At 34.3% G+C, this 65,155-nt stretch overlaps 3 protein-coding genes and 1 long non-coding RNA gene across 6 annotated transcripts; 2 read left to right on the top strand and 2 right to left on the bottom strand.

Annotated features, from left to right (window-relative positions):
- Nucleotides 1-18,335: 18,335 nt before the first annotated feature.
- LOC107926054 (uncharacterized) lies at nt 18,336-34,304 on the top strand. The gene is made up of 3 exons (XR_001692111.2): nt 18,336-18,517; nt 18,644-18,670; nt 34,289-34,304. It is a non-coding gene; the product is annotated as an uncharacterized lncRNA (long non-coding RNA).
- On the top strand, nt 24,630-28,272 carry LOC107926053 (THO complex subunit 4A). Of its 2 annotated transcripts, none has more exons than XM_016856824.2 (5): nt 24,630-25,030; nt 25,391-25,507; nt 26,820-26,888; nt 27,002-27,186; nt 27,841-28,272. In XM_016856824.2, exons 1-5 carry the CDS (start codon nt 24,863-24,865, stop codon nt 28,007-28,009), a joined length of 708 nt encoding a protein of 235 aa, XP_016712313.1. In that variant the 5' UTR covers nt 24,630-24,862; the 3' UTR covers nt 28,010-28,272. The 2 variants fall into 2 exon arrangements, with proteins under 2 accessions (XP_016712313.1, XP_016712314.1); XM_016856825.2 differs by having other exon boundaries at nt 24,889-25,030; nt 25,335-25,507.
- Nucleotides 29,326-41,638, bottom strand: LOC107926052 (uncharacterized). 2 transcript variants are annotated; one of them, XM_016856823.2, is made up of 19 exons: nt 41,154-41,638; nt 39,969-40,048; nt 39,030-39,080; nt 38,207-38,734; nt 37,784-38,041; nt 37,319-37,384; nt 36,765-36,944; nt 35,840-35,891; nt 35,463-35,747; nt 35,171-35,281; nt 33,797-33,988; nt 33,229-33,504; nt 32,314-32,934; nt 31,485-31,987; nt 31,330-31,390; nt 31,141-31,209; nt 30,229-30,624; nt 30,046-30,110; nt 29,326-29,738 (listed from the first exon to the last, which is right to left on the bottom strand). In XM_016856823.2, exons 1-17 carry the CDS (start codon nt 41,385-41,387, stop codon nt 30,550-30,552), a joined length of 3,642 nt encoding a protein of 1,213 aa, XP_016712312.1. In that variant the 5' UTR covers nt 41,388-41,638; the 3' UTR covers nt 29,326-29,738; nt 30,046-30,110; nt 30,229-30,549. The 2 variants fall into 2 exon arrangements, with proteins under 2 accessions (XP_016712312.1, XP_040947901.1); XM_041091967.1 differs by having other exon boundaries at nt 36,765-36,836.
- Nucleotides 41,639-48,492: 6,854 nt separating this feature from the next.
- On the bottom strand, nt 48,493-49,863 carry LOC107926009 (uncharacterized). Its single transcript, XM_016856774.1, has 2 exons — nt 49,299-49,863; nt 48,493-48,674 (listed from the first exon to the last, which is right to left on the bottom strand). The coding sequence occupies exons 1-2, from the start codon at nt 49,861-49,863 to the stop codon at nt 48,493-48,495; spliced, it is 747 nt and encodes a 248-aa protein (XP_016712263.1).
- Between the last annotated feature and the right edge of the window lie 15,292 nt (nt 49,864-65,155).

Genomic DNA, 65,155 nt, shown 5'->3' with positions numbered 1-65,155 from the left:
AAGAGATGAAAAGTTGCAACTCAAGTCGACATCGCATGACCCAGATGTTACAAGAGCAAAGGGAGTATCTTGATACCAAACTTACAACTCAAGAGGGATACATTGCCGATAATTACAAGAAGTTGAACGAAGCCTTTATAAGCCGATCAAATTCGTGAGATTGAACTTTTAAACGAATGGAGGGCCATGTTTTTGATGATGACTTTGAGTCCGAGTATGTACCTAGAGAAAGGTTGGAATGAAACAATGACACCCTCAAACCAAAATTTCCTTCTCTCTCAAGGAAGAATGATCCTGATGCTTACCTTGATTGGGAGGAAAAGATGGAAGCAGTCTTTGCTTGTTACAATTACTCTGATGAGAAAAAGGTAACATACGCTGTCGCTGAGTTCATTGATTATGCACTAACATGGTGGAATCAATTATGTAAAAGCAGGATTCTTTATAGAGAGCAACATGTTACTACTTGGGTTGAAATGAAGCGCATCTTGCGAAAACGGTTCGTTCCACCATACTATTATCGATAACTCCATCAAATACTCCAACTTCTTGTTCAAGGAGATAGATCTGTGGATGACTACTACAAAGAGATGGAGACTATTCAGATTAGAGCCAATCTTGTTGAAGAGGCTGAGGTGACTATAGCTAGATTCCTTGCCGGCCTAAGCCTGAGATTGCAAATCGAGTTGAGTTACAACACTACATGGATGTTGAAGAGATGCTTCAAACCGCACTCACCATTGAAAGCAATTACGAAGAAAGGGACACCGAGGGGTGCTAGTTCAATTTCTAATCCTGCTTGGAGAGGAAATTGGCAAAAACAAGATGATAGATTGTGGAATGGGAGAGATGCACGGTTCAAGCCAAATGAGCCTAGAACTTACTCCAAAGATAGAGGTATGCCTAATTCATTTAAAGGTTCTACTTCTACTAATCAAGCTCCATCTTCTTCTTCTACTTCTCCTAGTGCCATTAAGCAGCCAAAAGATATTACCTGCTTCAAATGCCAAGAAAGGGGTCACTATGCTCGAGAATGTCCTAATAAAAGTCATTGGTGATTCGAGAAGATGGCGAGGTTGATTTTGAGTCTGATAACGAAGATGAGATGCCTCCTTTGAAAGATGCTGATGATGTGCATACTCATGATGAGTACGAAGAATACTCGGAGTATGGTGAGAAAGCACTTGTTGCTCGAAGGGCTTTAAATGTCCAGTTTAAAGAGGAACGGCGCGAACAAAGAGATAACATTTTTCACACGAGATATTTGATTGGTGGACAGCCTAGTTCATTGATCATCGATAGTGGAAGTTGCACCAATGTGGTGAGTTCTTCCCTTGTTGAGAAACTTGGCCTACCTTGTGTGAAGCATCCAAGGTCATACCGCTTGCAATGGCTGAATGATAATGGGAAGGTAAAAGTATCTAAACAATGCTTAGTTTCATTTTCCATTGGTAGATACTCTGATAAAGTTTTGTGTGATGTTGTTCTAATGCAAGCTGGGCACATATTACTTGGACGGCCATGGCAGTTTGATCGACGAGTAAATCATGATGGGTTCCTTAACCAATATACCTTTGTGTTCCTTGGAAAGAAGTTTACTTTGGCTCCACTTCCTCCTCAAGAAGTCTACAATGATCAACTCAAACTTGCTAGTGAGATAGGTAGGGGAAGTGAGGTAAAATCATTGAAAAAGGCTGAGAGTAAAGAGGCCCTTAGTGTTAAAAGCCAACTTAAAGACCCAACATTGGTGAGTGATTGCACACACAAGTCACGAGATGAGAAAGTGAGTTTATTCGCTAGGTTTCGAGATATCAAATTTGCTCTTTGTACAAAACAAACATTTGTAATAATTAGGTTTAGGGAAAACTTTGTTTTGACTAACCCTACTACACATTTGCCTAGTTGTTTTGTTGATCTTTTGTAGGATTTTGAGGATGTATTTCCTTCTGAAATGCCTAAGGGATTACCTCCTTTACGAGGGATTGAACATCAAATTGATTTTGTGCCTGGTTCGAGTATTCCGAATAGACCAATCTATCGAAGCAATCCTAAAGAAACTAAGGAGTTACAAAGACAAGTTGAAGATCTCTTAGAGAAAGGGTTGATTCGTGAGAGTCTAAGCCCTTATGCGGTTCCTGTACTTCTCGTCCCAAAAAAAGATGGTTCTTGGAGAATGTGTGTTGATTGTCGTGCTGTCAACAAGATTATGGTAAAGTATCGATATCCAATTCCTCGATTAGATGATATGTTGGATGAGCTTAATGGTGCATGCATTTTCTCTAAAATTGACTTAAAAAGTGGTTACCATCAAATAAGAATGAAACAAGATGATGAATGGAAAACTACTTTTAAGACTAAGTATGGCCTGTATGAGTGGTTAGTCATGCCATTTGGCTTAACTAATGCTCCTAGCACATTCATGAGATTAATGAACCACATACTTAGACCTTTTTTAGGAAAATTTGTCGTTGTGTATTTTGATGACATACTGATTTATAGCAAAACTTTGAATGATCATGTTGGGCATGTTAAATTAGTATTGGATGTGTTAAGGCATGAACGACTCTTTGCTAATCTTGAAAATGCACATTTTGTATGGATAAGCTTGTTTTTTGGGGTTTTGTGATAAGTTCTACAGGAATCCATGTGGATGAGGAGAAGTAAAGGCAATTAAAGAATGGCCTATCCCTAAAACTGTTTCTGAGGTAAGGTCTTTCCTTGGGTTAGCCGGTTTCTACCGCAGTTTGTTCGTAACTTTTCCACAATTGCTTCGCCTTTAACTACACTTATTAAAAAGAATGTATCTTTTCATTGGACAGATAAGCAAGAATTAGCATTTAATGAACTTAAAGATAAATTGTGTATAGGTGTCGTCCTCATGCAAGATAGTAAACCACTAGCCTACATTAGTGAGAAACTTGGTGGAGCACATTTGAACTATTCGACCTATGATAAAGAGTTGTATGCCTTGGTAAGGGCATTAGAAGTTTGGCAACATTACCTTTTACCAAAGGAGTTTGTGATTCACACTGACCATGAATCACTTAAGCACTTAAAGGGACAAGGTTTACCAAGGACAAAGCGTGGACGAGATAGCATCTTTGTGGTTGTGGATCGATTTTCTAAAATGGCTCATTTCATTCCATGCCATAAGACTGATGATGCAACCCATGTTGCCGGTCTATTTTTCCGTGAAGTTGTGAGATTACATGGAATCCCAAGGACTATCGTTTCCGATAGAGATGCAAAATTTCTTAGTCACTTTTGGAAGGTGTTATGGGGTAAGTTAGGTACTAAATTACTTTACTCTACTACATGCCACCCTCAAACTGATTGTCAAACCGAGGTGGTAAATCGAGTTTTGGGATCTTTGCTTAGAGCCATAATAGGTAAGAATGTTAAATCTTGGGAAGAATGGATACCCTATGTTGAGTTTGCTTATAATCGTTCTGTTCATTCTTCCACACGTTTTACTCCTTTTGAGATTGTATATGGCTTTAATCCACTTACTGTTTTAGATTTGCTTCCTTTACCTTTGAATGAGATTGCTAATTTAGATGGTGAAAGGAAAGCTGATTTAGTGAAAGAGATCCATGAGAAGGCTCGTAAAGCCATTGAGAAAAAGAATAAGTCCAATGCACATCGAGTTAATAAAGGGCGAAAGCAAGTCTTGTTTGAACCTGGAGATTGGGTATGGGTGCATATGAGGAAGGAACGATTTCCTTCTAAGAGAAAGAATAAACTTGATGCACGAGGAGATGGACCATTGCAAGTACTCGAGAAAATAAATGACAAGGCTTATCGCATTGATCTTCTTGGTGAGTATAGTGTTAGTGCTACTTTCAATGTTTCTGATCTTTCTCCTTTTGAATTTGATGTAGGTTCAGATTCGAGGACGAATCTTCTTGAAGAGGGGGAGAATGATACGAGCCAAGGAGGTGACACTCAAAGGGTTGTCTTTCCTAGTGGTCCAATCACTCGAAGCAATGCACGACAATTAAAATCAAAGATGAATGCTTTTGTCCAAGACTTTGTTGCGACAAATTTAATTCATCATGTTCGTGACATTGACAAATACGGGAATGCAATTCACTGGACCAATCTTGGAATAGTAAAAGCCCATAAATTGGTGGATTAATTTTTTATGTATCTTATTATTATTATTTACTTAATTCTCATTGGTTGGGACACATCATTTATGAGTTAAGTAATTTTATTGGTTAGGTTATTATTTATTTATTTTCTTAGATAATTTTAAATAGTTTTATTAGGATTCAATTACTCTTTAAAGAGTTTTTATTAGGATTCAATTACTCTTGTAATTTGCCTATAAATAGGCTTGTTTTCTACACATTGGGAGGAAAAAGAAAAGAAAAGTATTTGTTTTCTTTCAAATTTGTGTGAGGCAAATTTTTTAGAGTAGAGTGATTCTTCTCTTGCTATTTAGTTTGGAGTTTGTTACTTTTCGAGGGTATTTCAGAGTTGCAAATATTCAAATTTCTTTCCCGTTCATCGGTGTTTCTAGAGGTTCTTCTTCTAGGGGTTTCGTAGGAAGCCACTCAATCATTGGCGTTTTTGGTTACAAGTTAACCAAGGGTTCCATAGGGCAAATCTATCCTTTTTATTTATTTATTTATTTATTTATTTATTATTTAACTAATTTTATTTATTCTCGTTTTATTTCTAATTTGTGTTTCTCTTGTGTCTAGATCCGGGATTCCGTATAAAAAACTTACAGCTCAAGAGAGATACATTGCCGGTAATTACAAGAAGTTGAACGAAGCCTTTATAAGCTGATCAAATTCGTGAGATCGAACTTTTAAACTAATGGAGGACTATGTTTTTGATGATGAATTTGAGTCCGAGTATGTACCTAGAGAAAGGTTGGAATGAAACAATGACACCCTCAAACCAAAATTTCCTTCTTTCTGAAGGAAGAATGATCCTGATGCTTACCTTGATTGGGAGGAAAAGATGGAAGCAGCCTTTGCTTGTTACAATTACTCTGATGAGAAAAAGGTAACATACGCTGTCGCTAAGTTCTTTGATTATGCACTAACATGGTGGAATCAATTATGTAAAAGCAGGATTCTTTATAGAGAGCAACATGTTACTACTTGGGTTGAAATGAAGCGCATCTTGCGAAAATGGTTTGTTCCACCATACTATTATCGATAACTCCATCAAAGACTCCAACTTCTTGTTCAAGGAGATAGATCTGTGGATGACTATTACAAAGAGATGGAGACTATTCAGATTAGAGCCAATCTTGTTGAAGAGGCAGAGGTGACTATAGCTAGATTCCTTGCCGGCCTAAAGCCTGAGATTGCAAATCGAGTTGAGTTACAACACTACATGGATGTTGAAGAGATGCTTCAAACCGCACTCACCATTGAAAAGCAATTACGAAAGAAAGAGACACTGAGGGGTGCTAGTTCAGTTTCTAATCCTGCTTGGAGAAGAAATTGGCAAAAACAAGATGATAGATTGTGGAATGGGAGAGATGCACGGTTCAAGCCAAATGAGCCTAGAACTTACTCCAAAGAAAGAGGTATGCCTAATTCATTTAAAGGTTCTACTTCTACTAATCGAGCTCCATCTTCTTCTTCTACTTCTTCTAGTGCCATTAAGCAGCCAAAAGATATTACCTTCTTCAAATGCCAAGGAAGGGGTCACTATGCTCGAGAATGCCCTAATAAAAAGTCATTGGTGATTCGAGAAGATGGCGAGGTTGATTTTGAGTCTGATAACGAAGATGAGATGCCTCCTTTGAAAGATGCTGATGATGTGCATACTCATGATGAGTATGAAGGATATTTGGAGTATGGTGAGAAAGCACTTGTTGCTCGAAGGGCTTTAAATGTCCAGTTTAAAGAGGAAGGGCGCGAACAAAGAGATAACATTTTCCACACGAGATGTTTGATTGGTGGATAACCTAGTTCATTGATCATCAATAATAGAAGTTGCACCAATGTTGTGAGTTCTTCCCATATTGAGAAACTTGGCCTACCTTGTGTGAAGCATCTAGGGCCATACCGCTTGCAATGGCTAAATGATAGTGGGGAGGATTTTAAGGATGTATTTCCTTCTGAAATGCCTAAGGGATTACCTCCTTTACGAGGGATTGAACATCAAATTGACTTTGGGCCTGGTTCGAATATTCTGAATAGACCAGTCTATCGAAGCAATCCTGAAGAAACTAAGGAGTTGCAAAGGCAAGTTGAAGATCTCTTAGAAAAAGGGTTGATTCGTGAGAGTCTAAGCCCTTGTGCGGTCTCTGTACTTCTCATCCTAAAAAAAGATGGTTCTTGGAGAATGTGTGTTGATTTTCATGCTGTTAACAAGATTACGGTAAAGTATCGACATCCAATTCCTCGATTAGATGATATGTTGGATGAGCTTAATGGTGCATGCATTTTCTCTAAAATTGACTTAAAAAGTGGTTACCATCAAATAAGAATGAAACAAGGTGATGAATGGAAAACTGCTTTTAAGACTAAGTATGGCTTGTATGAGTGGTTAGTCATGCCATTTGGCTTAACTAATGCTCCTAGCACATTCATGAGATTAATGAACCACATACTTAGACCTTTTTTAGGAAAATTTGTCGTTGTGTATTTTGATGACATACTGATTTATAGCAAAACTTTGAATGATCATGTTGGGCATGTTAAATTAGTATTGGATGTGTTAAGGCATGAACGACTCTTTGCTAATCTTGAAAATGCACCTTTTGTATGGATAAGCTTGTTTTTTGGGTTTTGTGATAAGTTCTACAGGAATCCATGTGGATGAGGAGAAGGTAAAGGCAATTAAAGAATGGCCTATCCCTACAACTGTTTCTGAGGTAAGGTCTTTTCTAGGGTTAGCCGGTTTCTACCGCAGGTTTGTTCGTAACTTTTCCACAATTGCTTCGCCTTTGACTGCACTTATTAAAAAGGATGGATCTTTTCATTGGATAGATAAGCAAGAATTAGCATTTAATGAACTTAAAGATAAATTGTGTATAGGTGCCGTCCTCATGCAAGATAGTAAACCACTAGCCTACTTTAGTGAGAAACTTAGTGGAGCACATTTGAACTATTCGACCTATAATAAAGAGTTGTATGCATTGGTAAGGGCATTAAAAGTTTGGCAACATTACCTTTTACCAAAGGAGTTTGTGATTCACACTGACCATGAATCACTTAAGCACTTAAAGGGACAAGGTAAGTTGAACAAGCGACATATGAGGTGGGTTGAATTCATTGAATCTTTTCCTTATGTTATAAGGTATAAGAAAGGTAAAGATAATATTGTGGCTGATGCTCTATCAAGGAGGTACACTTTACTTAGTACTTTGCATACTAAGTTATTAGGTTTTGAGTATCTCAAAGATTTATATGCCACTGATTCTGATTTTGCAAGCATTTATGACGCATATGAACATGGTGCATTTCACAAATTTTATAAGCATGATGGCTATCTTTTTTGAAATAATAGACTATGCTTACCAAAGTGTTCAATGCGAGAATTGTTGGTTCGAGAGGCTCATAGTGGTGGTCTTATGGGTCATTTTGGAGTCACTAAGACTTATGATGTTTTACATGAGCATTTTTATTAGCCTAACATGCGAAAACTTGTTGAGAAAATTTGTTCTACTTGCATTACTTGTAAACAAGCTAAATCCACTGTGATGCCTCATGGTCTATATACTCCTCTTTCTGTTCCTAGTTCACCTTGAACTGACATTTCAATGGATTTTGTAATAGGTTTACCAAGGACAAAGCGTGGACGAGATAGCATCTTTTTGGTTTTGGATCAATTTTCTAAAATGGCTCATTTCATTCCATGCCATAAGACTGATGATGTAACCCATGTTGCTGATCTATTTTTCCGTGAAGTTGTGAGATTACATGGAATCCCAAGGACTACCGTTTTCGATAGAGATGCAAAATTTCTTAGTCACTTTTGGAAGGTGTTATGGGGTAAGTTAGGTACTAAACTACTTTACTCTACTACATGCCACCCTCAAACTGATGGTCAAACCGAGATGGTAAATCAAGTTTTGGGATCTTTGCTCAGAGCCATAATAGGTAAGAATGTTAAATCTTGGGAAGAATGGATACCCTATGTTGAGTTTGCTTATAATCGTTCTGTTCATTCTTCCACACGTTTTACTCCTTTTGAGATTGTATATGGCTTTAATCCACTTACTGTTTTAGATTTGCTTCCTTTACCTTTGAATGAGATTGCTAATTTAGATGGTGAAAGGAAAGCTGATTTAGTGAAAGAGATCCATGACAAGGCTCGTAAAGCCATTGAGAAAAAGAATGAGTCCAATGCACATCGAACTAATAAAGAGCGAAAGCAAGTCTTGTTTGGACCTGGAGATTGGGTATGGGTGCATATGAGGAAGGAACGATTTCCTTCTAAGAGAAAGAATAAACTTGATGCACAAGGAGATGGACCATTCCTAGTACTCGAGAAAATAAATGACAATGCTTATCGCATTGATCTTCCTGGTGAGTATGGTGTTAGTGCTACTTTCAATGTTTCTGATCTTTCTCCTTTTGAATTTTATGTAGGTTCAGATTCAAGGACGAATCTTCTTGAAGAGGGGGAGAATGATACGAGCCAAGGAGGTGACACTCAAGGGGTTGTTTTTCCTAGTGGTCCAATCACTTGAAGCAAGACACGACAATTAAAATCAAAGATGAATGCTTTTGTCCAAGACTTTGTTGCTACAAATTTAATTCATCATGTTCGTGATGTTGACAAATACGGGAATACAATTCACTGGACCAATCTTGGAATAGTGAAAGCCCATAAATTGGTGGATTAATCTTTTATGTATCTTATTATTATTATTTACTTAATTCTCATTGGTTGGGACACATCACTTATGAGTTTTAAGTAATTTTATTGGTTAGGTTATTATTTATTTATTTTCTTAGATAATTTTAAAGAGTTTTATTAGGATTCAATTACTCTTGTATTTTGCCTATAAATAGGCTTGCTTTCTACACATTGAGGGGGTGGAATAAAAAGAGAGTATTTGTTTTCTTCCAAATTTGTGTGAGGCAAATTTTTGAGAGTAGAGTGATTCTTCTCTTGCTATTTAGTTTGGAGTTTGTTACTTTCGAGGCTATTTAAGAGTTACAAATATTCAAATTTCTTTCCCGTTCATCGGTGTTTCTAGAGGTTCTTCTTCTAGGGGTTTCGTAAGGAGCCTCTCAATCATTGGTGTTTTTGGTTACAAGTTAACCAAAGGTTCCATAGGGCAAATCTATCCTTTTTTTATTATTTAACTAATTTTATTTAGTCTCATTTTATTTCTAATTTGTGATTCTCTTGTGTCTAGATCCGAGATTCCGCATCACTAGGTTTGTTTAGCGAGTTTGATTTTCACATATTCTAATTGGTTGATATAAACACTTTTAAAAGACTCTCAAGATTAATTACTACCTCATTGAGAGTTTGATTTTATTTCTGAGTGCATAGCGCGGTTTGCTTAATTTTTCATTTTGAGTGTAGTGTTATTTTTAGTCTTTCACAATGACTCGTGATACTCGTAATAGCAAAGCGAATGATGATCCGAGTGAAAAGCCATCAGTTACCATGAAGAACCCTGCTAGTTTCACGACAAAGTTGCAACAAGACTTTTTTAGGTCAATGATAAGTTCGAGAACATGATTGGTAAATTGCAACAAGACCTAGATGCTGGTCCAAGTTAAGCGAGAGAAAGTTGGCAGGAATTGATCTAATTCATAAGACTGAGGATAAAGTGGGAGTTATTTGGGACTATTTAAAAGTCACCTTAGACCATAAACAATCATATGTTGATATGAAAAGGAAATATATTGAGTTTCAGATAGATGATAAAGTGTTTTTGAAAGTCTCGCCCTGGAAGAAAATTGGTCCGAGATTGATAAGGTCGTACAAGATTCTAGAGAGAATTGGTCCAGTAGCTTACAGACTAGCTTTGCCTCCACAGCTCGAGAAGATTCATAATGTTTTCCATGTATCAATGCCACGTTGTTATTGTTTTTATCCTTCCCATGTAATAAGTTTAGATGAGATAGAATTCTAGCCTGATTTGACCTATAATGAAGAATCGGTAAATATTTTGACTCGGGAAATAAAAGAATTCTGAAATAAATGAGTACATCTGGTAAAAGTATTGTGGCACCGACACAAAGTTGAGGAAACTACGTGGGAAACAAAAGAAGCTATGAGATCACAGTACCCGAATCTTTTCTTAGGCTATGTTTAGTAGTGCTTTTTAGAAGCACTTTTGACATGGAAAACACTTTTGAAGCAAAAAGGAATGCTAAACATGCAAATTTTGAAGGAAAATTTTGGCTTTTCAAAATAACTTTTCCCCAAATAGAGAAGTTAAAATTTTTAGCTTTTCTCTTCCAAAAGCACTTTTGAAAACTTAATTACGTTTTTACCCCTCCAACACATGTATTTTCCCTTCTCTAGTTAATTGCTTAAAAAATATTTAAAATTCATTTATCATATATTAAAATATTAACAACAAATTATAATAAATTATTTTATATATTATTATTAAAATGTCAAAATATTAACTAATTTGAACATTATTTAAATGTTTATTTGTTACTTTATAACATCATGTTTAAAATGCACATTTTATTTCTCAAAAGCACTTTTTGACAACAATACTAAACACTGAAATCTTAAACCAAACTTTTCAAAAGTACTTCTCAAAATCACTTTTCCAATGAAATTTTTAAAAGAAATTCTCAAAAGCAAAGCTAAACTAGCTTGAATATTCTTAAGGGGGAGAGTTGTAACAGCCTATTTTTCAGTGCTGTTTAAAATGGTGGTTTCAAAATCCTATTTTCTAATGAGTGAGTTCGTAAATATTTTTGTATAATATTTATGAACCTAGTATAAATTTATATTGAATTTTGGTCTAGCAATTTTACTGAATGGATAGTTAATTAGGATAGAAGGACTAAATCGTAAAAGTTGTAAAAGTTAATCCCTATTAATTTTTATTGGTTAAAAGGCTTGAAAAGTATTAAATCGAGGATTGGTTTAGAAATTAGGACACTAATGAGTATAGTGGATGGTTGGTGGCCTTTAATTCTATAAAACTTGTTTAATTTATATTATTTGCTAATTTAAAATAATTAAAACATAATGTATAACATAAAATTAAATAGAAAAAGGAATCCATTCTTTCCTATCATCTTCTTCACACCGTTTCTAAGAAGAAAAGAAGAGGGTTTGAACGTCCTAGCTTAGATCTTCGATTGGTAAGTCGTTTTTAGTCTGTTTCTTATAATTTTTATGTTTTTGAGATATTGGGAGCTTGATTTAGTTAGCCTAGGGATTAATTGTGAAACTGTTAAAATTTAAAAAAGTTATCATTGCCGAATATTAATTTTTTTGGTACTAAATTGATTTATTTTAAGCTTAGATATGAAAAAGGACTAGTTTATAAAGTGAAAATTTATTAGCTTTGATTTTAGGAACTAAGTGTAAATATTTCGAAATTTATATGAAATTTATGCAAATATAGACTTTAGAGGGTCTTAAAAGGATGATCTTGAGATCGGTTTCGAAATCAAGGCTCAAATTTGAAAGTTATGGCAATTTTAGTTTTAGGGACTAAATTGAATAAAATGTGAAACTATAAGGAACTTTTGTAAAATGAAATTAAAATGCCATATGCATGAAATAAGATGTTATAAGGTAATTTGAACTAATAAATTAAAATGAATTATTGTATAGATTGAGATTTGATTCAACTGAAAGATACTTGAGGAATAGAGAAAATTACGGATTAGTTCTCGACACTTCGGACATTGTTGTTTTTGTCTGATAAGTCCATATGGTATATTTATATATGTCAATGAAATGTATGTGTTTGAATTATAAATTTATATTGTGTGAATGTACTTTGAATTGTATACAAATTGGTACAAAAATGTGAGAAATGGACTAAATTATAAAGAATTGATCTGATGTGTTAAATGTGCTCGGATGAACATAAGAAAGGATAGGATACAATTGTCATGCCAAAAGGGTTATTTGTGTGTTGTACGGGATATGTAAAAGAGATGATGCATGGTATACTGATGTACGGAGAATTCACTGGTAATGCTAGAATCCTGCATTTGTTGCAAATTACCAAGTAATAACCTAAAATTATAGTACGAAAACCAAATTGAAATTAAATAACTGAAACAACATAAATTAAATAAAACTAAAGAAGGCAATTTAACAATCGAAATTAACCCAATTAAACAAGAAGAAGATTAGCTCACATTAGTGTTCTTATTTAAATTCAGATTTCGGGTTTTGTCAAATTAGCTTTTAACTAACCAATTATTAAATTTCAACCTCTAACTAATTAAGTAATCGACCAATAATCACTTATCTTTTGACCTCACTTTCTTGACCGGGATAATTTATGATTTACTTGGTAAACTTATCTTTCGACCTCGTTTATCCTAAATTGCTTCCTAGGGTCGTCAATCCTAGGGTTTAATCACACATGATTTAAATAAACTAACTCGAAATCAAACCCTAATTCTTTTGTTAATTATTCCCACATGTGATCGTTAATCTCCTTAAGGAAATTAATCACTCATGGATCTAGATGCAAATTTCCCTAAATTCATACAAACATGCAAAGCAAATAATTAAATAAAAAAAGAATAAAAAAATTGGTCTATTTCGATATCGATTTGTGCGCGAAAGCCGAAATTCTTTTGACAATTGTGAAGATAATGTCAATTGCAATTGAGAACAAAAAAGAATTTAATAAAAGCTCAATAAAAAAAAGCTTGGATCCAAATTGAATCCAAGTTAGAATAAAGGAAAATTTCTGTTTTTGAAAATAAAAGACTAAATTGAAAGAAAAATAAAACTGAAAACAAGATCCTAAAAATCTAATCTAAAACGGCCAATCGGTCAAGCCTCCTAAACTTAGGTTAAACATTAATATTTATAGCCAAATGTTCTACCCTAACTAGGTCAATTACAAACCCTAAAGTTGAATAAAAAAGGTTGTGCAAACAAAACACCCTTGACTTATTTTTGCATCATGTCGCCCCGGTGTTGCGACACCATTGGACCGGTGTCACGATACTGTACTTCATGGGTGACTTCCTTGGCTTCAAAGTGTGGTGTTGCGACACCACATGCTGGTCGCGATGTTGCCTTTGTCCTTCGCATTCTTAGCTTGAAAATAATGTCCTACACACTAAATCAATATGTTAGTCCTTCCCTAGGCCCATATTGGCCCATTAGGTCATTCAATAGCTAAAATATGGTAAAAACAATCATAAGGTACTAAAAATGGAAAACGTAACAAACTAATCTAAAATGACTAGAAAACAAGCTCGTTCAGTGTTGAAAAGACTCTAAATTGTCACAACGAACTGTGGCAAATCAATAGTCACATCACAACAAGGAAACCCCCCGAAGTCGCAACGTCAATTCAAAATTTTGTATTCTTTACAATTTGATCCATTTCGACCCCGAGTTAATAAAAGAGTCTTCGTATGCTTGTATAAGGCTTGGAAATCATGATATATTGTTTAATTAGCATGAATTACTTAAATTTAAATATATATATTGACATTGAAATGAATATTATCGATTGTAGTTGCTTCGGAAATGAATGTGACACCTTATAACTCGGATCCGACGATCGGGTTGGATAATAGGGTGTTACACTTAAAGAACCCTAATTCTTAATTTTTTTTTCTCCTTGTTCTATTGTTACTTGATTTTTGTTGTTACCTTTTCAATTTTGACTAGGACTGTATGTGATTCAGGTTGAGTTGAACTCCAAGTTTCCTTTCGTTCGTCTAGAGTCCTAAATCAAATCCGCGACTTAGACAAACTTACGATTCATTTCACAAGCGTCCTTATCTAGAATTTTGGAATTGAAATGTTAATTATTTTTCAATGTAACTAATAAATTTGAGTAGAAATTTACTTTAGGGTCAATTTGTCATTGAAGTTGAAAAATGCTTTTGACTATTGTTATTAAAAAATAAATTTGAAAATTATTATTGAAAAGTTTTGATTGTGTTTAGTATTGCCTTATAAAAGTGGTTTTGAGTAGATAAAATATTAATTTTGGACATGATGTTGTAAAAAAAATTTGAATGAATAAAATGTAACTTCATTAAAAAAGCCTTTTCCAAAAATAAAAAAAAAATTGAGTAAAATTGTAATTTGATTTGAAAAGAATTTTATATTTATCAATATTTTAGTTTTTTTTGAAGAATTACTGCGAAAGGGATAGAGAAGAAGATGTGTTTTGATTGTGAGACTAAGCGAGAAAAAAGAAATTTTTTTGGTTAATATTCGTCAGACAACAAACCCCACAAAATTGATTTCAAAGACGAGATGGGTATGTGGATGTGGTTCATGAATGAAGTTTTTCCTTTTTTTCTATGGGGGTAGTTGAAAAGTTTTAGATTTTTTGTTTTAAAAGAAGGAAATTGTGGAGTAGACTTTTTTTTTTTATTTTTAATATTTATTTATATTTTTATACATTTTTTGAGAAATTTTAGATATATGTTTTTTAAATTTATTTTTTATAACTTTTGGAAAAAGAATATACTTATCATTTTTTAAAATTTATTTCTGTTTTAAAATATTTTTTAAAACAAAGAAATCATTAAGATCAGCTATCGATTCGTGCAGATTTAGTTTCTTCATTTACTTTTTGATCTGCTCAGTGAAAAATTAGGTACAATCACAAATTTAGTCCCTTAACTTTTACAATTTTTGTCAATTTAACTCATGTTTTTTAATTTTGCTTTAATTATTAATATCTATATATATAGAAAAAATTGAAAAATTATAATTTTTTTCCCATATGTGGCAACAAATTGAAGATAGAAAAATTCCCAAAATTTACTATCCGGAGATTTTAACTTGTAATTATCATTTAGCAACAATAAGTAATTTAGATTATAAACCGTCGAATTTAACTTCAACTTTCAAATCAATCATAAACTTTTGATTCAATCAAATTACATCATTTAATTTTAATTATTATCAACTGTTAAATTATTTTAATGAAATAATGGAATTAACATTTCTACTCTACATGTTTTTAACATGTCAACAAATTCATACGTAATTAGAATTTTAAAATAATTTTTTTAGGTTTATCTTTTTAAAGTTTGATTAGGTTCAATTATTTATCTTTTTCTTTTTAGTGCGGATAACAATATTAGGATAAATATTAGATTAACACTAAATGTAAATGTTAGATTAATATTAGATTAGAGATAATTTAAAATTAACAAGACATCATTTAGGTGATTATTATACATACTTTAAAATAATATAGAAAAAAAACAAGTTCAGAAGCGAGGATTTGATCTATAAAAGAGAGCAAACAGTTGGACATTTGAATAGATACAAAATATTTTATTGAAAATCACTTTTCACTTATTTTCCTTTTCCGATTTGCATGGTGTTATTTCATTAAATACAATACAATATTTGAATTTTTTTCGAAAATAAAAAAAAACTATATTTTTCACAAAATCAGATAATAACCTTTAATGAAAATGGTGTCTCGCAGCACCACAATAAGGTGGTGGGACTCTAGAAAATTGAAGGAAACCATTCAAAAAAAAAAAGAGGCATGAAGACTTTCTTTCTTTTATAAAAAAGAGAGAGTGGATTACCAAGGGAAGCCAAGAGAGTGGAGGGAATATGAAAGAAGAAAGTGGGAAGAGTTGAAAGAGATGGATTTTTATAAAAAAAAGATTGCGTAAGAATAAATTCGTAATTAGTTGAATAATAATCTCCAATCTGGTTATTGATGCCAAGATTTGGTGTTTTGTATCATTAAGTTGTTAGCACATTTAGAAAATTTTATAAAAAAAATTAACTAATATATATTTTTGATATTTAAATAGTTTTATAAATTTTATAAGGAAAAAAGAGTAGGGGTCAAATTGATAGCATATGTAAAGATTGAAGAGCTAAATTTTTATTGTACCTAAATTTTTAACAAAGCTAACTGTAGAAATCAACGGAGAGATTGAAAATGAGCAAATCAAAAAGTAGACGACCAATTTTAAACAAATAAAAGTAAATGAACTAAATGCACAAATTGATAAATATAAGGACTACCATCAAAATTCAACCCTTCTTTTACATGCCACGAAATGAATGAAAAAGAAGATTTGTCTTGACTTTGTAAGGAGTGGTGATTAAAATTTTTGTTGAACACTTGTTTAGCACATGTTCGAATTATATTACCCTTAAGGCTAAGCAAAGAAATCGAGAAAATCGAAAACTTGATTCGAATCAATGTATTTGGTTCGACTCGAGTTTTGCATTGTTTAGTTCGATTCCGGGTTGGTCTTATCACCCAAATCGCACAATTCAGTTCAAGTTCAATTTTTCCACATGAAACTCATTTTATCCAAATCAAACTGAATGAAAAAAATGGTAAACTTAAAAAATAGTCACTTTTGTTTGCCTTAAATTACATTTTAGTCAATTATGTTTGAAATGTTATGTTTTAGTCACTTACGTTATCGTTTTGTTACGAAGTGATCACTCTACCGTTAAACTCCGTTACCTCCCTAACGGCAGTCCTACATGGTAGCCCAAATGGGTTTTAAATGCCAACTTGGATCTCCGGTTGTTGGAATGAAAACAGGCTTTTAATTAAATAAATTTAATTTAGATTACCACGTAGGACATCCAAGTTGGCATTTAAAATCCATTTGGATTGCCATGTAGGACTACCATTAGGGAGGTAACGGAGCTTAATGGTAGAGTGACCACTTCATAACAAAACGATAACGTAAGCGACTAAAACGTAAATTTTCAAACATAAGTGACTAAAATGTAATTTGAGACAAACAAAAATAACTATTTTCATAGTTTACCCAAAAAAATCGGAATAGTCCTAATAAAATAATAAATTGACCATTTCAATATCTATATAGACTAATTCATTTAACCCTATTATTATTATTATTATTCCATAAGATTTCGATTTAGATTTCAAAAATAAAAAACTTGTCCACAAACCAAATCGAATACACCCTTAATTACTCCATCCCCGCCCCTATAAAAAAAGACCAAGGATTTCTTCAAAACCTTAAATTAAAACTGATTACATATGCCGGCTCAAATACATGTTTGGTTAATTCTCGCAGTAGTCCCTTTATATTTCTAATTCTTTGCAATTCAATCCATAAATTCTATCATATAATGGGTTTTGAACTTTTGTGTGTGTTTAGATTTCTGGTTAATTTACTCATTAGTCATTGTATTTAATTCTAATTATTATTCAAGACCCAAAACATGGCTTTCTCCCTTATTTTATCCTCTAATTCAACCATTACTCTAACGGGTAATGCTCTCAAAGTGATTTATATGGAAAGATTTACCAAGGCTATATGAGAGTTTAGGGGATTGGTGCATGGATTGAAGGGGAGGACAAGTTCTTCTTTCTCTTTTTTATATTATTTTATTTATTTATGGAAACTACTTTAATTTGCCAAAATTCTGTATCGTAATTTATAAAAACTGAAAAGTTAGTTGAATTAGATAATAATTCTTGCCCTTGACAATTCAACAATTTATAATCTATTGGAGCTGGGTGACAGAAATTGGATTGCTGGTTTTAGCAGAACTATTGGCTCCTGTATACCTTTACAGGATGAATTATGGGGTATTGCAGGTGGGATGAAGTTGGCTTGGGACTTGGGATGTACTGGGGGATGTGAATGCCATCAACACTCCTCTCACTATGATTAGGAGCATCCATGATTTAAGGAATAGACCATAAGAGGTCACCAATTGCAAATGGTCTTTATAGATTTGATCAGCCTCCTTCGGGAATGATGCAGATGGGCAAACTGCGATTAGATTTGTCAGGCTGTAACTTTTCAATTTTTTTTTGTAATATACATCGATTAAATTATGACAAATTAAACTAGATTTTTTATTATTTACCAATGCTTTTAGGATCAGATCATTAATCCACCATTTCGCATTAAAAATTCAAAAATTCAAAATAAAAAATCCATTGGATTAATAATTAATTGAATCAAATTTACAACTTGTTTGGTTGGGTGTATTGGCAGCCAATACACCTCTAATCAGTGGGCCCCACTTAATATCCCTTTTAATACTTTGTTTGGTTGAGGGTATTCCTATTACAGGTCTAATACATTACTGATCTAATCCTCAAAATTCACGGATTTGTAATCCCACCCTTTTGCTCAGTTTAGCTGCTATTTCAGATTACCCTCCCTATTTTACCCTCCCGATTGGCTTCCCCTTTCCTTCTGTTTCTTCCTTCTGTTTCAGTTTAGCTACTTCACAACTTAGCCATTCCTTCTGTTTTTTCCTTCTGTTTCAGTTTAGCTGCTTCACAACCTTTTCTTTTCTTTTTCTTTACAACACAATTTACAACGGTGGTAAAGAGTGCGTTGCAGGCGATCCGTGAGAGGGGTCTCCGCACTTTCTTAAGGGAGCTCAAGGATGATGGCTTTACGTTCGTAGTTTCATTCTCTTCCTTTCTTTTGTTATTTCGATTTCTTATAATTTCTATTGTTTCTTCGATTCAAAAAATGGATAACCCACCTTAGTTACTGATTTTTTTCCCTTTCCTTTCCTTCAGGAAATGCTTCTTCGATGGAAACCTTCTGTAAGTCTAATTCTGTCTCTTAATAATTTCCAGCTCCTTTTTTCTTAATTGGAAATTTATCATTTCTTTACAAAATGGAATTAGGAGGTTACTGAAATTGAAATTTTAATAAATTTTAATTAGAATCAATAGAATCCTACTGGAATATCTATTGGATTTAGCAATATGATTATTTTTATTTTACTTTATTTTCACGAGATTTGGATAAATAGAAAAAGAGAAACTTTAACTATCCTTTAAATTTAAGCTTACCAAGAAGAATTAGAGACTTGAATGTAAATCCGCTTGATTTGGGGAGAAATAATGGAAGCTAGGAAGATTATCCAGCTTCAGTGAGATGTTTCTGATTTAAAGATTCTAAATTACAGCTTGCATAGATATTCAGTGGCTGCTGGGAAAGGAAAAGGGGGAAGTAATTTTATAATTAGAAATTGATTCATCGATAAACCATGTGAATACTTTAGCTCCTAAAGTATTTAGAAACATTAGGATTTAAACCCCAACTTTCATGGGTCTAATCCATGTTACTTCCATTGATGAAGCTTAAGCCCCATATTTTGCTATTACAAATGAGAAAATTGTTTCATATCAATCTGGTATGGCTCAATGAACTGTGTTTGAAAATGGGAAAAAGTTGATAATTTTTCGAGTTCTAGTTCTTCTTATTCCTTCATTTTTCGAGTTCACTTCATTGTACTTGAAGACTTTAGACATCTTTACTTCCTTAGAAAACCCTCCAAACTTTATCAAATTCACATTATCTTCATAACTCTCTAAATTTGAATCACATTTGCGTCTATTACATAGTAACAAAGTTGTAATTAGAAAACAAAACACAAATAACATTCTGAAGAGAATGAAAAGACTAGCAAAACAAATAGAATAAGTACTTACAACTTAGCTGATTCTTTTGTTCTTTCTTCTGTTTGAATTCGTGAAACTTGTGGATTATATCTCAGCGCCTTCACATCATCATCTTCACTTTTTACAAGCAATGCCTTTTTGCTTCTAGCTCTAACAGCTCCTTCACTCTTCATTTTCACATCATTATGTTCAATTTTGGACATATTTTCATTCTCCCCAAAGTTTATCATTAACTAGTTGTATCCTTTGTGTACCAACCATGTATTGAGTGTAAAAAAATGTAATATAGTTCTATCCTTCTAAGAGGCATTTAAGACTCTGAAGCCCCTCAGCAGAAATGCTTCTCCTGACTCTTCCGCTTTGTCTGACAGAAGGTTGAGGTGGCTCCAAGTGAAAACACACCACAACAACGGTCAAATTGTCTGTTGCTTCTCTTTTTATTGCTTCTTCAACTATTTCTTTGCAACATAATTTGACATCATTGTGCTCCTGGAGCCGCCGCCTTGTGAAATCTATGGCATTTTGGCTGGAAAAAACGTATCATATTCCATCACTACCGATGATCAAAAACTCATCTTCCTTAGTCAGTGTTATCATTTTTAGTTCTGGTTCAGCACTTAGGGGGCCAATTCTCTCACCGGATTCTTTCATACCTTCAATGTGCCAATCGCCAAATTCCTGAGAGCCTATTTCTCTCTTATGGTATATTTAATGTGATTCCCGTGCATTAGTTTTGGCTGCAAGAATGAGTTCTAATCTAACAGATAGCTATTCAGTTAGAGGTCATTTTTAAATAGAAAATAAGTAAAGGACTCCAACAAGAGTGTTCAATACTGCCTTGTATCTTCTTCTTTTTTCCCTTTTAACAATTCTGCATCAAATTCATCATGCATCACTTCTGTACATCCATGCTTTGTGTAGACTATACAGCTAAACTAAGAACATAACCCATAAAGAAGACAATACCAGCAGTGTTTGATGGCTCCAAAGCTGAAAAGATTAAACTAATCAAGTTTGAGTCATTTGTTAGAGATGACAAAAGCACGTTTCTCTTTCCAATTACATCAGTTGCGTGAAAGTAACTCATGTTTATTCCTAGATCAAAGAGTTGAACAAGAATGTTTAATTTATCTCCGTAATCTAAAATAACCACAAATACATAAGAAGAAAATAGTATTAGAGGCAGGGATATTGGAAAGTTCAACATGCCAATATATAGAAGAAAAAAGGATAGTTTATGAACTTACACCGTAGAAAGAAATAGCTTCTTCACTCACTAAATCACAACCAAAATTCTTAGATAAGTCTGCAATGCATATATGAGTATCCTCCATATAGGGACGACCCCCAATGTCAGACCACTTACCTGACCAAAGAGTGGGGATAAAATTTGTTAACAGATCAGTTTGTCTTTCTGTGGTAACTGAATCCTCAGAAATACTTTCCAACTGAAGGAGCTTTTGGTGTTATTGTGCTTGGATTTGTTTAAACAAATATTTTTGTCTCACAATTTATGCCAAGAAGTATATACACAAGCCTAATAACAAAAGCTTTTGGTGTGATTTTCTATTTGGTGAGTTAAAATGAATTTTATGAAGGAATGTAACATGTTTAAATAATTAAAATTAAAAATAAGTTGTAACAATGAATAAATTGTAAGGTGATTAAAATTGAAGGAATAAATTAGTTTTATTTTATTAAAAATAAAATTAATTAAATGTGTATATTCATATACAACGCATTAATTAAAAATATTTTTAAATAATTAAAATTAAAAATTTTATTTTAATAATATTACATATAATCAAGTAAACAACTTGATTAAACAACAAATATTCAATATATTAAAATTGGATTATTAGATATAATCAAGTAAACAACTTGATTACAAAACAAATATTGAATTGTTATTATGATTGATTAAAAAACAACTTGAGTAACAAACAAGTATTTGGTAACATTGTTGATTAGAAAACAAATATTCATTGTTAATGTTAATGTTATAGTTCTATTTTTTACTTCGTTAAGATTCTAAATTTGTATTGTTCATTTTTCTTTGATAGTGTGATATTGCTTCCTATTGAAGTGGCTTATTTGATTGCTTCCTCCACCCACAGTTGATCGTCTTCTTTTCACACAATCACTGTAAGTTCTTCGGTAATTAAATTATTTAATTTTATTTTACTGTTATTGAAATTATGATTGGAGAAATGTGACCCTTTTACTGAGATTTGACAATATGGAACACATTAATATATTGCAGTAATGGCCCGTCTGCCTTTAATTGCACAAAGTGCGAGGCGTAAAAGAATTGGTATTGCAGTGACAATATGGTTGGAAATCTGTAGAATTGCGATTTGGTTCTTATTTAGAATGGGTGCCAACCTTAGCCTACATACTTATAGACCAATGATTTGGTCCTATACCTTAGATTTTTATGCAAAACGGGATTATGTGAAAAGACTTGTATATGCTAGGGACAAATTGAGTTTGAATTGATTTGTTGATGTTATTTTATGTATCTAGTTTATGAAACTTTGGTGGTGTTTGATTAAAATTCTGTATTATACTAAACTTTGTTGAATTATAATTTAATTATCTTTTCATTCAGCATGTGTTATAAATTTAAATTTAGTATTGAACTAACGATATAATATTATAAACTGTTCACCTTTTGATTCATGATATTCAAAATAGTAAATAATGTTAATTTGTTTTTTTTCTTAAGATAAATATGTCAGGTGTTCCACAATCACATGCTTCTTCTCAAGCTTCTCGAGGAAGCAAAAGAAAATGGGTTCCAGAAGAAGATGCAGCCTTGGTTTCTTGCATGGTGGATTTGCACAATGTAGGAACATTTAATGCTGATACCGGGTTCAAAGCCGGTTATTTGAACGAGCTAGAGAAAATGCTAGAAAAGGCTTTACCAAAAGCAATGTTGAAGGCGAAACCAAATATTGAATCTCGGATTAGGTGCCTAAAAAGGGAATGGTCAGTCGTCTATGACATGCTTAACGGCCAAAACAACAGCGGTTTTGGTTGGGACGAGCATAGGCAACTCGTTGTTGCTGAAGATGCAGTTTGGGAATCCTATGTAAAGGTAAAATGAATTTCAAGTATTTATTTGTTTTTTTACAAAACTTATAACTAATATGATTTCCTCATTTTTTTTAGAGTCACAAAGAAGCCACTCAGTTCAGACATCGTTCTTTCCCTTACTACAACTAGCTTACTGCCATATACGCAAGAGATCGAGCGACTGGGAAAGACGCTCAAACAGCTGCTGATGTTCTTGAAGAAATACATGCTGAGGATGTACGTACTACAGATATGAATGAAGAGAGAAACACATTCTATGACTGCGAAGCTGACGTCTCTTTAGACGACATGGATGTTTCTGGTACGGATCCGCGAGGAGATAGAGACCAAGGGGGTTCCTCATCTTTAAACAAGAGAAAGAAGAAATCTGATGCTCGTGATAATGTGTTTTCCTCATTTGATGAGGCTGCCACTTTGTTGGGGGAAAAAATCCAGGCCGTTGGCAATCAAATCAGTAGGAGTATTGCCTCGGAGGTGGTAGTTCAGCAGAAGTCAAAAGAACATCAAAAGATGGAAGAGAAAGCTTCAAATTTATATTCAGCCTTATGGTCAATTGAAGGTTTAACCGACGATCAGCGGTATGATGCTTTGAGTAAAATTCCCGATCATCCAACTCAAATGATCGTTTTCTTTAGTTTACCTTTTGTTGCCCGATTGGAATGGATCAGAAGATTTCTTTCTCACCATTAAATATCAATGTTCAAACTTTTTGATGTTGTAAAACTATATAACATATAGATTATGATGTACAATTTCATTTTCATCTAACATTTTCTTAATATAAGTTAATTATGTTTATGCAGAATATAATTCTCAAGTTATATATTGATTTTAGTAAATTCATATAAGAACATTTTATTATTAAGAATTTTATGAAATTATATATCACTATTAAATTATATTTAATATTAATTATTTTAAATTGTATAAATTCATATAAGAAAATTTATTATCAAGAATTTTATGAAATTATATATTATTATTAAATTATATGTAATAATTATTTTTTTAAATTATACAAATTCATAAAATATAATTTATTAGTTATAATTATTTTAAATTTTTATTAAATCATATATTTTAATTAAAATATATTTAATATTAATTATTTCAAAATTTCATTTATAGTATCATATATTATGATTTGAGTAAATTCATATAAGAATATTAATTATTATGAATTTTGCTTCATAATTATATATTTTAATTATAATATATTTAATAATAATTATGTTAATTTATATTTTACAGTATCATATATTATGATTTGAGTAAATTCATATAAGAATATTAATTATTAAGAATTTTATTAAATTATATATTTTAATTATAATATATTTAATAATAATTATGTTAATTTATATTTTAGAGTATCATATATTATGATTTGAGTAAATTCATATAAGAATATTAATTATTAAGAATTTTATTAAATTATATATTTTAATTATAATATATTTAATAATAATTATGTTTAAATATGATTAAATTATTTATTATTGATATTAATAATCTTATTAAAATAACAATAACACTAACAATAATAATTTACCAAAACAAATTTCTGCTAATTATTAAGAATTTTATTAAATTATATATTTTAATTAAAATATATTTAATAATAATTATGTTTAAATATGATTAAATTATTTATTATTGTAATAATAATCTTATTAAAATTTAAATAACAATAACAATAATCATTTACCAAAACAAATTTATGCTAAGGGTATTCTAGTTATTTTAGTTTTTTTCCATTATGCTATTACACCTCTATTCCATTCAACCAAACATAATATTACTATTACGCCTATATTTCATTACATTAAACTAAACAATTAATTTACTATTACACCTTTAATCTAATACACTTCTAATCTAATACAGCGAACCAAACGTGCTCTTAATACTCAACGTATTCTTAATCCAACTGAATCGGTAATGTAGCCCAAAAAGAGGCTGCTTTAATTCAGTCCAATAGGCTGCACTAAGGAAAACAGCGGGACCCAAACCGAAGGCCTACTGAATTCCATGTGTCACCAAAATAACAGAGGGTGGACGAGATTTTGGTGCCTCCCTAAAACCCTATTCAGGCTGCCTTCACTCTCTACACCCCCTCCATAAATCTTCACTCTTCACTCTTCACTCTTCTGGCTTCCACTCTTAAAAAACCTCGACAAACCCTAAACAGCATTTCCCAGAAGCCAAAACCAGCGTGTAATTCTGAAAATGTCCGGTTCACTGGACATGTCTCTCGACGACATCATCCGAAATAAAAGCAGATCCGAAGGGCATTCTCGTGATTCCCGACGCAAGCCACGTGCCCCCGCCCCGGGACCTGATCGTCGTGGCCCCATCCGCGACCAGCCAAGAATCAACCCGTACCCAGTCAGACCAGTAAGTTCCTACGCTCCAATGACAAAAACAAATAAAATATGTAGTTTTAATTATTATTTTTCAATAAATAAACAACATCTACTACATCTATTCCGTTGATGGAAATTGAAAATGTAAGCTTTTTAGTGAATTTTGCGATAACATCTTTGATAAATAACTAGTTATTTGGATATTGGGATGCTTGCTCTCTCTCTCTCTCTCTCTCTCTCTCTCTCTCTCTCTCTCACGCACGCACGCACGCACACGCAGACACACGCATTCTTGTTTTAACTTCTAATTTATGAAAGTTTATTTAACTGTTAAGTCTATACGCGCTTGCTAACGCGTGCTCTTCACGCGCGAGCAATGCTGCAACTGCAGATGCAATTGGAGGTGCCCGCATGGCAGGGACAGTTGGTTTCGAGTGGAGCACTGGATGTGGAGGCGAAGCTATATATATCGAACTTGGATTACGGTGTTTCTAATGAGGATATTAAGGTTGTTTTTTCTTTCCTTTTTTCAATTGTTTGTTTGCTTATTATTAGTATGTTCTTATACTTATTCCAATTGCGATGCGTTGTTGGCTAAAGAAAAATGTGGATTGATGTGTTTAGTTGCTAAAAGAATATGATTTAGGCTATCATCGGAACAGAGTAGTTGTTTTGGTTGTTGAGAAATTATATAGAGGTTCATATTGCATGTGATGGAGAATCTGTAATATGGGTGTTTGTCTATGGAGTCTGACTACTAGGTGATGGAGGCCTGATGAGTTATCTTGAAAACATGTTTTTGTTAAACGTGATTGTGGATTTGTGAGTTTAGTTGTTAGAACAATATGATTCAGGATCATTGGATGTGGATTAGTAGTTTTTATTGTGAAAAATAGTAGAGGTCAATGTTGCATGGTGATGTGGAATTTGTAATAAAGGTGATCATGAAGCGATCGAAGTATTTTTTTAGCACTTCCCTAGTATGGTTCGGGCAGAAGGAAAGTGGGGTGTGAAAGTTGCTAGTTATGATACTAATATTTCAGTTTAGTTGTTTGTTGCAATCTGAGATGGTTTGGTTAAGTAATGCAGGGGGACTGGCTTGTATGGTGCTTGAGATTGTGAAGATAGTTATGATAAATATAAATTTAAATTCATGGAAACTCAGTTAAAGACTATCGATGCATATTTTAGTGGAAATATGGCTAGAAGCTTCAATGCTTTTTCTGATATATATTTGTATCCAACGCTTGCTTTTAAGTCTGAGTAATGTAGGTGGTGTTAGTGATTTCTGACAGTTCAGTGTAGTAATGCATTGGGACTCAGTTATATGGCAGGTTTGTGGAGATGGTTGCAAAAATATGAATTTGAATTCCTTGAAACTGTCCATTCTTAATTTACTGGAAACATTGCTAGAAACTTCAATTGTCTTTTGAATGTATTATGCTTTCTTTTATTATCTTTCCTCTAATGTTATTCTGGTACAAGGAACAGTTGGCAGTCTTCTTTCAGAAGTTTGTTTGCTAGTTAAGATAAAAATGGTGCTGCAGAACGAGGAATATGGGAGTTGAGATTAGGAGATGACTTATGATAATATGAATTTGAATTGATTGAAACCATTTTTTATGGTCTATCTATGCATATTTGAGTGGAAATACTGCTAGAAACTTCTCTCCGCAAAGTACTCTATCCTGCGGCTTATTTTTCTTCCCAACCAGCTTTTTGAGAACAAGGTTTACCTTTGTTGTTGTTCTGTTTGTTGCAAATTAGAGGATTTATAGTTATTTGTCTGGTTTTGTCATAGTGGCTTCTTTGATTTGTAGGTGCTTTTCTCTGAGGTTGGTGACTTGAAGAGGTACTCAATTAATTACGATAAGAGTGGAAGATCAAAGGTATCTACTGTTGTTCAAGTTTGAAGCCATTTTGAAATGTTTCATAGTTGCTGATCTCTAGCCTGCCCGATCTTTTTTTCTCTACTGCTGAAAATGCTTAGTATCTATTTTAGGGAACTGCAGAAGTTGTCTTTTTCAAACAGGCAGATGCTTTGGCAGCTATCAAGCGATACAACAATGTTCAACTTGATGGAAAACCAATGACAATTGAACTTGTGGGAGCTAATGTGGTTATGTCTGCGTCCGTCCCTCCGACCAAAAGTGGCATTCTGAGAGCACCAAATATGGCCTCTAGAAGGTCTGGTTTGCAAGGGTTTTTTGTAGCTATTTGCATGATAATCATCATCATACGTCTTGCTTTTCATCAATTAACTTGGTATCTTGAATCTACTTAATTGTACCTTGAATGTTCTGTTTGGTCCATGTGCTAACTTAGGCAACCTATCTTATTCAGACTCGAGAGTGAGTGTTGGATACAAGAATGTGTATGATAGAAATATGGTCAGTTGTTTTCCATGTATTTGTAGGATTGTTCCCCCATACCCATGTTTGAGTATGTTTTGGATATTGGTATTAGATGCAAGTATTTTAAGAAAAATGAAAAGTTTGGAATGCCAGATAACATGGTAGGTAATAAACCAGAGAGACGAGATGGGCACTAAAAGATGGTTTTGGCAAAAAAATGGAAATTTTCATGGAAAACTCGCTTTCATGATATGTTGTTCGGATTTGGATTTGGATTTGGGTGAATGTTGAATATGGGTAAGTATATATTTAATTTGTTACTAAGTTGTTCTTTATATTTGAAGAGTCCTTGAAGACTCATATTTTGATACTCATATTTGGTTATTCGTAGTCAAATATGATAGTTGGACATGGGCAACTGGGCAAGGGTATGCCAATACTGTTTAAGTTAAGACTAAAACATGATGTTGTTTGTTCCTTGGGACAGGGATCTAGAAAAGATTGGTGTTGGAAGGGGATGGGTTCGCAGATTTGGTCGAGGACGTGGACATGAACATGAACATGAACGAGATGGACCAATTGGTAAGAAATTAACTGCAGAAGATCTTGATGCTGATTTGGACAAGTACCATTTAGAAGCTACAAGAATTAAATGATGATATTTTGCTTGTTCCATTACTCTTGGTTTTTGAGGGGAAAAACACAGAAGAGGTTATTTCAATTGTTGGGTTACTCTAGTTTTTGAGGGGAAAAAAGAAGAGGTATATGGTTGGAAAATGGTCACTGACATTAAGAAGGTTCAAAGTGCAGATTCTCTCGTGGTTTTTATTTTCCTCGATTTCACTAGGATAAGTTCTTGCTTGTAAAAAAAAAAAAAGTAATTAAATATACTTTTTATAAATTTAGAATTTTGTCTTTATATTTTTATTTCAGGAATTTAATTTTTCTACTTCTTAGATTTCAAAATTCAAGTCTACTGTTACATTTTTTAAATTTATTAATGCAAAATTTTGAGCTAAGAAAATTTTTGTAGTATTGTAACTAAAACAAATGATGTAATAAATTTGAATTTAACAAAATAATTTTAACAGGTTTAAATTTTTAAAAATAAAAATATTGAGAGAAATTCAAATTTATGAAAAAGTTTATGGTATACTTTAACCAAAAATAAAAGTTTTCATGTTAGTTTTAGGATTGTTTTAGATTTATCATTTGTTATTCTCAAAAAATTAAAAATAAAAATTATCATTTGTCGCAAGGTTGATTTATATGGACTTTAACTTGTCTGGTAAATCATTAAAAAACTCAAATCTTTTGAAAATTTAATTTTTACATGTTAATTAAAAATAATTTGACAGAATTTTTTATTATGAAAAAGTGTCTTTAATTAATATTTTAAAAGATTAAAATTAAAATAAGATACATGACAATTACTCAAACATGATTGTTAATATATTAAATAATAATCCATATAGTGTATTACCAGTGCATTTTTTTTATTCTACAAACAATTTTAAAAAATTACCACACATCTTTTTTTAATATTTTACCTACCAAGTATTATTCCATTTTATAATTTAATAATGTTTTTAAGGAAACTATCCATGGTTACTTCAAATTCAAATAAATTCTAAGTTTTTAATTTTTAAAATTATAATTCTTTTTAATATGTTATTTCTTAAAATAATAAAGAAAAGAAGTTTCATGTCAAAATCAAAATCTAGTACTATTAATGCCAATAATAGCCAATTTAACACACCCTTGAGTATAACCTGACAGCATTTAAACAAATTTCCATTAATACCATTTTCGAGTTTCTTTTACACCAACATACAATTCCACATAATTTAACAAATAAATAATGAAAATGATGGATGAGAATGCAGGAATTTAAAAATTCTTCAAAGAGATTAGGGAAATATTTTGCACAAATGATTTGCAGTGAAGATTATTATACAAACAACTCATAGAATGGAACAATCAAAACTTATACATGAAGCAAAATTCCCAGAACAAATTTTACAATAAGTGCCAAATTCACATATTTACATTGTCAAAATTATGTAAAACACTTAACAGGTATACTATGGAGATGCACCTTAAAAACAGACATCCAAGGTGATACCTTCACTACAACTGGGATAGCGTTCAAGGTCGAAATTCAGTCCTATATCTAACGGAAATTAAGTATCCTTCGTCCGCTGACAGGCCTTCCTGAGTTAAGTCGAGGTTTTCTTTTATCACTAAGGATGGCCTTCAAAAAGTAGCCAACCATGAACCATATGAAGTTAAAAAGGAAGGCCATGCATAATCTAACTATGAACCAGGAGGAGTTTCTTCTAGTTGCCCAGAAATTCTTCGGCTTTGTGTCAAGTACATGAATAACTGTTCAAAATGAATCAATATATATTATTACAATGAGCAACCAACACAGGGTGCATTTCAGGGATTATTTCAAGTGACTTGAAAATGAACTAGCCTTCAAATTTTTATTTCCGATATTCCAAATAATTGAGAAACAACTATTGATCTAAAATCCAAAGTTAAGGAGCAGGAAGAAAAGGATGGTTTAAATATTTTAGCAATAACTGTATGATGACGGAAAGGCATTGTTTGACTCAAACTTACTAAATAAATGAATGAATATGAATGAATGGACAACTTTATAGTGACTAAACTTAGATGGTAATACCTGTAGATGTGTTCAATGCCATGAAACTAATAGCTCCAGTCACTCCATTTTTTTTCCGGGAATTCCTGCAATTTTACGGTCTCAAAATTAGCACCAATCATTATATTACCTACAAAGTCTAAAAGTGCATTAAATAGTGTCTCAACTCGTAGATGGAAATAAAGTAGGCACTAAAAGTCTCACCTTCTCTACTTTTATAGCAGATCTAGGAGCACATGGAGCAGTGTACGAAGACTTTCTGACATCTGATCACAGCTTGTAACTTTAATTGTAAGGGAGCCAGTCTTGGAATTTCTCACAATTAGCCTAAATTCGAAAATTTTGCTCTTTTAAGTTTTGAACTACCTTATGATTTCAGACAGTCTTATGCAGGTTACAGAATCACATGCATCAACAATGGACTCGAAAAATCAGGCCAAATGTAAGGAATGTTGGGTTAATGAACACTGCAGTATGCAGGAATGTGTATTAAAATTGGCAAAGAATCATCAACTACGACTGAGCTTAAAGATCATTTGACAGCTGAAATATCCCGCACATCTGAAGATATGGATTCTCAAGCAGCTTTTCATTGTTACTCTGTAGATTAGGCACACAGAATAAAGACTTCAGTAACAGATAACTTAATAGTTGTTACAATAAAGCATGTAAACCGCATACAGAAAACAATGGATAAAATAAATAATCAACCTTTCCTATCAGCACTTCAAGAAATGGACACTAATAAAATGTTCAACTGGAACATAAGCGAACTATATGTTGCAGTCATGTTATCTAACAAAAAGTACAGCAAAAACAAACCAACGACTGGCACAGGGATTGGCTGACCCCAACATAATCTATACACATAACAAGAAAACTGATTCAAGTAGAAATGTAGTTGGCAAAAATATTGTTTCTTACGTAAGGTTTAATCGAATTTGAAATTAATTAGACAAGGAAAATGTAATGGAAGTGTTTCTTTCCAGTGGAACATGCCATTATAGGGAATTTGAAACCAAACTAACCTTCCATATTCATGCAGAATACATTCTCAAACGTAAGTGCTTTTTAATTGTGATAAAGTGACTTATACTGAATAGAGGACTCACTTACCTGTTGAGCTTTAAAAACAAGCTTCTGTAGCATGTGTTGGTACTTTTCTGGTTTTTCGGTCATCATTCTCTGCGAGGTTCCCATACTTGAACAGTTTAGTGCAAAAGCATAACCACGAGTGGGAGGGAAAATAAGAGGAACAGAAAGAAAATAAGAAATACATGGGGACACAAAATACAGCTTTCTTACCTTCAATAGGAAAGCTGAAGAGTAATATGCCACCCTGGAATCAGTATCTTCCAAAAGTGCCCTGAAAGAAAGAACAAAAAAGAATGCATAATTCTGGCATGCCATCAGGTAAGCTTCTGTCAGTTCACTCTTACGAGCAAAGAAATAGAGTTTACCTGAAAAAATCTTCTCCACCAACATCCTGAAAAGCTTTAGGATCTGCAGTACATTTACCAATTAGAAGTAAAAGAAGGGTGGCCCGAATATCAGAAGTAGCACCAGGTATGTTCCCTCTTCCTTTACTTCCAACAGCAACACCTAGAGCAATGTTGTCAGTTGCAGCACCTGCAAGTTGAATCAAAGGCCAATATAACAAAGCAGCTGGTACACGTGCAACTAATTGCATTGGCACAATGGCTTGTCCTTGGAGTAGTGATGCGGCCATAGAAGCTATCTCATGTATTGGAGAACTACCGTGGTAGCCAGATTTGCTATCAGTTTCTTCCATTAATTCGTCCCAACTACAGCTTGCTTGTTTAGGTAAGCGCTCAGAAGTACTAGTATTTCTAATTTCATCTGTGCGGGTGAGAACTTTAGGTTGTTTTACTCCTTCACCAAATGGCATCACAGTTGAATGGGGAACTTTCAAGCACAATTGAGAGAATAGAATGTCACACATCTGTTCACCAAAGAGATGAGAATAGTGACTCTTAAAGATGCTAAAGAGGAAATGGTATTACATATAAATCACAATACATAAATAATGGTGAAAATCATTAAAATTTTGTGAGAGTGAAGTTAACAATAAAACCAGCTAATCAATCAGGATTTTGATCAAAGATAAAAGAGAAGAGCATGAGGGGCATTTTACTCCAACAAATATCCAAGATGGATCTTCTTACCCTTCATTAAACATTGTTTATCATTTGAAAAAAAAAAAAAAAAACCTCACTAAAATTTTGTAAGATGGTTTTAAAGCTCTCCAAGCAATTTATAATTATATACCTTTAAAATGTTTATGCGGTCCGTTTCATTTATAGCTACCAAGGACAAAGCACGGCTCATGATGTCAATCACCGCATTTGCTTTCTCAAGTCGGGAATCACTATGATCAGGGCTAAAATCTGTATTGCTTGACTTTTGCATTTCACTCTCATCTAACAAAAACTTGCACCGCATGAGAAGCCTTTCCAGAACAAATAAGAAGCCCCACCTAATATTGTTGTTTTTTGACTTCAAAAGACCACACATCAGCCAAATAGACAAAGGTATGCCAGAATGATCACAGAAATCATGAGCACCGGCATAAGCAATTTTATTCTGCAAGCTCTTGATATTAGACCATATACTCCCATTCCTTGACTCACTTATTTCAGCAATAAGTAGATCTCCCAACCAGATATATCCATTTTGGCGATAAGAGATTCTATCAGAATGAAGAAGAGAATGCAATATGGTCCAAGCAAGCTTTACTTTCATTCCAGCACCATTTTGCACAGATGAACCCTCAATATCATCCATGAACTTGTTGGATTTAGTTATCTGTTTCAGATGCAAGAACTCCTTGTCCAAATGAGTAAATGAACTTATTATTGCATCCAATTTCTCCGTAATATTTCCCAACAGCTGCAAAGGAAAACAAAAAATAATTGGAAAGCATACTTGCAATACAAGGTCAATTATCAATTTATCAAAACTCTGCAAAATGCAAGTAGAGATGATGAGAGCCAGAGGCAGAATTTAACATGATAATTCTAAAAAGGATCTCCCCCTCCCCTGATTAGCTATCAATTTCAATTAAAAAAAGCATTAAAAACATTTAATTAAACCTAAAAATTCATCATACTTATAAAATTTTCCCAAATTTGCACTATTAAATGATATTTAATGAAAATAGCAAAAATATTCATGAGACATTACCATATTTAATCGCTCACTGTTAGGGTATCTAGACAATGCAGCAGAAATTGATCTTCTCAAAAGCTCCCCAATGCCTTCCACCCCCAGCTTAATTGAAATATAAAAAGCTTCAGGTGCATCAGCCAAAGCAAGCAGCATAGCAATGGGCTGACTCTCATCATGACTATATTCAGAAGCTCCTGTCAATATGCATGTTTCATTTATTTGATGCAAAACATAGTCAAACAGCACCAAATATAGATGTTTTCTTTCTTCTCTTGTGGTTGCCAATGAATACTGCACATGTTAATTTAAAAGAGAAAACATACATGTTAAAACATTTCTCAATCAATATGGATAAGTTTTAGAAAGCATTAATACAATGAAAGGAAATATAAATAAGGATCAAGATTTAAGACCACCCATACATATTTCATTGACCTCCATATTTTGTGAAGTACTGGAAACGGATAATGGAATTAGTGATTTGACAATCATCAATCTTTCATAGGTTCAACAACTTTGTAAACAAGCACATTGCAAGTCGATCTTATTTCTATAAATGACCATATCAAACTAATCAGCATACCTCAATGAAGATGAAATCAATTCCATCAATCAGGTCAACCTGGTCAACAAGAAAGCTTGCAGCACTTATGATGGATGTAGTAGCTTCATCAGGTACTTGATAAAACATGTTTGTTAGGATAGAAATAAGCTTGCAGTGAACAAGTTCAGCCCAGGAATTAAACCGGCTAGTCTCTACAAGTGCCTTGACAACCTAAAGACAAACACAAATGAAGAGATCGTAATGAGACGGATTTATTGCCATAATAATACTAAGTTACAATATGTTAAGCTAAAACCTTTTAAACAGACAACTGTAACTGTCTTAAAATTTCCTCAAAAGGATGTCCAACCAAATATTAAGTCAAATTTGATTGGAAGACAGTAGTAGTATGGTTTTGAGAGAGACATTGTGGACAGGAAGCATAATGGGGTAAGAAAGTGAAACTTACCATTAACCAATTCCAAAAAACATCTTAAATCTTTTTATGACACTGATTCTGTTTCCAATGAGGCAAACCAAATATCCATTCCAAACTGAGGGTGCATAATGCAAAAGAAAAAGTGGAAACTGACTAGGGTCAATAAACTCATTCAACATGTTCAATTTTTTATCAAGACATGAGGTTCTCTACCCAGTGAGAGATACCAAATACCCATCCCAATATTCTTAGAACCCATACAGATAGAAATGAATCACATATCTAGCAAATCCTACAAGCCTCCAGTCATGCAAGACCACTATGTAGAGAGAAAAATTGCTTATGCATGATCCGAAAAAAGTGGCATCAAGATTATCCAGAGGAATTCTAATGCTAAGATTACATATTGCATAGATAGGCGGTAGAAGATAATTCTTCCAAAAGAGTTTAAACTATATTGTGAGGAACTTGGCTCAGCTAAAGCATGCCCCAGAAGTTTAACATGGTAGAAGCAATAGTGGTATGATATCAAGGAATAATATTGGGTACACTGCCGGCGGAGTTTTTAGACTCCACAAGCAGGGTCAGGGAGTTAACAAGTGTCCTATAGGGGTATAGTAAAATATTAAAATAAAATAAATATTTATAAAAAAGACACATGGAAATTTTTTAAGGCTGCTTGTGGAATAAAAATAATACACTGCAAGTGTACCAAATACTAACCTTAATATCAATTGGGAAGATCAATAAGTCGACTAGGGTGTTTCAATTTTTTTCATTTTTATGTTTAAGGATACTGCCAGTCTGCCACTTCTACAGGACAAGATGCTTTCAAATATGGAATACATATACTACACACAAGTGAACTTCCAAATTTCCTCCACTTTCATACACACACAAACACAGAGAACACTCTCATTGGTTAACTCAAGGTGCAAAACAATATGGTAGATAGGCAGGGAAAACTGACTCACCCTAATGTCAAGTCCTTTTAATCGATTTCTCCGGATTTTGCCTCTATCACAGACAAAAAACAGTAAGCAGCTTAGAGCAGAAGCCCAGACAGATTCTTCCTTCTCTACAGTCTGCAACAGGTATTAAGGGCATGAGACCATAAAGAATACTGAGGATAAATACAAAAGCATGGTAATAGTAATTTTTTTCTCTTTCTTTCTTTTTTTTATAAAAAAAAAGGTGCATGGATGGGACATTCATTAAATCCAAGCAGCCAAAGCACACAATATTCAGTTCAAAGACTGCCTGTACCTGAACAAGAAGAAGAAGCATCTCATATAAAATGTTTAAAATCCAAGATTCAAATTTATCAATGGCTGAGGAGTTGCCCAACTTCTTGGCAGAATCTATTTTTCTTATCCCTTGCATGGTAAACTGATCTTCACTATTTAAAAGCAATTCTTGAGCATACTCTTCTTCAATTGCAGATTTGTCATCATTTACCATTGGCTCCAACAAGTGAGCATGGACTGCAAGGTTTATAATTAAATCAAAAGCACGCACCCTACAAGCTGCTCTTGGAGAACTAAGCATTTCCTGCAAGAAATTTCACAGTAAAAAGGTAAGAACTAAGAGATGCTCTACAAATGCTTAAACAATAAAGAATTGAAAATGTAATTGACACAAACCTCAAGCATAGACAGAGTAAGGGGAGCAGCAACTCCAGAATCCAAGACATACCTAAAAACAGAATTTTCAACAACTGCCTCCATACTAGTCACCAGATAGAAACTTAAAAGATAAAAACAAGCATAGGAAGAAAATGAAACAAAATCAATCACTAAAGTTTTTTTACTTATTCACTTTAAGCAGTCTGCTATTTTACTCATCCACCCCCATATTTAAATGAATAGAAAGGAAAAAAAGAAAGATTTATAAAAATTGAAATTCAGGACCAACCCCTTGGTGATACTTATAATAACCTACTCTTGTAATGGATCAGATTTCTGGGAAAGAAAACTCAACAATACATTTAAAAGTACCGGAGATTTCCACTACTTATCCAAAGGTGATTATTGCGCTTTCAACTAAATCTTGGGTTAATATTTCTTCAAATAGTATTGTCTTTTTCAATTAATTTTCATTTATCTTCATATTCAATTTAAAATCATTAAATTAAATTTGAACCATAGATTAATTTTAAGGTGAATCATCTTTCAACAAAATAGAGAAATCACTATATTTTACGTACTGGAGAGGATGTTTACCCCAGTTAACATCTAAATGATTATTTTACAGAAAAATATTGTTAAATAGCATCGATTTAGTGAAAAATTCCAAGTGCATCATAATACCATGCGTTTGTGATTGCAGGATAAAAGAAAAACAAGTTTTTCACCCTCCAAACAGGGATGGTTTTGACATAACTTATGCACCTCAGGCTAAAATCAGCACCATCAACCAACCAGATCTAATATGCAGAAAGTAACTGGAACAACTATTGTAGCATTAATAATGTGTCTATAAGCAGGGCATGAGAGAGAGAGATGGTTAAATGTATGGCCAAAAAAAAGGACAAAAGAGGTCCAAGAAAAGAAAAAAACAGAAACATACATGTCAATGACCAGCTTAATAAGGACGCTCACAGCCACATCCATTGACTGCTTTCCACTGTTATAACTTAATCTAGAAGATACTGTCAAGGTATTAGCACTTCTGGAAGATGTCTCAGAGCAGACAGCAGCAATAACCTCGGATACCTCAGCAGGATTTAATTGCAGAGGTTGTTGTTCACTAAAGCACACAAACATATTCTATGAGGAAACAAAATAAACATATGCTGGAAACCTCTAAAAAGAACTCCTCAATATGAGCTTTCCATGAGCTCTACTGTTACACAAAACATTACACAAAATATTACGGAAGTTCTAATAGTTTTGAAATAGAGCAACGCTTTGTGTAATTAGGTAATATTTTCTGTAATTAAACATTACAAAAGTTGTAATAATTTGTGTAATTAGGTAATGTTTTGTGTAGTTGGAGCTAATGGAAAGCTTATTTCAGAAAGCTCATCCCAAAACTTTTCACTTTGCAACTCATCAATGTTGTGAATTGAACTTTCAAAATAAATACAACCACCACCAACTGAAGGATGTCAAATTGCACACCTGTAATGACGGTACTGGAAAAGTGGCCGGGCACGTGGGCGAAACATGCTTGCTGGAGAATCATCCCTGCAGAAATATCAAATGCAAGAATTCAAAGTTAAGACTTAAAATATGCATAACTAATTCGCTATGTCTCAGGCTATTCAACTTAACCAAATTGACCAAACCCCAGCAAAAACAGTCATAATACAGTTAGGTATAGAAAAAGGTTTATTGACAGCTAGAAAACTCTTTAACATTTAACTTGAAAATCTGGTCTCTTGAAACCACTGCATTAAAGCTACCCATTTACCACCTTTACCAGCCATTGAAATGCAACAAAGTTACGTTTGGCACAACACAACCATATCAGTCATACTGATAAAAATTGAAAGGATCCATATGCATGGTGTGAATAATATAATGGTAAGTGAGACTAAAAATAAAGCTGTCACAACAATAATTTGAGAGAAGTGAAGAGCATGCCATATTTGACGAGGTCCTCCTTTACTGCGTTTTAATGCTGTTATTGCTCTCAAGTGGGAGTGAGCTGCAGCAGAATTGGTAATTGTTGTGACTGATGAGGGCTGTAAGAGTTGATCAAGATAAGGCATATCAGCTGTGCCAAAATATTTCCATGGTTGACCCTTCATTTTAGCTTCCATGTCTCCAACAAGTAAAGCAGCAGCTCCTACTTCTACAAAATTATGTGTTCTCATGTCTTGAATATTCGCGGACCGATCGCTGTTTTTTGATACAGACTTTTCAAGCGTTAAATTTGTCTTAGAAGCAAAGGAACACAAGAAAGAACAAATATCAATAGCTAAAACATACTAGTGACTTATAGGGGGAGAAAATAATGCCAAAACGAACTATTTCAGCAATAGAGGTATGCACAAAATCAATTACCTTTCAGAATACAATAATGACGACTGATGATCCCCAAGCCAGCGCCATTTCAGGACATCATGTGCAAGATATTCAGGATTCTCTATTCCATCAGCTTCCTCAACGTTCGACAAGTTTGAAACAGATAAATTTGTAGCATCTTTCTTCTCTGAAGATTCTCCACCGTTCACAGGGCATAGCTGGGAATTGAAAGATCTACTCAACAAAGATGAAAGTGTAGGAAGCGACTGTCTTGAAGCCAAGGTAGCTCCAGCAAAGGCTGCAGGCTGGAATGACCGCTTTGGAATATGTTTAGCCAATAGGGACCTCACATAACTTAACGATTTTACAAGTGCCGCAGAAGCAAAACTAGATACAGGCAACAAAGGCGAAGCACTTGCAGATGATGTTGATATTGATGAAATAGATTGTTGATTTAGTGATCGAGACCAAGGTGGCAACCGTCGATTTAGACTAATGTCACATTCAGCAATTAAGTTTACACAAAACTGATCTATTTGCAGCAGCGTCTCCTCACTGGGCTTATATCTGCAGCCAATAGAACACACAACGAAATCCTAAAATCAAAAGAACAATATAAAATAGAATCTACAAATCTAAGAACCTCGGTCTTTATAAATATTTGCAGTCAGTCTGAAACTGGATAGAAACCACAGCAGGTCCTAATTTACAAAGTGACTAACCTAATTTTATGAGCACCTGGTAGGTGTCAATTCTGGTACACATATCAATATCATATGCCAAAACAAACAGTCCAACACTTTCCTGTTCTACAACAAATAAAATGTAGTGAAAACACAAGCTCACAGCAAGAATAACATACCTTAAAAGGTACCGCTTTAGGAGTGCCACGCATCTTCCCACCACAGCTGGGCTGTCACAAATTATATTCAGATTAGCAGCAAAGAGAGACAAACACTGCACCAAGAATAATGCTCAAATTACAAGGAAAAGGTAAGTAATTATGCATGACAAGCAATAATAATCAAATCAGGAATCAAATGTGAAACAATTATGCACCTGAGAACAATGAGCACAACAATAGTGTACCATTTCTTATTTCTATGTTTTTCTTTTCTTTTCAATTTATATGCAATTCAGTTGTTTAATTATATGGGAATAAATAGTATATTCTTCTGAGGCCATTTCCAAGAAATTTCCAAATACTTCATCCAAACATGATTCATTGGTGTTTCTAGAATAAATTACATACAAGACATGTTCAGCTAAAACTCAATGCATAAATTCAGTGTCAACACTCATATGCAAGAAGCATCAGAAGCCTTCAATAGTCAGTCAACACATCAAGAAAAATTCTTTTAAGCCTTTTATTGGTGCAAACTATTTAAGTTACCACCAAACTATTGTTAATTACCAATAGGCATTACCTATAAATCCTTAAAATCTACATCTCCAACATCTTTTCCACCATACATGTCAACAATCCCATCTCTTTAAGCCTTCTATCAGTGCGAACTATTTAAGTTACTACCAAACTATCATTAATCAGCAATATGCATTACCTATAAATCCTTAAAACATATCTCCAATCTATTTACCACCCATACATGTCAACAACCTCATTGCTTTCAGAAACTCTTTGAGGTTCAAAGTATGCTATTCAAAGTATAAACAATCCTCTCTGGGATAAAAATAATAATGGCACCATATGATCATTTAGCAGAATAGTTGGTTAATGGGGATAAATTAGAATGACAAATGGCATAAAATAACAGAGGTAATGTAATAGATAAAGAATTACCTGCGTTCTCTCTCTGCAATTGTATGCTCTAAAGTAACGATATAAGCCTGGTCAGTTGTTGAGGGAGCTGCCAGATAGTCCTGTCATTGTTAAATATAAGACATTCTGATATTATAAGTTCAAATACCAATTCCAAAGTTGAGGTAAAAAGGAAGTCCTAATACTGAAATACTGAAATATACATACACTCAATCAACATTCCAAAAAATATGACGTTAAGATACCATAAGATTCACATATAAACTCCACATGTGAAGCAAAAGGAACTTCTAATACCAATATGTAGTGCATATTTCTAAAAAGAAATTCTCAACATTTACGTGTAATATTGTGAACTGAGATTTGCTTCAGTAGCAGCCTTGTGTTTTAACAATAACAATGCCGATTCAAGTTGGACTCAAATAAGGAAAGCAAATTCAGGGTTACATTTGGAACCCTGGAACAGGGGGAGGGGGACTTTACCATTGTTCCAATACGAGATTATGAAATTCCGTTTCCTACCTCTACACATTGTAAGTGAACTCTCATCTCAGATCATAGTAGACTCAGCTTAGTTTTTGACTAAGCAACAGGCACTTGCAATTAAATTATATTAGAAAATAGAGATATAAAGATTCTACTTAATGTTGATTCTTAATTAATTAAAGTAGTCTGTAACTGTAAGTAAAGCAATGCTAAGAAACAATTACTTGCTCAGCCGAAACACTGTCAAGATATTACTTTGACTACCTGCTTTGTGATTCCTCAAAGCAAAAAGCAAATTACAAAAGAACTCAAATTTCAAGTTCAACTTATGCATATAACAAAATGCAACTGTTAGTTATAAACGCAACATTTCAGTAATTTGGTCATTCTCATTCTTAATCAAATATGATTTCCAGCCAATTAAAGAACGACGAAGGCAAAGCTACGAAGAAAAATCACAATTTTCACTAATATATAACCATTTTTCAACCACATAAAATCTCTAGCTTCATATAACAAATCAAATTTCCTAAATGCTTTGCCACCTAAATAAGCGTTAAAAAGAATTTTATATATATATATATATTTCCTTTTATTGTTCAACACACAGCATTCAAAAAATCCGAAGTATATAGGAGACAAAGATAAACAATAAATATTCGAGATCTAATAATCAAACAAACAAACAAACAAAAATTAAATCCAACCAAAATTACGAACCCGAAGCGTCCTCGAAGCTTCAGTAAAAACCAAAGGACCCCCTTGGTGATGCGAGCTAACTCCTCCAGCCACCGCCGCCGGCGAAGAAGACGAAAGACAATCTGCCACCGCACGACGCAACGGCTCCGGTGGCTTCTTAAGCGACGAAGATCTAAGCCTCGACACTCCACTGCCTGCTCCTAACTGAAGCCTCGAACCCCCCGGGCTCCGACCCGGACTGAAAGTTGTAGCCATCGGACTTAGGTTGCACCCCGAATCTACGCACAACCGTCTGTCAAACTTAACTCCAATTAGAAAAAAAAACAAAGAGTTTTTTAAGCAATTAAGATCTTCTTTTTCCTCCTCGATTCAATCGTTACTACATTTGAACAGAGAACAAAGAAAGAGAGAAAATTATGGAAATTCTTTAAAGTTGGCTAAGGAAAAAAGTGATTTTGAGAATGAAAGTAAGTGAGTATTAGCTGTAAGTATGACTGTATAAGCCTAAACCTTTGTTTTATTTCTGGAATTGGAATTGGAATTGTGTTATGAGCTGGCAACCTCTTTTTCTATTTTATTGTGGTTTTTTTTTCGAGAGAATCACTAATGAAAGCCATTTTTTAAAAAAATTTATCGAAATGGGCCGACTTTTTGATTATTCAGACATCGTGTCTACGTCAGCGCGATTTGCTGACGTGGAAAGAAATCGCGCCTTCTAGGACGCGATTTTTGCTGACGTGGCATGAACAGTGTTTTTAGCTTGAAAAACTTTGAAAGGCCATAACTTTTGGCTCGGTTGTCCGATTGAGACGAATTTTTTTTTGATTTCGAATAACTTTTCGAGATCTACGCCCCTTGCTCAATAACTTTTGGCCCCTCTTTTTCTGGCATAATTGTAAAAAAAACCCTCAACGTTTGGGAGTTTTTGGTTTTGTGCCCTGAATATTTTTATTCTGTTACGATTTTTTCAGAAATCAGCCCACTTTAATTTAGTTTCTATTACTGGGTTTTCAATTATTTAGTGATCAAATTTTATTTATTTTGTTGGTTTATTTTAATTTCTAATTAGTTTTTGAAATTGGGTTTTAAAAAATAAGGAAACTCACAAAAGAATCAGAGATAAACACAGAGTCAATCGGTCAAAACCTAATAAAATAAATAAATGGCTAGAATCAATAGTTAGAGGGTAAGAGAGAAAGAGGAAAGAAGAAAGAAAATGGAAACAAAATGAAAAAAAAAAGTTAAATAGATGACATCATATATGACGTCGTGCGCTTATGTGGCATGCCACATGGGCTTCTATGTTGACCTACAGTTTAATTAACGGTAAACTCACGTTGACTGTTAAAATTGGACTAATTTTTAAAAAAATTGTAACGTTGAGGGTGTTAATCAAAAAATAAAAAAGTTAAGCGCACAAAACTAAAAACCCTAAACGTTGATTAATGTTTGGTTTTGGTTAATTCAAACATTTCTTTTTTTGATAAATTCAAACTTCCAATTTATATATTAAAATAAGAGTTTAGTGTTTTTTAATTAGAATTTGTAAATTTTAAATATATTTTAAAACGAGTTAGTATTTGTAAATTACTTTATTTTTAATATATTTAAAAATAAGTTAGCATCCTGTTTTTTTTTTTTTAATTTACAAGCAAAGTTTAATATATGATCATTTATTTTTAATTCTCTTAAGACACATGAAAATATCTTACCCTATTTGATAGTTTTCCTTTAAAAATATGTGTCATTAGGATGTAATCTAGCTTTATTCGAAATTTATGATTCGAGCTCAAATTTTATTTTATTTTATTTTTTAAAAAATTATTTATTCAATAAAAGATATACTCCATTCTCCTACTTATTTTTAATCTCTATTATAATTTGTTCAAACTTTAATTTAAATTATTTTTTTTAATATTAATTAGAAAAAAATTACCATTAAAATTTAGACTAGGAGTAAATCTGTGAGAACATTTTTATTTAAATTTAGTTATAAAAATATTTTCGATATTTTATAATATATAAATGATAAAATGGATTGAATCTTATAATATATATCAACAATAAAAGAATTTAATATAATTAAAAAAATTAAATGGATTGAGAAATGTTGTTTAAGGTTTGTTTCATTTTATGTTGGAACGATGATTTCTAGAAATTATATTTTCAAATGTTTAATTAAATTTGTGTAAAATATTTTTTACTATTTAGAAAAGTTACTAAAATTAATATCCAAAAATAGTTTTTTTAACAAACAAAACATAAATATTTTCACATTTAAATAATATCTATTTTCATTAATTAGTTTATAAAACTAAATTTGAATATTAATTATAAATCAATAAACAACATTTATGAACAAAAAAAACTTTATAGCAAACTGTCAAGCTATTATGAAACATTGAAATGTTATTTTTTTCTTTATCATAATTGCTTATAATATTGCTTGCATGGATGTTTTATAAATGTTTGATATCTTAAATGTCAAGCTCTATAGTAATTTTCTTTAGCAATTTTCCTAAGACATTAACAATGCAATTTCACTTTAATTTCCTTAATTACAATTGTAATTCCTATAAATTTATAATTTTTCATTTGTTTATTTGCACTTTACAAAATCAAGCAACAAATATTTTCAATAAAGTTTTCATATAAAGCATACAAATTATAAATAAACTTAATCATATAGTTAAAAATGCTCAAATGTAGTAAGTTGATTCTTAAGTTCAGTTGGCATCGGCATTGTTGCCAGTGCAGAAGGATGTGAGTTCGAGTACGCTAAAGCGCATTATCTTCCTATTTAAGGGTTAGGGAGGGGTTATAAATAATTCTAAGCATTGTACAAAAAAAAATACTCAAATGGAATGAGAAATATTGTTGACACCATTTTTTTGGATAAAAACACGGGGTCGACTTGGGTTTTAGAATATGAAAACGAAAATGGGAGTAGCCACCGATCCTTTCTGATGAGGTGTGATCGGATCACCTCAAAAAGTGGTTGTTTTTAATAAACGATTTAATTTTACTAAAACAACGATTTTGGTCCACGAAATTCAGAAAAACGGGTTCGAGAGTCGGTTACGCACGAGGAAGGGTTAGCACCCTCGATACGCCCAAAATTGGTACCTAGTTAATTACTTAATATCTTAGTATTGAAAAACTGAAAACTTTAGAGAAATTTAAAATACGATCCTAAAAAAACTCGAATAGCATGGATTGAAATTCAAAAGGATATTTGGCAATTTGGTTAAACGAGAAATCGAAACCCAGCACCTTAGGGCACGTTCCTCGAATTTCCCAAACGCAAAACATTGCCTTGCTTTGAAATTTTTGAAAGGCTATTTAGCTATTTGGTTGAACGAGAAAAATCGACAGCTAGCACCTTAGGGCACGTTTTCTCGAATTTCCAAACGCAAAACATTGCCTTATTTTGAAATTTTAAAAGGATATTAAGCCATTTGGTTGGACGAGAAAAATCGACACCCAGCACCTTAGGGCACGTTTTCTCGAATTTCCAAACGTAAAATATTGCCTCAATTAGAAATATTTTCCCTTTTTTGAAATATGATATTTATATGCATGATGGAATAATAAACATGATTATGTAAATAAAAAAATGAACAAAAACGAATAATAAATCAATCATGCATATACCATAGCAAATAAACAAATAAATAAACTAAAGCATAAAAATGACCATATAAATAAGTACATAAACGAACATAAAAATAAAGGAAAATATATGAAAATTATAAAATATGAAAAATATATGTATATGTATATTTTAAAGTCATTAAAATAAAATAAAAAAAATGAGTATGTATATATATTCGTGAGGAAAATGAGTACATAGATATATGTAAATAAATAAATATATATAAAGTAATATATATTAAATAAATTATATGAGATACATATATAAGCAATTATATACACTTATTGTGATATAATACAGCACCTATATTTAAAATTGCATAGTAAATATAAATGGGAATATAATGATAATAATAACAACAATAGTATTAATAATAATAATAATAAAGATGATAATAATAAAATTAATAATAATAATAATGGTAATATTAAAAATAATAATGTAAACAATAATTGACCAAATAATAAAAGATGCTAAAAGGGATTAAATCGAAATAAAACAAAGATACAGAGTCAATTTGAAATAATAAATAACAAAAGGATCAAATTGCGACATGAGCATAAAAAGGGAGGACCAAAATAGTAAATAGACCAGAATCTCAAAACGTGGCGCTTCAGGGGACTAAAATGAAACAGAAGTAAAACTGCGTGGTTAAATTGAAATAAAAGAAAATAGCGAAATGGGACCAAGTTGTAATGCGCTGAAAAATAGGAGGGACTTCACGCCTAAATAACCACTTTTAAGAAAACACGCGGATCATCCCCTCTGGGTCGGGTCGCCGCGCAGGTCAGGGCCAAAACGGCGTCGTTTTGGCACCTGACCCCCAAGGGTAAAACGGCACCGTTTTGATAGGGTTATTTAAACCCAAATTTTTTTTAAAATCTTCATTTTCTTCTTCTCCTTCTAAAAAAAACTGAAAAAACCTCTCTCCCCCTTTTTCATCCGGCCACGGCGTCGGTAAGCTCGCGCGAAGGCTTCGCCGTAGCTTCGCCTTGCCAGAAAATAAAAAGAAAAGAGGGGTTGCCCCCTTTTGCCCCGTCTTTCCTTTAGCGCGGCCTAAACAAAACCCCAGAGGATTTCTATGGCTCCGGCGCAGAAGGGGTCACCAACGGTGGCGTGCCGCAGGTAAAAAAACTTCCTTTTTAAAATTTTTAGACTTTAAAGAAGAAAAGAAAAAAAAACTATGCAAAGTAAAGGCAAATCGAAGAAAAAGAGAGGCCAAATCACCTTCAAATTTTTTGTTTTTGATTTCTGAAAAATGTATGTAAAGAGGGGAAGCCGAACCCCTTACAATGATAATCTTTGGCTTTTTATAGCCCAGAAATTACATGTTTTTTCTATTATTTTTCTATTTTGGTTGCTATTGTTTGGTTGCTTTCTTTGTTTTCTTCCTTGCAGGTGACGGCGCAAGTGGATGGGTCGACGTGACCGTGGCGGTGGCTGCGTGGTGTTGGCGGTGACATGACATGACGGCAGTGGCAGAAGGCCAAGGGTTAGAGACCCTAGAGGCGGCGCCTAGATGCGGCGCTAGGGTTTCTTTTCTGAAACCCTAGCTTAATTTTGAGGGGATTAGGCCAGTTGGGCCTTGTTTTGGGCTCCGGGTTAGGCTAGGTCTGGTTCTGTAATGGGTTGGCTAGGTTAGGCTATTTTGGGTTCTTGGGCTTTAATTTGGGTAGTGTAATTGGGCTTGGGTTTAATTGGGCCCGGGCATGAAAATTGGGCTTGTACAGCTGCCCCTCTTTGCTCGTTGTCGTGTAACGATAACAGGGAAAATACTAAGAAAGACCAATTTTCACCTGGTCTCGCTGAGGAAATAAGATTCACCGTTGCGGCTTTAATCTTTTAGTTGCAAAGTCGAGAAAGCAAAATTCGCTATTGTAGCTCCAATCTGTTCTACCGCACCGCTAGAGAAAGTAAGATTCGCCATTGTAGCTTCAATCTTTTTAACTGCAGGGGAAGCAAGATCCGCTGTTGTAGCTTCAATTTGTTCCACTGCAACACTAGGAAAGTAAGATTCGCTGTTGTAGCTTCAATCTTTTTAACTACCTGGGAAGCAAGATCCGCTGTTGTAGCTTCAATTTGTTCCACTGCAACGCTAGGAAAGTAAGATCCGCTGTTGTAGCTTCAATCTTTTTAACTGCCAGGGAAGCAAGATCCGCTGTTGTAGCTTCAATCTGTTCCACTGCAACACTAGGAAAGTAAGATTCGCCGTTATGGCTTCAATCTTTGAATTGCAATCTATGGTTTCTTCGATCTACTTTGCTGTCAACTTAGAAAAGCAAGACCTGCCATCTTCATTAATCTGTTCTTTGGGGAACATGATCTATATGAACCCATTTATGCCTAATGATCATGATCAAAATATCCTGGCTAAATGTGTATGCATGAATGTAAAATGATCTTTCAATGTTTGAGTTGTTAATGCCCCTTGCTCAATAAGGCTTTATTGCCAACACGTCTGAATGCTATCTTGTCCGGTTGGTAATGCTCATCTCTCACTTGGTCGGGTTGCCCCTATTGTAATCTTCAAGGTTCAATCCACTGGATGCAAAATTCGAATCACTTTTCTCCCTCTATAACCCAAGGATAGAAGGATCTGGCCCTTTCTCGATCCTCTGTTATCATACCGAATGTGACACTCTTTGGTCTCCTACACCATTCCTAGGGTGTCATACTAACTGTTTATGCACAATCGCAAAATTTTCTCTTCTGAGAAACCTCTTCTTATCATTTGGTGATCATTGAATGTTTGTCACCAATATGACATCTTGTCATTTTGTTTAATCCATGTTTGGACAACAAAGTTTGAAAGGATAGTCCTGACTTAGACTTTTCCCTTTTAGGTATTTTAAACTTGGTGTGTTCTAAACAACAGTCCGGTTTCAGGTTCCTTCATTATTTAGAAATCTCTAGAGTAATATGCAAAACTCCTTTTGTTTGAACATTCAATCCATTGAAAGATTATCGCAACAGACAAACAAAATGTTATTGAGAACAAATCTCGAAATGAATGAGTTAATCAAGATAATAAATTTTGCTAAGATAAGATGAAAAACAGACAATAAACAAAATGGAATTTTATTGGGGAACAAAGCTGGAAATGAATACATTAATCAAGACAACAAATTTTGTCAAGATTCAAAATATAAGATGACAACAGGTGCCCCAGATATCGCAGCACGAGCTTCCCTGCATAAGTTTTTCTAAAGATCATTTAATATGTGTTTAGGGAATCTACAGTATTTTGTCGATACCCCAAGATGTCGCCTACCCTTTCTTGTGATTCAAGTATAGTAAGACCACCACATGCGTCTTGATCAAAATTTTGAGCTGTTCCTTTCACCTCACGTTTCTTCAAAATTTGAGCCGCTTTTTTCAGGTTTTCAACTCAAATCCCCTTTGGTCTCAAGGCGCCCATTACGGGTTTTCACCTTGGCCTCTCCCATTTTTTTTGTTTTTTTTGAAGTGCCCCTTTTTTCAAGTGAAATATTTCTTGACTGAATCTGAGTTTACAGGATTTGGCAGGCTTTTACCATCCATCTCGCTCAAGATTAAAGCTCCTCCTGAAAAGGCCTTTTTTACCACATAAGGACCTTCCCAATTTGGCATCCATTTTTCTCTAAAATCCTTTTGTAGAGGAAGAATCCTTTTCAACACCAAGTCCCCCTCGTAAAATTCTCTGGGATGAACTTTTTTGTTATAGGCTCACATCATTCGTTTCTGATACATTTGACCGTGACGAATAGCTTTTAACCTCTTTTCTTCTACCAAGTTTAGCTGGTCATATCGAGACTGAATCCATTCAGCCTCATCTAACTTTAGTTCGGCTAATATTCGGAGGGAAGGGATTTCAACTTCTATGGGTAAAACTGCCTCCATCCCATAGACTAAAGAAAACAGCGTTGCCCCCGTAGAGGTCCTAACAGAGGTACGATATGCCATAAGAGCGAAAGGTAATTTCTCGTGCCAGTCTTTGTAGGTTTCAGTCATTTTCCCCACAATTTTCTTGATATTTTTATTAGCCGCTTCTACAGTACCATTCATTTTTGGACGATACGGTGACGAATTGTGGTGTCTGATCTTAAACTGACTACAAACTTCCACTATTAAGTTGTTGTTCAAGTTCAGCACATTATCGGATATGATCCTTTCAGGCATCTCGTATTCTTTTTTCAGAAACTTGCTAACTGCTGACTTCGTGACATTTGCATACGAAGCAGCCTCCACCCATTTAGTGAAGTAATCAATAATCACAAAGATAAAACGATGCCCATTAGAAGCCTTTGGAGATATTGGCCCGATAACATCTATTTCCCACATGGAGAAATGCCATGGAGAAACCATAACATGAAGGGGTGACGGTGGTGCGTGTATTTTGTCACCATAAATTTGACACTTATGGCATTTTTTGGCATAATTAATGCAATCCTCTTCTATTGTGGACCAATAATACCCAGATCTCATAATTTATCTGGCCATCGTAAAGCCATTGGCATGCGTTCCGCAAATACCTTCATGCACTTCTTCCAAAATTTTCCTTGCCTCGACAGCATCCACACACCTCAACAATACTTGACCTTTTCCCTTTTTATACAAAATTTCCCCATCTAGGACATAGTCAATGGCTAGTCTCCTTAATGTCTTCTTATCATTTTTCGTCGCATGGTCAGGGTACCCACGACTCTTCACATATCGCAATATGTCATGGTACCAGGGGTGATCATCCTTTTCTCCTTCATTGTCAATGTTGCAACAATGGGCTGGAGCCTCATAAATGCTGATCTGGATAGGCTTCATATCCTCTAGTTTGTTCACTTTGAACATAGAAGCTAGGGTGGCCAAAGCATCTGCCATCTGGTTCTCATCTCGTGGGAGATAGCTAAAGGTGACACTATCAAATTCCTCAATCAATTCCATAACCAATTTTTGATAGCGGACTAACTTCGGGTCTCTTGTTTCCCATTCCCCTTTGAGCTGATAAATTACTAATGCAGAGTCCCCGTATACCTCTAGCACCTTAATTTTTCGCTCTATGGTTGCTCGGATGCCCATAATGCAAGCTTCATACTCAGCCATGTTATTTGTGAAATCAAAATCTAATTTACTAGTGAAAGGGTAATGATCTCCACTAGGGGACACGAGTACTGCCCCAATTCCGTTGCCTATAGGATTTGAACCTCCATCAAAATTTAGCTTCCAATGACCACATTCTTGGAAATATTTTTTTATAGTTGCAACATACATCAAATCTTCATTTGGGAAATCAAAGTTCAATGGTTCATAATCTTCCAGAGCTCTACTTGCCAAGAAATCCGCTATTGCACTCCCTTTGACCGTCTTCTGGTTCACATAGACTATGTCAAATTCAGATAGGAGAATTTGTCATCGGGTCATTCTTCCATTCAGAGCGGTTGATTCCATCAAGTATTTCAGAGGGTCCAATTTAGAGATTAGCCAGGTTGTATGGTACAACATGTACTGTCTCAGTATCCGAGTTGTCCAGATTAGAGCACAACATAACTTCTTGATTGGCGAATATCTTGTTTCGCATTCGGTGAACTTCTTACTGAGATAGTAGATTACTCTTTCTTTTCGTCCAGACTCATCATGTTGACCAAGCACGCATTCCATGGAATTTTCAAATACTGCCAAATACAGTATGAGCGGTTTGTCTGGGCAATGTGGCATCAGTACTGGGGCGTTGGATAGGTAATGTTTGACTTTTTCAAAAGTTTTTTGACATTCCTCATCCCATACACCTGGATTATGTTTCTTAAGGAGACGAAATATGGGGTCGCATTTCTCGGTTAGCTGTGAGATGAACCGAGCGATATAATTCAGTCTTCTTAGAAAACCTCAAACCTCTTTTTGAGTACGCGGCGGAGGTAATTCTTGTATTGCTCTTACTTTGTCGGGATCAATCTCAATTCCTCTCTCACTGACCACGAACCCAAGCAATTTTCCTGATCTGACCCCAAATGTGCATTTCGTTGGATTTAGCTTTAGTTGAAATTTTCTCAACCTCACAAATAATTTCTTAAGGACCTGCACATATTCCTCTTCTGTTTTAGATTTTGCAATCATGTCATCAACATAGACTTCTAACTCCTTATGCATCATATCATGGAACAATGTTACCATGGCCCTCTGATACATTGCCCCTGCATTTTTCAACCCAAATGGCATCACCTTATAACAAAAGGTTCCCCATAGGGTTATGAATGTTGTTTTCTTCATATCCTCAGGATGCATCTTAATTTGGTTATATCCAGAGAAACCATCCATGAAAGAAAACAGTGAATGCCCCGCTGTGTTGTCTATCAAAGCGTCGATGTGCGGCAAGGGAAAGTTCTCTTTTGGGCTAGCCTTATTTAAATCTCTATAATCTACACACATTCGTACCTTCCCATCTTTCTTAGGGACAGGAACGATATTGGCTACCCACTCGGAGTATTTGACCACTTGCAGGAATCCAGCGTCGAATTGCTTTTGCACCTCCTCTTTTATTTTTAATACAACATCAGGCCTCATTCTTCGGAGTTTTTGCTGAACTGGTTTTCAATCTTCCTTTATAGGAAGTCGGTGAACTACAATGTCAGTACTTAACCCCGGCATATCTTGGTATGACCATGCGAAGACATCTTTGAACTCTCGAAGCAATTCAATGAGGTATTGTTTTACTTCTTCAGCTATGCACGTGCCAATCTTTACCACCTTTCCCTCTTCCAGGATCACCGTCTCTATCGTCTCCTCATGAGGTAGGATTTGTTTCTCTTCCTGCTCTACCATCCTCAGTAAGTCTAGAGATAGGTTGCAATCTATGTTATCTTCAAAATCTTGAGATTCCTCTAAACACATATCTCGTTCAAAAGGATTTTCTAAGTCCATAGTAGAGTACTCATGTCATTGATATCTTGGGACCTGTTATAAGTACCGAAGAATGTACAGAGAATGTATGAATTTCAGGATTCTTATTTAATATGGTCATGACTGAAATGAAATAATGATTTGGAATAAAAGCATCCAATATGACTATTCATACGAAAGAATAAAAAGAATTTTTAAAAGAATATATACTCAAAATGCGAAAATATATTTCATTAAAATCACAATGTTTAAATATAAGCCCATTTCATTTCACAAAAAGTTTCATTTTCTCTAGGCTTAGAACAATTAGTATGTTTTGAATATTACTCTGAAAAAGCTCTAAAGACTTCAGGCATCTCTTCTGCAGTCCAATTGTTTAAAATACTCCCAGGTTCAACGGGATAAATGCCTGATGTATTTCCTTCTTCAGATTTTTCTTCAAATATGGCATTGATGTTCAAGTTTCCTAGCATTTCCTCTGTGATCTTCCTTCTTGGAGTCCTCAGTCCAGAATACATGGTTCCTCCCGATACGAAGGTCTTGGATATGTGGGGGAAAACCATCGGTTCCCAATCAACTTCTTTTCCGTTCAAACGCGCATTCCTCATCTCTTATCTTTTCTCCAACTCTTTTCTTCTTTGCTTAGCATTTGGTTTAAATCCTAAATCAAAACGGTCTCGTTTGTCCTTCACCACTAGTGCCTCTATCCTTCCTTGAAGTCATCTTCCCAGTCCACTTCCAGACACAGCTCTTTTTTCAATTGTCATTTGTAGTCTCATCCTTGTGGCTCTAGATATGCTGGGCATCGGGATCTTCTTTCCCTCAATAATGAATGTCGCATTTACGAACTCTAAGGATCGAAAGGAACATTCGACCGCCTCATCATCTGTTTCCAAATATGGTACGTCACTGGTTACCGATGCAATGATATCTTCCTCAGTGTCAATCGTAATTAAACGGCCTTCTGTTACCAATTTCAACTTCTGGTGCAATGATGAAGGCACCGCTCCTGCTGAATGAATCTAGGGTCTTTCCAACAAGCAGTTATACGAAGGCTTGATATCCATCACTAAGAAATCCACATCGTATGTATTTGGGCCAATCAAGAGGGGTACTTCTATTCTTCCCATCACCTTCCTTTCAGTACCATCAAATGCTCTCAGTATGTTCTGACATGATTTCATGTGAGAGCTATCCATCGGTAACCTTTTTAAGGTGGACAGGGGTAAAACATTTAAGGCTGATCCATTATCAATTAGCACTCCCGCTAACGTACACTCCCCGCAGTGAGCAGTGATATGTAATACTTTGGTGGCTCCTCTTCCCCCCGGCGGTATTTCATCATCATTAAAGAAAATGAAATTGTTGGCACTGATATTGTTAACCAAGCGGTCCAACTTATTCACTGAGATATCGTTAGCGACATAAGTTTCATTTAGCACATTAATCAACGCATTACGATGTATCTCTGAACTTATAAGCAACTCAAGCACCGAGATACGAGCCGGTTGTTTATGTAATTATTCTACCACGCTGTACTCACTATGTTTCAAGAATTTTAGAAACTCTCTAGCCTCATTTTCAGTTACCGGCCGATTGACATGCGATTCAATTTTGTCTATTTTTACTTTTCCCAACTCATCTGCTAAGGCTTTTTCTTTTCCAGATTCCACTCTCGCATTTGCTGGATATAGCGTCTTCCACTTCGTGTATAGAATCCTTCTTCCTCTTTTGAAGCATTTACCAAGCTCTCTTTTCCTGGAATTGTCACATTACAGTCGTAATTCCAAGGAACCTTTTTGCTATCCTTGTAGGGGAAGGATACAGGTTTTTGGATTATGACCTTTGGCGTTGTTTGTATTCCAGATTCTTTGTTCATTGGCTTTGAAATAACCACCATTGGGTGATTAACCTCTTGAGCTCTCCCCGTAGATCCTTCCTCCGAAGCGTAAACTTCTCCTTCTTCTATTTCCTTGATCTCTTCATAAAACTTCAACTCTTTGTTATCCATTAAGTTTTGCACCATGGTTTTGAATTCAGTGCATTCTTGGATGTCGTGACCTTCTTCTGCGTGGAACTCACAAAACTTCCTTGCTCCTTCAGGCTTTTCTATTGAATTTTGCTTGATGAGACCTCTTTTCACCATTTGTTTCCAAACCCTTATCTCTGCTACGTTGGCTTTGACCCTCCTTCATCTATTCTCAATTATCGCATTCACTCCTTTATCATGATTGGGCAACGAATTCTCTGCTACGTTTGGTCCTGATGAGTCACCTATCTTTACAATCCCCATATTGATAAGTTGTTCAACTAACTTCTTGAATGCAGTGCAGTTTTCAATTGAGTGCCCTTTAAACCCCGCATAGTACTCGTATTGGGTGTTTGCGTCATACCACTTAGGGTATAGAGGTTGCATGGGTTTCAGATAAAAAGGGGAGACCACATGGGCATCAAATAGATTTTGGTACAGCTCCTTTTAGGTTATCGGTATAGGTGTAAACTGGGGTCTTTCTGACTTCGAATTAGACTCCTGCCTCGAAGGGCCCTGATGATTGGTAGCTACTGTCTTTGGTGAGACAATGGTGACAGACTTTGAATATCCTTTGTTGTATGCATTCACATTATTTACCCCACCTTCCTTCTTCCTTGAGGTCGCTCTTCTAGAATTTCCCCCCGCATCTATTTTACCACTTTTTACCGCATTTTCAATCATTTCACCAGTCATCACTATGTCTGAGAAACTTTTAGTGGCACTTCCCAACATATGATTGATGAATGGGGCCTTTAAAGTATTGACAAAAAGCATTGTGGTTTCTTTTTCAAGTAGAGGTGGCTGGACCTGAGTTGCCACCCCCCTCCACCTCTGGGTGAACTGCCTGAAGCTTTCATTTTGTTTCTTCTCCATGTTTTGTAATGTGATCCTATCGGGCTTCATGTCTACTACGTGGCTATACTGTCTCATAAAGGCTTGTACCAAATCTTTTCAAGAACTAATTTGGGTACGACTCAGCTGATTGTACCATTTGGCAGCAGCTCCTATTAGACTGTCCTGGAAACAGTGAATTAACAATTGATCATTGTCAATATATCCCGTCATCCTCCGACAGAACATGGTGATGTGGGCTTCGGGACAGCTAGTTCCATTATACTTCTCGAATTCGAGCATTTTAAACTTATGCGGAAGAACTAAGTCAGGGACCAGACTCAAGTCTTTAGCATCTATTTTGCAACGGTAATTGACATTTTCCATTGCTCTGAACTTTTCTTCTAACCACTTACTCCTATCTTCAAGTTGTTTCGGCAAATCTACTCTTGCCTTTTCTGCTTCCGTTACATCGTTCAGATCAAGAACGACAGGGTTCGCCAGATTATCTCCTGGGTTAGATCCCGAGCCTATCTGAAAATTTAATGGTGTCAAGGTATCAACTTGGTGTTGAGGTCTAATGTGAACATACGCTCCTTGTTGACACATATCCAGTTGTTCTTGAGTGCTCGTTGGGGCAAAACCTGAAGGATAAACAGGGTCCTCCTGATCAACTCCCGAATTGATGGCGGGGCCTTTTCCTTTATCAGCCAATAATTGTGTCAATTGGCTCATCATGGCTCTTTGGGATTCCAGTACATCCAATTGTTCTTGCATTTTATCTTACATTTCTTTCTGCATTTGTTCCAATCGTTCTATCCATTGATCCATTGCTTTTGTTTTCTTTCTTGTGCCGTAAGGGTGTTCCAGGATAACTGAAATAATTTTATTTAATTAGGGTCCTTTAATGGTTGTTAATGCATATGATGTAATGCAATGCATGAAATGAATGCAAAAAGAAAAGGCATTGACTCTGATTCAATTCCATTTAGAAAACTTTACTAGAAAAACAAAATTCTTTATATAAGACAGATTACATATACGGTTTTGCCCTAATGCTCAAAATTCTAATCTTCTAAAGTAATGAAGCTAGCTCTTTTCCTCGGCTTGATTCCAGCTCATATTTCACACTTAGCATATCAGCTTGCACTGCCAGCGTTTGCAGGTGATCCACAACCTCTCGAATTTGAGTCACAGCTTCTCCCATAATGTGATCCCTATCTCTGACTTGGTTCTGAAAGTAGTGCAACTGCTCAGTTTGACGATCTGCATTAGCTTCTAAATACTCGATCCAGATCTCGCAATTTTGCAATGCTGCTTCTAACTCTTCAGTTCTTTCCTTCATTTCTTCAATTCTATTTAGGCTTGCCCTCAACTCCATCACAGAGTTTCGATTTCGGTGCCGATGGAGAGATCCTTCTAATTCAGTCACTCTATTCACTAGCTCTCCTTTTTCCTTTTGATTCTCTGACAAACTCCTCTTTAGAGTCTCATTCTGTGCTTGAGTTTCTTGGAACCTCCTTTCCCATTCATCAGCCTTATTCTTTTCTTCTTGAATCTTCTTGCGCCACTGGTCAGAAGTCTTTCCCAACCCGGCAGTCCTCATTGATAATCGTAACTTCTTGTAATATATTTTTAAACTATCAAGATTTTCTTCAGCCCTAGCTTTCCCTTTTCTTAGTCGCTCCGCCTCAAGCTTCTAAACATCTGCATCCAATCTTAAGTTCATGTTTTCTTCCTCTATTTGCTCTATCTGCTTTTCCAATTCTGTATTTTTTCTTTCAAAGTCTTGCTTTAATATTTCTAGTTCAAAAGGGACGACCCGTAAATGCTCCTCTATTGACTGACTGCCTTCGCGACTCGGCTTAGCAATATTGTCGTTAATCCTCTTACTCTGCCACCCATGATATCCAAGAGTTATCATTACCCCAACGGTGAATCTTTTCATCCGGTGAGTTTGCTTCCAAGCGTTGGATATTTCTCGAATCTTTCCTTTGTAATTATTACTCCCATAAGCAAACTCACACTCGGCCAGTCCTTGCGTTGTCGGTATGAACTGTCTTGATCTATATTGTCTTAATATGAGCAGAGGGGTATATCCGACAGCTCTCCAAATTTCGAGTAAAGGAACCCAATTGAAGTCTCCACATCGATACAAAATCTCATCAGGCACCATCCAAGGAGCTTTCCATTCAACATCCTCATCTCGGAAATTTTGAAGAATCGCCATCCACCTCTCTCTAGTAATATCGTCACGTCTTGGTGTTGCTGCTGATTCTTTCAAAGGAGAGTACTTTTCAGAGAACACTTTGTAAGAAACCTTATCCACCTTCCAGAAGTGACTATGGAACCAAAATAATAGGAGCTGTGCACAACCAATGAATCTTCCTTCACCCGCTCTCCGGCATGCACTCAAAGATCTGAATATTTCAGCCAAAAATGCTAGGACGGGTGTAATCCCCCTGTCAAGTTGATTGAACAAATCTGTAACCGTTTCATCAATATGTCCTAACGCTTTGAGGAAAATAACCAACCCATAGATACTCAAGGCGAAGACATCAACTTTCTTCTTCGTATCAGGGTGTGCCGAAATCTGATATCGCAAACTTTTCCAAGGGATACATTTATTTTCTCCTTTTTGTTTGATATATGCCGTAACCCATTGCTTGCTCATTCCGGTGATTTTTGCTAACTTCTTTGTAAAAGTGAGAACATTGGTCGTTCTAGAATAAACTTTATCTACTTGGATTCTTGGACAACGAAGTAAAGTTGTATACTCCTCCACAGTAGGCACCATGTCTACCTCCCCAAAGGTGAAGCAGCTATAAGCAGAATTCCAAAATTGGGCCAGAGCTCGAAATAAATGCTCATCCACCTTGATATCGAGCAAGTAGGGCAGATCACCATAATTACAGTAAAACAATTTTTGACCTCGTCATCCCATTGAGCCCAAATTTCTTTCAACTCTTGGAGATCATTCTGAGTTACGTTGATACAAGTGAAGTCTCATAATTCTGATGTGTATCCCTCCGTCAAACTATCACCTTTCTCGAGTTGCATTTTTTCTGACCATGTTTGGACAACCGCATTATTTTCCGCCTTATCAAGAAATTCGTTTTCCATGATGAGCTTTCTATCTAGAAATTGAATGTGAATCAACGCCTTTTGTAATGAAATGCGATGCAGTTGAGATGTCATGCATCCAAAGTAAAACAACAAAGATTAGTATCAAATATAAACATATAATCCAAAACAATTCAGAAAGAATAAAAATACATATCAGGGTATCACTAGGGTTTGGTGTAGTTCTACCTAGGGTGAGTTCCTAAGGTTCACTACATGCGGTTTGGCTCTAAAGTAAGGGTACCCAAACCAGCAGATTCCTCGATCTTCACCCATTATAGGCTCATATAGACCGAGTTCAGTTCAGGGGAATACATTTCCCTATGGCTGCACGGAGATGAAAATCTCACCAAGATATAAGTACGGATGTATCCCGAAAGTGATCCACTATCCTGCACGGAGGTGAAAACCTCACGAAGGACTAGTTTCTCACTCCCACTTAAAAAGGTGTGACCAACGGTCATGCAATGCAATGCAGAAAGATATAAAAATTTAAAATACAAAACATGATGAAAACTCAAAACAAATTAAATGCAATGAGAGGATCATATATGTAAATCACATTTTCAACTTTCGACAAAAAAGACAAGAAATAATCAACTCGTGGCTTGACTCTCTTATTTACCTCCCCAGTAGAGTCGCCAAGCTGTTGACACCATTTTTTTGGATAAAAACACGAGGTCGACTTGGGTTTTAGAAAATGAAAATGAAAATGGGAGTCGCCACCGATCCTTTCTGATGAGGTGTGATCGGATCACCTCAAAAAGTGGTTGTTTTTAATAAACGATTTAATTTTATTAAAACAATGATTTTGGTCCACGAAATTCAGAAAAACGGGTTCGGGAGTCGGTTATGCACGAGGAAGGATTATCACCCTCAATACGCCCAAAGTTGGTACCTAGTTAATTACTTAATATCTTAGTATCGAAAAACTGAAAACTTTAGAGAAATTTAAAATACGATCCTAAAAAAACTTGAATAGTATGGATTGAAATTCAAAAGGATATTTGGCAATTTGGTTAAACGAGAAATCGAAACCCAGCACCTTAGGGCACGTTCCTCGAATTTCCCAAACGTAAAACATTACCTTGCTTTGAAATTTTTGAAAGGCTATTTAGCTATTTGGTTGAACGAGAAAAATCAACACCCAGCACCTTAGGGCACGTTTTCTCAAATTTCCAAACGCAAACATTGCCTTATTTTGAAATTTTAAAAGGATATTAAGCCATTTGGTTGGACGAGAAAAATCGACACCCAGCACCTTAGGGCACGTTTTCTCGAATTTCCAAACGCAAAACATTGCCTTATTTTAAACTTTTAAAAGGATATTAAGCCATTTGGTTGGACGAGGAAAGTCGACACCCAGCACCTTAGGGCACGTTTTCTCGAATTTCCAAACGCAAAACATTGCCTTATTTTAAAATTTTAAAAGGATATTAAGCCATTTGGTTGGACGAGAAAAATCGACACCCAGCACCTTAGGGCACATTTTCTCGAATTTCCAAACGCAAAATATTGCCTCAATTAGAAATATTTTCCCTTTTTTGAAATATGATATTTATATGCATGATGGAATAATAAACATGATTATGTAAATAAAAAAATGAACAAAAACGAATAATAAATCAATCATGCATATACCATAGCAAATAAACAAATAAATAAACTAAAGCATAAAAATGACCATATAAATAAGTACATAAACGAACATAAAAATAAAGGAAAATATATGAAAATTATAAAATATGAAAAATATATGTATATGTATATTTTAAAGTCATTAAAATAAAATAAAAAAATGAGTATGTATATATATTCGTGAGGAAAATGAGTACATAGATATATGTAAATAAATAAATATATATATAAAGTAATATATATTAAATAAATTATATGAGATACATATATAAGCACTTATATACACTTATTATGATATAATACAACACCTATATTTAAAATTGCATAGTAAATATAAATGGGAATATAATGATAATAATAACAACAATAGTATTAATAATAATAATAAAGATGATAATAATAAAATTAATAATAATAATGGTAATATTAAAAATAATAATGTAAACAATAATTGACCAAATAATAAAAGATGCTAAAAGGGATTAAATCGAAATAAAACAAAGATACAGAGTCAATTCGAAATAATAAATAACAAAAGGATCAAATTGCGACACGCGCATAAAAAGGGAGGACCAAAATAGTAAATAGACCAGAATCTCAAAACGCGGCGCTTCAGGGGACTAAAATGAAACAGAAGTAAAACTGCGTGGTTAAATTGAAATAAAAGAAAATAGCGAAATGGGACCAGGTTGTAATGCGCTGAAAAATAGGAGGGACTTCACGCCTAAATAACCCCTTTTAAGAAAACACGCGGATCCTCCCCTCTGGGTCGGGTCACCGCGCGGGTCAGGGCCAAAACGGCGTCGTTTTGGCACTTGACCCCCAAGGGTAAAACGGCACTGTTTTGAGAGGGTTATTTAAACCCAAATTTTTTTTGAAATTTTCATTTTCTTCGCCGTTTTGGCACCTGACCCCCAAGGGTAAAACGGCACTGTTTTGAGAGGGTTATTTAAACCCAAATTTTTTTTGAAATTTTCATTTTCTTCTTCTCCTTCTAAAAAAAACTGAAAAAACCTCTCCCCCCTTTTTCATCCGGCCACGGCGTCGGTGAGCTCGCGCGAAGGCTTCGCCTTGCCAGAAAATAAAAAGAAAAGAGGGGTTGCCCCCTTTTGCCTGTCTCTCCTCTAGCGCGGCCTAAACAAAACCCCAGAGGATTTCTATGGCTCCGGCGCAGAAGGGGTCACCAACGGTGGCGTGCCGCAGGTAAAAAAACTTCCTTTTTAAAATTTTTAGACTTTAAAGAAGAAAAGAAAAAAAAATTATGCAAAGTAAAGGCAAATCGAAGAAAAAGATAGGCCAAATCACCTTCAAATTTTTTGTTTTTGATTTCTGAAAAATGTATGTAAAGAGGGGAAGCCGAACCCCTTACAATGATAATCTTTGGCTTTTTATAGCCCAGAAATTACATGGTTTTTCTATTATTTTTGTATTTTGGTTGCTTTTGTTTGGTTGCTTTCTTTGTTTTCTTCCTTGCAGGTGACGACGCAAGTGGATGGGTTGACGTGACCGTGGCGGTGGTAGCGTGGTGTTGGCGGTGACGTGACGTGGCGGCAGTGGCAGAAGGCCAAGGGTCAGAGACCCTAGAGGCGGGGCCTAGATGCGGCGCTAGGGTTTCTTTTCTGAAACCCTAGCTTAATTTTGAGGGGATTGGGCCAGTTGGGCCTTGTTTTGGGCTCCGGGTTAGGGTAGGTCTGGTTCTGTAATGGGTTGGGTAGGTTAGGCTATTTTGGGTTCTTGGGCTTTAATTTAGGTAGTGTAATTGGGCTTGGGTTTAATTGGGCCCGGGCATGAAAATTGGGCTTGTACAAATATCATTAGAATTCATAAAAGCTTAGAACAAAGCTCGAAAGAAGTTTCAAGACCTAAATATCCAATAAACAAAAGTTTTAACATATCCTAAGGTTCTTTGTTCAATTACATATCTAAATTTATTTAAGCCTTTTACTACTATAAATATGCCTTAAGCAATTTCATTTGCTTATATTGAATTTAACATATGCTAACCAAAGTACCAAAATGACCATTCATGATACAAAACGACTCAACCTTAGGTACATGCCTTGTATTGAAAACAAAAAGAAACTGTACAAACATTGCTGAGTCGAGAGCTACGATTTGGATGCTTATTCACTCCTCGAAATCTTGAGATTTATGGGAACTTGCGCATGGAATAAACAAACCGTACGTTGAGTGATAAAGCTTAGTTGTACTTTCATGATTCAAGTCAATATTATAATCAAAGTATTATGTCAAGAGATACATTCAAAACATAATTTAGCTTTCAACATCATCATCTAATATATCATGTCTTATGTACCACAACTTATATCAAACTTTATTTAACATATCACATTCATATATACAATCCTATACATTCTATCATCATACCATATTCTCATAGATGTCACAACATGTCTCAATCTCATTTCTTTTTCTCATTTCATTTCCAAATCTATTAATTAATTCCATATCAATATTGGCCCTCAGGGCTCATGTTAACCATTTCGAATGATCTTTCACATGCTTTCGTTTGTCATATTTCATATATATATATGGTATACCATTTTCATTAACATTTCATAACAACTATCATTTAACAAAGTTCATGCTTTATAATCCCTATTAATCAGACACAAACTTAAGACAGATACACAGATCATCCAATCACCACACTAATTCGACACCTAGTACCTTATCAGAACGCTCGAAGTATAAATTGTGCTTTGCTCATCGTCAGTATAATCGAAGTAAAACGTGCTTTTCACCTCAACAAATGTTCGAAGTATAACATGCGCTTCATGCTTTATCAGTATAAAACGAAGTATATTTCGTACAGTAATCTTATGGCATACTAACTATACCGACTCTGCCTGAGACAGTTAATAGCGTAACTAATGAATCAATACATATATGTTCATATTTATTTATCATAGTTCATATCATACTCATTTATGCTATGCTTAACTTAATTCAATTCCTAACATTCTAAATCATCATATGCCAACTGAATTATGAGACATGGAAAATACTTACCTCAAACAATCAATTTGTAATATATAATGTATATGCATATATTGAACTCAAATCATAAAAGTACAAATCGTATTTTTGTCACTCATCTACGACTCTCGTCTTTCCTTTCTCTCGAGACGACCTGACGTCATCTTTAGCTATGTTCAATAATTCAATTATAAAAATATTAGATCTGGTGTCCTAAGTATAGTATTTTCATCTATGTACACTTGTATTTTTCGAACAAATTGGTTTAATAATATCCATTAGTTACATTAATACCCATTGTATATTGTCCTCAATGGTTTTTGCATGCAAAGAACAAATAGAAGCAATTATTAGCTCATTGCTTATCTAATATTTAACTAATATTAAATGGTATTACGTAGTCGGATCGTAATACAAAAAGATAAGTTATATTAGTAGAAGAACCTAAACATGTAGTTTAATAGGAAATGAGCAAACTGATTGAAAGACTAATATGTCATCTATCAAGTCCAATTGGGGAGATGCTTAGTCTTGAGCATCCAAACGGATGACTCCTAGAAAATAAAGATATAGATGTGACTAACTAAACTGACATTACATTGGAAAAGTGTCATATGGCTAGACCTTTCGTCTCACAATCTGTGTGGCCTTAGGCAATTTTTTTGCTTCAAATGTGCCTAAGTAAACCTAACTGTTAAAAATTGAGAATTCTCGTAGAAATTCTTTAAAGCACCAAAGCAAAGTGGAAGAAAACTCTGAAAAGGAAGAAGCTACGAACAAAGAAAGCCACAAAAAGAGAGTGCACACAAAGTATTTGAGTAAATGCTCTCAATATATTAACTCAGAAAGAATGAAATTATTACAAATAAAGGGGAAAATCTCTAAGATTAGTTCCTATCTACATTAAGAGAGTCTTAAGGGATTTAAATTCTATATATGTTTATCCTTTAGGATTTTACAATAACCATCCTGATAAAATACAATTTACTACAGTGTTAAGGGATTTAAATTATATATATTTATCCTTTAGGATTTTACAATAACTATCCTGATAAAATACAATTTACTAGAGTGTTTCAACTCAACCAGGATCCAAGTAGATGGTTTCTACATATGTTCCACAAATCGAGCCAGTTCAAGCAAGTCGAATGAGCCCAATTTTATCTGTTGACCTCCATGAGACGTTCTATGCGCATTGGTCATGGGCATTGATCCGTGGCCCGTGACAATCTCCTTAATCCATTCTCGCAACGCCCTTGTCGCATCCTCAGAATGACACTAATTTGAATCATCTTGGAATAGTCTTGATGCCTCGACTGATTCCCAACTAGTCTCTCTATTGGGTAGTTTCGCACCTCAAAGCATTTGATTTGGCTTATGTCTTTGTCGTCACTTAACTCGAATTATATTTTTCTCTTGTACATCTCAATCATAAGAGGTCACTGCTCTTACTTGCCCCCATTGTGACTTGTTCTGATTGAGATCCTTTTGATCTACACAAATAGGCTTAGGCATGCCCACATTGAACATCGAGTTTACCTTGTGTCTTGCTACTAACTCTGGTTTGTAAGTCCCTGGCTTACCCACTTCAGATCTCTAAAAAGACCCCTATGTCTTTGCCAAGCCAAAGGTAAGTTAAAATGTAAAACACTACCAAAGTGTTTGAGATGCACCTCGCTCATAGCATTTATTTGCTCCAACTGTCCAATTTGCATCACTATTTTTCCTCCGAAGTTTGATGCACAACCTACCTCTCTCTTAGGTGGTAGCCCATTTAATGACTCAACAGGCTTCATATCGGTTTTTTGCCCCACTAGTATATCCAAGGCGATTTTCATCGCACTCTTATCTACCTAGTCAATATTCCTCCCATACGAAATATCCTTAGCTAGCTCGATTGTCGATAATTTTTGTTGTTGGAATATTGTTCTTAAAAAATTTGACGTTTACATTTTGATTGAAATAATTTACAATATTAACTCTTTAGACTGACTAATAACATTATAAAAGTAAATGGACTAAATTATGTAAAAAATAAAGTATATAGATTAAATCTCAAGTTTTAGCACAATATAGGGATCAAAACTAAAATTTGACCATTGTCTTATAATGTTAAAAAAAAAGCAAGGAAAACACAAAAAAAAATGGGAGCCAAACACTAAAGAAAGAAGCATGTAATTATCTAATTTTTTGCGGTTTATTCTATTTCTTAATCTGTTATTGGATTCCACTGAATAATAATTTTTTTTTATTTTTCATATATGTTAAATCTTCAAAAAAAAATATTTTCGAGATTTTATTTTTGAAGAATTTTTATATAGAATTTTTTAAATTTAAAGTTTGGTTGAGTCATAAATTTTAGGCTAAAATGTGCTATTAGACCCTATACTTTGCATAAGTTGTGAATTTAGCACATGTACTTTAATTTGGTCATTTTTCATCTCTGTACTTTTAGAATTTGAAAACTTTAGTCTTAACCAAATGGTAACTATTAAATTCATTAAATGAAATTATGTTATTTTCAAAATTTGATGCGTCAAACATATTATTGAATGTGTAATGCTATGTCAACTTATTATTTCTATATATTACTCACAAAAAATCAGTTAATAGATTTTACAATTGTCGTTTACATTAAGACTAAAATTTCGAAATTCAAAAAATATAATGACTAAGAATAATTCAACTAAAGCCGTTTGAGTTTTAAAGCAATTGTATTTTTATTTTTGCAATATTTAAGAGAATGTACATTCAATCATGCTTTTTATTTCGATTTCATGGTTGAGTGATTATAAATAAAAGCTTGTGTCAAATCAAACAACAATGCCATTTGTTAAAATGATAATTCATTCGAAACTATTTTTTTTCTAAAATACG

This window comes from Gossypium hirsutum, chromosome D04, assembly GCF_007990345.1.
Source record: "Gossypium hirsutum isolate 1008001.06 chromosome D04, Gossypium_hirsutum_v2.1, whole genome shotgun sequence".
Lineage (NCBI taxonomy): Eukaryota > Viridiplantae > Streptophyta > Magnoliopsida > Malvales > Malvaceae > Gossypium > Gossypium hirsutum.
The sequence above is the reverse complement of the archived record's forward strand: the minus strand, read 5'-3'. Positions and strand labels throughout refer to the sequence as shown.

Bases quoted from the DNA above. Each gene is read 5' to 3' on its own strand.
- LOC107926053 (XM_016856824.2), top strand. From the start codon at position 24,863: ATGTCCGGTTCACTGGACATGTCTCTCGACGACATCATCCGAAATAAA. The intron at 25,508-26,819 runs GTTGTTTTTTCT...TTTGATTTGTAG, and splicing joins TTTCTAATGAGGATATTAAG to GTGCTTTTCTCTGAGGTTGG. The intron at 26,889-27,001 runs GTATCTACTGTT...TATCTATTTTAG, and splicing joins ATAAGAGTGGAAGATCAAAG to GGAACTGCAGAAGTTGTCTT.
- LOC107926052 (XM_016856823.2), bottom strand. From the start codon at position 41,387: ATGGCTACAACTTTCAGTCCGGGTCGGAGCCCGGGGGGTTCGAGGCTT. The intron at 36,945-37,318 runs GTGTGCAATTTG...TGTGTGCTTTAG, and splicing joins TTCCAGTACCGTCATTACAG to TGAACAACAACCTCTGCAAT. The intron at 31,988-32,313 runs GTATATAATTAT...TTTGGTGAACAG, and splicing joins ACCGCATAAACATTTTAAAG to ATGTGTGACATTCTATTCTC.
- LOC107926009 (XM_016856774.1), bottom strand. From the start codon at position 49,863: ATGGCTGAGTATGAAGCTTGCATTATGGGCATCCGAGCAACCATAGAG. The intron at 48,675-49,298 runs GTATTTGCGGAA...TGTTTTCTTTAG, and splicing joins TTTGGAAGAAGTGCATGAAG to TCTATGGGATGGAGGCAGTT.